Here is a 72,089-nt window from a genome sequence, read left to right on the forward strand (position 1 = left end):
TGACAGCCTAAGCTTCGTACATTCGAGGTCGCCATTAATTATAGCACACGATTAGTGTCGGCAAGTTGAGAATCCTTCCATAGCCTCGAACCGCACACGGGTCCTCAACCTGTGCCTTAACCTACAGTACTTACAATAATATCGGGAAGCTGAGAATCCTTGTGCAAACTCGGGTCTTCCATAGCCTCAAGTCGCCTCTGCGGAGTTCTCTCTTGAACTTCCCCCTTAACCTACAGTACTTATATTAGTATCGGGGAGCTGAGAATCCTTGTGCAAACTTGGATCTTGCATAGCCTCAAGCCGCTTCTGCAGAATTCTCACTTCCCCCTTAACTTACAGTACTTATATTAGTATCGGAGAGCTGAGAATCCTTGTGCAAACTCGGGTCTTCCATAGCCTCAAGTCGCCTCTGTGGAATTCTCACTTCCCCCTTAACCTACAGTACTTATATTAGTATCGGGGAGCTGAAAATCCTTGTGCAAACTTGGGTCTTTCATAGCCTCAAGCCGCCTCTGCGGAGTTCTCTCTCGAACTTCCCCCTTAACCTACAGTACTTATATTAGTATCGGGGAGCTGAGAATCCTTGTGCAAACTTGGGTCTTCCATAGCCTCAAGTCGCCTCTGCGGAATTCTCACTTCCTCCTTAACCTACGGTACATAATTTGTATGTACAGGCCCTGGACATAATGTGTCCTGTGGGGCCAATGGGCGAGACGTCAGGTCTTCACCCACTTCACCACTACCCTGTCTCTCAACTGCCTCAGAGATTACGGGTGTGGTTACAAATGGCACAGGAAGGGCATGTCCCTGATTAGTGGTGATAATTTGGCACACACTGCAGCAACGGACAAAACTATCTATGTCTCGTCCCATCCCTGGCCAGAAAAAGTCAGCTCGGATACGGCCCTGGGTCTTCCTTTTGCCCATGTGACCTCCTGAGGCTGAACAATGACCCCATTGTAACACTGCTAGGCGGTACTTGGCGGGAACGACAAACTGCAGTCGAATCTCGCCCTCGGGTGTTCGTGACTCACAGTAGAGCCGTCCTTGTTTGCGAAGGAACTTGGCTCGACCTCCCTGTGAATACTTTATCACTCGACCCTTTTGTTTGTTCCACACGGCAGCAAGTGTCGGGTCAGAATGTTGTTCTTGTATAACAAGTTGACTACACATCAGATCTTGCGGCGATTCAATGATCACTGGGGTGACACAGTCTGGAGCCTCAGCCATGGCTCGTGTTACCGCAGCAGCCGAAGTCTGAGTAGCATCATCAGAGCAACTATCCTTGACTCCATTAATATTTCCAATGATGAGGTCAAATAAAGGTTCTGGCATGACAACTGCAAGTGTCGTACCAGTATAAAATGGAGATGCCACCTGGATACATGCCTCAGGGAACAATCTCACTGATCCATCAATAAGGTTTGCATGGATCTGTCGACCTGTATACTGCTCAGGCCGAACTAAACTCTGCTTAACAGAGCAACCTGAGGAACCATTATCTCTCAGGACCTTCACAGGAATGCCTCCCACAAACCCTGGCTGAACAAGGAAGGTACTGTCACCTGTGGGAGGGCCTGTGGAGGAAGCAGCTAGCCACTCATGAGGCTGCTGAATTGATGCGGCAAACATTGTGCCTTGAGGATTATATTGGGAAGATGGAACATTGGCCATCTGTGGAGGAGGGTTCACTGTCACTGTGGGACTAGTGAACTGTGGGGAAGTACCCACACTGGTAGGGACGTGACCACCAGGCTGCTGCTGAGGAATGAAGGCTGCATTCGCTTCCTGCCTCTTTTGAGCTGGTAGTGAAAAAGTTTGTCCCGACGGTCGGTTGCGTGGCTGATACTGCTGCTGGTTAGGGTACTTGTTGTACCTCTTCCACTCAAGTTTCTGAGTGTTTTGCCCCTGGTCCTTCCACTGCGGTTTTGGACCTTGGCCATTATTCTGAGAATGGCCTTGTTGCTGGGGTTCAATCTGAGACGGCTTCCCAGACTTGGCAGTATCTTTTTTGCTCCAGGTGTTTTGCTTACGAGCTTGATACCTGTATGCAGTAAAGAATGCATCAGCCTTTTCTGCCATTTGGCTGGCATCTTTCACCTGGCAGATCTTAAGCTGTGCTATGAGCTCAGCAGGCCATGACCTCTCTAGCTGTGTACGCAGCATAAGGTCAATTATCCCCTCACGCGTGGAAGGAGTTTCATCTTTCTCCATCCACTCATTTAAGTAAGCTGTGATACGTTCAAGGAACTGAACAGCTGTCTCCTTGTCCTGGAGACGAGCTCGTATGAACTGAACTTTGGCCTCGTCTACTGTGAGACCATACGCCTTAATGAGTGCAGCTCCACGAATTCTGTGGAGAATATCGAGGGCAGGGCCCTCAAATAGGCTAAGAAACTGAATTCGCTTAGCTGCCTCATCCAGTTGATACATGTCTGCCATGTCCTCAAAACGAGCTATGTACGGCTCGATTCGCTCGCTTTCCTTGTATGAAGGAAGCTTGATGCATGGGGTCGCCAGGACATGTGCAGGGAGAACGCTCGTGGAGCTTGGACCAACTGCACCAGACGTGTCTGAAGCCAAGGAATCTCGCTTGAGCTTCATCATTTCAAGTTCATGTTGTTCGCGTGCTTCTCACTCGGCACGTTCGTGTTCTCGTTCTCTCTCTCGTTGTTCACGCTCGTATTCGCGCTGTTCTCGTTCGTGTTCGCGCTGTTGTCGCTCTTTTTCTAACTCGAGCTCGCGTTGTTTCTGCTCGTATTCGCGCTGTTCTCGCTCGTACTCTCGCTCCTTTTCGCGTTCCTCACGCTGTTCTCGCTCGTATTCGCGCTGAATCTTACGCTCTTCACGGGCATCATTCTCGTGCTGCTGCTCCTGATTATGCCGTGAGAGTATATACTCTTTAATTTCGGTTGGGTCTGTAAGACCCATATCTTTGGCTTCCTGTAAAAATACAGTGGTAGCCATGGCGCTAATTTACTAAGCAAACCGAAACTGAGTACTGACTGCTTCGCAAACGAATGCTAATGACACAAGTAAAGAGTACAGACACAAGTTAGTGGTGACCAGTCTTATCTACTTAACTGGCAAAGATTAAAGCAAAAATGCAAATAAATGAGAACTCAATAATTAACACAATGGGTACAGCGACTACCCAGGAGCGAATAAAATCGTCTGGCGTTACCAAAAATAAAGTACTAAATAGAGTTAAGTACTCTACGAATTAATAAAGCAAAAATTCACTTGCTAAATTAACGATAAACACCAGTAAACTTGCGCCTATAAACTTTAATTATAAATACTTAACTATGAATGAGTGAGCACTATCTCGTGAATAGCTTTAGAGCTAGGAGTTAATATCCTGGAATGAGGTCGCCAATTGTCACGGGGTTTTTATAATATCCGGGTAATTTTCAAATAAATGCTTAAATATTATTTGATTGATAATAATATTCAATAATATTGAAGAGCAAGGACAATGATTGTCTTGCTACATCAAGCAACGATTACTTTACGCTGACTTGCTACGATTCTCTAAGAACGAGAATTTATAAACTTTCTCAACAGTACACAGCAGATACGAATTACTCACAATTGCTGAATTACTGTACTGTTAGCCTCTGGAGAAAGTTACTTCACCCCTGACAATAAATAATTAATACTAATAATAATAATCTGGTCCTTGCTGATGCTTAACTCCTATGGCACAACGGATTTTAAGTTAATACAACATGACTGGTCTAAGTACCAGTTATGAATAGTAAAACGTCTATGCAAGCTAGGAGCTATGTGGAAAATAAGCTTAATTTGGAGAAATGAAACAAGATTTTACTTTACATTAAGCTCAAGAAAAAGAACTGTTAAATTTATTGAATACAAGAATAAATTTAACGTTACATTTCAAATCAAATCAATGAGACGCACTCACTCACTCACACCAAAGCTAAATACTTACGCCTAGAAAAAAACACCTTAACTAAACTCTTAAGACTACAAAATACAAGAGGGAAATACTATAGTCAATGAATGCTTTGTATCACCGAGGTGGGAGTTTGAAGAAACCGTACTCTGTGGAGCTTGGATGCTAGCTGACTTCTCACACTTCTGGAGCACAGGACCTCTCTCCGTCAAGGCAAACACTAGACTGACTTCAAAATACATTGTATGGGCAAGACGCACAAGCCACCGGAAGAAGGCGTGGCTAACGGTTGAGGCGCAGGGGCGAACAATAAACAAACAATAGTATCGCTCAGTAGCGCACTTAGTGACGTGCATTAAATCGGTCACTTTTGAAAACAGTGACGAATGTTTTGGAAAGTATACCCCGAAATGGAGGGAGAAACGGTTAGCTGAGCGATACACAGTGAGTTTTCCACTAATAGTTCGTGGCTTCTCACAAAAGGGAAATGTCGCGAATTGGTTCGTGACATTACGCCCCTACAAAATTAAATTTTTTCCTTATGGGAAAAAATTTGTGGATATATATATATATATATATATATATATATAGGTACACATCCTAAGTCATTCACATAAGATTCACACTGTGGTGTGTGTGCTATCCTGCTACAGGAGAAAGTCACAGTCGCCAGTGAGCGAAAAAAACCTCGTATTTATGTTAATAGAAGCAAGCTTGAGGGAAAAACTCCGTGTCGACGGTGAAAATCCTGTACTCAGGTCAAACTGAGCGAAAAGTCGCTACATTTACACTGACAACTAATTGTTGTGTAGCGTGGTGTATGTAATACACGGTGTAGGTGTGACAGTTGTAGTGTAACTGTACCTACGTGTAAAATGACATAGTAAATAATAATATGGTGACGACGAAGGCAGAGGAGAAGAGGCGGCAGCATGCGGCAGACGATCAGCTGGCCCGCACAGCAAAACTGCTACACCCATTGCTGAACCTGCAAAACCAATTAAGGTGGAGCATCAAAGGTGTCAATGAGACAAAATTCTTATTAAGTTACAATTACTCTCTCTGCCTAGCAATCAGTACATGCTACGAAAAATACGCTCTGGCCGAAAAAATACAAGTGACAGCCTAAGCTTCGTACATTCGAGGACGCCATTACTTATAGCACACGATTAGTGTCGGCAAGTTGAGAATCCTTCCATAGCCTCGAACCGCACACGGGTCCTCAACCTGTGCCTTAACCTACAGTACTTACATTAATATCGGGAAGCTGAGAATCCTTGTGCAAACTCGGGTCTTCCATAGCCTCAAGTCGCCTCTGCGGAGTTCTCTCTCGAACTTCCCCCTTAACCTACAGTACTTATATTAGTATCAGGGAGCTGAGAATCCTTGTGCAAACTTGGGTCTTGCATAGCCTCAAGTCGCTTCTGCGGAATTCTCGCTTCCCCCTTAACTTACAGTACTTATATGGATTTTATGTTAAGCTGTAACACTTTTTCTGCCACTGTGGGATGAAATAAAGTGATAAAAAGGATGAAAATGTAGGCAAAATCAAGGTGACAACTAGAGTGTATATATTTGTATAATTTAAACCAATTATCATTCAAGTATCGGAGAGCTGAGAATCCTTGTGCAAACTCGGGTCTTCCATAGCCTCAAGTCGCCTCTGCGGAATTCTCACTTCCCCCTTAACCTACAGTACTTATATTAGTATCGGGGAGCTGAAAATCCTTGTGCAAACTTGGGTCTTCCATAGCCTCAAGTCGCCTCTGCGGAGTTCTCTCTCGAACTTCCCCCTTAACCTACAGTACTTGTATTAGTATCGGGGAGCTGAGAATCCTTGTGCAAACTTGGGTCTTCCATAGCCTCAAGTCGCCTCTGCGGAATTCTCACTTCCCCCTTAACCTACGGTACATAATTTGTATGTACAGGCCCTGGACATAATGTGTCCTGTGGGGCCAATGGGCGAGATGTCAGGTCTGCACCCACTTCACCACTACCCTGTCTCTCAACTGCCTCAGAGATTACGGGTGTGGTTACAAATGGCACAGGAAGGGCATGTCCCTGATTAGTGGTGATACTTTGGCACACACTGCAGGAACGGACAAAACTATCTATGTCTCGTCCCATCCCTGGCCAGAAAAAGTCAGCTCGAATATGGTCCTGGGTCTTCCTTTTGCCCATGTGACCTCCTGAGGCTGAACAATGACCCCATTGTAACACTGCTAGGCGGTACTTGGCGGGAACGACAAACTGCAGTCGAATCTCGCCCTCGGGTGTTCGTGACTCACGGTAGAGCCGTCCTTGTTTGCGAAGGAACTTGGCTCGACCTCCCCGTGAATACTTTATCACTCGACCCTTTTGTTTGTTCCACATGGCAGCAAGTGTCGGGTCAGAATGTTGTTCTTGTACAACAAGTTGACTACACATCAGATCTTGCGTCGATTCAATGATCACTGGGGTGACACAGTCTGGAGCCTCAGCCATGGCTCGTGTTACCGCAGCAGCCGAAGTCTGAGTAGCATCATCGGAGCAACTATCCTTGACTCCATTAATATTTCCAATGATGAGGTCAAATAAAGGTTCTGGCATAACAACTGCAAGTGTCGTACCAGTATAAAATGGAGATGCCACCTGGATACATGCCTCAGGGAACAATCTCACTGATCCATCAATAAGGTTTGCATGGATCTGTCGACCTGTATACTGCTCAGGCCGAACAAACTCTGCTTAACAGAGCAACCTGAGGAACCATTATCTCTCAGGACCTTCACAGGAATGCCTCCCACAAACCCTGGCTGAACAAGGAAGGTACTGTCACCTGTGGGAGGGCCTGTGGAGGAAGCAGCTAGCCACTCATGAGGCTGCTGAATTGATGCGGCAAACATTGTGCCTTGAGGATTATATTGGGAAGATGGAACATTGGCCATCTGTGGAGGAGGGTTCACTGTCACTGGGACTAGTGAACTGTGGGGAAGTACCCACACTGGTAGGGACGTGACCACCAGGCTGCTGCTGAGGAATGAAGGCTGCATTCTCTTCCTGCCTCTTTTGAGCTGGTAGTGAAAAAGTTTGTCCCGACGGTCGGTTGCGTGGCTGATACTGCTGCTGGTTAGGGTACTTGTTGTACCTCTTCCACTCAAGTTTCTGAGTGTTTTGCCTCTGGTCCTTCCACTGCGGTTTTGGACCTTGGCCATTATCCTGAGAATGGCCTTGTTGCTGGGGTTCAATCTGAGACGGCTTACCAGACTTGGCAGTATCTTTTTTGCTCCAGGTGTTTTGCTTACGAGCTTGATACCCGTATGCAGTAAAGAATGCATCAGCCTTTTCTGCCATTTGGCTGGCATCTTTCACCTGGCAGATCTTAAGCTGTGCTATGAGCTCAGCAGGCCACGACCTCTCTAGCTGTGTATGCAGCATAAGGTCAATTATCCCCTCACGCGTGGAAGGAGTTTCATCTTTCTCCATCCACTCATTTAAGTAAGCTGTGAGACGATCAAGGAACTGAACAGCTGTCTCCCTGTCCTGGAGACGAGCTTGTATGAACTGAACTTTGGCGTCGTCTACTGTGAGACCATACGCCTTAATGAGTGCAGCTCCACAAATTCTGTGGAGAATATCGAGGGCAGGGCCCTCAAATAGGCTAAGAAACTGAATTCGCTTAGCTGCCTCATCCAGTTGATACATGTCTGCCATGTCCTCAAAACGAGCTATGTACGGCTCGATTCGCTCGCTTTCCTTGTATGAAGGAAGCTTGATGCATGGGGTCGCCAGGACATGTGCAGGGAGAACGCTCGTGGAGCTTGGACCAACTGCACCAGACGTGTCTGAAGCCAAGGAATCTCGCTTGAGCTTCATCATTTCAAGTTCATGTTGTTCGCGTGCTTCTCACTCGGCACGTTCGTGTTCTCGTTCTCTCTCTCGTTGTTCACGCTCGTATTCGCGCTGTTCTCGTTCGTGTTCGCGCTGTTGTCGCTCTTTTTCTAACTCGAGCTCGCGTTGTTTCTGCTCGTATTCGCGCTGTTCTCGCTCGTACTCTCGCTCCTTTTCGCGTTCCTCACGCTGTTCTCGCTCGTATTCGCGCTGAATCTTACGCTCTTCACGGGCATCATTCTCGTGCTGCTGCTCCTGATTATGCCGTGAGAGTATATACTCTTTAATTTCGGTTGGGTCTGTAAGACCCATATCTTTGGCTTCCTGTAAAAATACAGTGGTAGCCATGGCGCTAATTTACTAAGCAAACCGAAACTGAGTACTGACTGCTTCGCAAACGAATGCTAATGACACAAGTAAAGAGTACAGACACAAGTTAGTGGTGACCAGTCTTATCTACTTAACTGGCAAAGATTAAAGCAAAAATGCAAATAAATGAGAACTCAATAATTAACACAATGGGTACAGCGACTACCCAGGAGCGAATAAAATCGTCTGGCTTTACCAAAAATAAAGTACTAAATAGACTTAAGTACTCTACGGATTAATAAAGCAAAAATTCACTTGCTAAATTAACGATAAACACCAGTAAACTTGCGCCTATAAACTTTAATTATAAATACCTAACTATAAATGAGTGAGCACTATCTCGTGAATAGCTTTAGAGCTAGGAGTTAATATCCTGGAATGAGGTCGCCAATTGTCACGGGGTTTTTATAATATCAGGGTAATTTTGAAATAAATGCTTAAATATTATTTGATTGATAATAATATTCAATAATATTGAAGAGCAAGGACAATGATTGTCTTGCTACATCAAGCAACGATTACTTTACGCTGACTTGCTACGATTCTCTAAGAACGAGAATTTATAAACTTTCTCAACAGTACACAGCAGAGACTAATTACTCACAATTACTGAATTACTGTACTGTTAGCCTCTGGAGAAAGTTACTTCACCCCTGACAATAAATAACTAATACTAATAATAATAATCAGGTCCTTGCTGATGCTTAACTCCTATGGCACAACGGATTTTAAGTTAATACAACACGACTGGTCTAAGTACCAGTTATGAATAGTAAAACGTCTATGCAAGCTAGGAGCTATGTGGAAAATAAGCTTAATTTGGAGAAATGAAACAAGATTTTACTTTACATTAAGCTCAAGAAAAAGAACTGTTAAATTTATTGAATAGAAGAATAAATTTAACGTTACATTTCAAATCAAATCAATGAGACGCACTCACTCACTCACACAAAAGCTAAATACTTACGCCTAGAAAAAAACACCTTAACTAAACTCTTAAGACTACAAAATACAAAAGGGAAATACTATAGTCGATGAATGCTTTGTATCACCGAGGTGGGAGTTTGAAGAAACCGTACTCTGTGGAGCTTGGATGCTAGCTGACTTCTCAAACTTCAGGAGCACAGGACCTCTCTCCATCAAGGCAAACACTAGACTGACTTCAAAATACATTGTATGGGCAAGACGCACAAGCCACCGGAAGAAGGCGTCGCTAACGGTTGAGGCGCAGGGGCGAACAATAAACAAACAATAGTATCGCTCAGTAGCGCACTTAGTGACGTGCATTAAATCGGTCACTTTTGAAAACAGTGACGAATGTTTTGGAAAGTATATCCCGAAATGGAGGGAGAAACGGTTAGCTGAGCGATACACAGTGAGTTTTCCACTAATAGTTCGTGGCTTCTCACAAAAGGGAAATGTCGCGAATTGATTGGTGACATTACGCCCCTACAAAATTAAATTTTTTCCTTATGGGAAAATATTTGTGGATATATATATATATTTATATATATATATATATATATATATATATATATATATATAGGTACACATCCTAAGTCATTCACACAAGATTCACACTGTGGTGTGTGTGCTATCCTGCTACAGGAGAAAGTCACAGTCGCCAGTGAGCGAAAAAACCTCGTATTTATGTTAATAGAAGCAAGCTTGAGGGAAAAACTCCGTGACGACGGTGAAAATCCTGTACTCAGGTCAAACTGAGCGAAAAGTTGCTACATTTACACTGACAACTAATTGTTGTGTAGCATGGTGTATGTAATACACGGTGTAGGTGTGACAGTTGTAGTGTAACTGTACCTACGTGTAAAATGACATAGTAAATAATAATATGGCGACGACGAAGGCAGAGGAGAAGAGGCGGCAGCATGCGGCAGACGATCAGCTGGCCCGCACAGCAAAACTGCTACACCCATTGCTGAACCTGCAAAACCAATTAAGGTGGAGCATCAAAGGTGTCAATGAGACAAAATTCTTATTAAGTTACAATTACTCTCTCTGCCTAGCAATCAGTACATGCTACGAAAAATACGCTCTGGCCGAAAAAATACAAGTGACAGCCTAAGCTTCGTACATTCGAGGTCGCCATTAATTATAGCACACGATTAGTGTCGGCAAGTTGAGAATCCTTTCATAGCCTCGAACCGCACACGGGTCCTCAACCTGTGCCTTAACCTACAGTACTTATATTAATATCGGGAAACTGAGAATCCTTGTGCAAACTCGGGTCTTCCATAGCCTCAAGTCGCGTCTGCGGAGTTCTCTCTCGAACTTCCCCCTTAACCTACAGTACTTATATTAGTATCGGGGAGCTGAGAATCCTTGTGCAAACTTGGGTCTTGCATAGCCTCAAGTCGCTTCTGCGAAATTCTCACTTCCCCCTTAACCTACAGTACTTATATTAGTATCGGGGAGCTGAAAATCCTTGTGCAAACTTGGGTCTTCCATAGCCTCAAGTCGCCTCTGCGGAATTCTCTCTCGAACTTCCCCCTTAACCTACAGTACTTATATTAGTATCGGGGAGCTGAGAATCCTCGTGCAAACTTGGGTCTTCCATAGCCTCAAGTCGCCTCTGCGGAATTCTCACTTCCCCCTTAACCTACGGTACATAATTTGTATGTACAGGCCCTGGACATAATGTGTCCTGTGGGGCCAATGGGCGAGACGTCAGGTCTGCACCCACTTCACCACTACCCTGTCTCTCAACTGCCTCAGAGATTACGGGTGTGGTTACAAATGGCACAGGAGGGGCATGTCCCTGATTAGTGGTGATACTTTGGCACACACTGCAGGAACGGACAAAACTATCTATGTCTCGTCCCATCCCTGGCCAGAAAAAGTCAGCTCGGACACGGCCCTGGGTCTTCCTTTTGCCCATGTGACCTCCTGAGGCTGAACAATGACCCCATTGTAACACTGCTAGGCAGTACTTGGCGGGAATGACAAACTGCAGTCGAATCTCGCCCTCGGGTGTTCGTGACTCACGGTAGAGCCGTCCTTGTTTGCGAAAGAACTTGGCTCGACCTCCCCGTGAATACTTTATCACTCGACCCTTTTGTTTGTTCCACACGGCAGCAAGTGTCGGGTGAAAATGTTGTTCTTGTACAACAAGTTGACTACACATCAGATCTTGCGGCGATTCAATGATCACTGGGGTGACACAGTCTGGAGCCTCAGCCATGGCTCATGTTACCGCAGCAGCCGAAGTCTGAGTAGCATCATCGGAGCAACTATCCTTGACTCCATTAATATTTCCAATGATGAGGTCAAATAAAGGTTCTGGCATGACAACTGCAAGTGTCGTACCAGTATAAAATGGAGATGCCACCTGGATACATGCCTCAGGGAACAATCTCACTGATCCATCAATTAGGTTTGCATGGATCTGTCGACCTGTATACTGCTCAGGCCGAACTAAACTCTGCTTAACAGAGCAACCTGAGGAACCATTATCTCTCAGGACCTTCGCAGGAATGCCTCCCACAAACCCTGGCTGAACAAGGAAGGTACTGTCACCTGTGGGAGGGCCTGTGGAGGAAGCAGCTAGCCACTCATGAGGCTGCTGAATTGATGCGGCAAACATTGTGCCTTGAGGATTATATTGGGAAGATGGAACATTGGCCATCTGTGGAGGAGGGTTCACTGTCACTGTGGGACTAGTGAACTGTGGGGAAGTACCCACACTGGTAGGGACGTGACCACCAGGCTGCTGCTGAGGAATGAAGGCTGCATTCGCTTCCTGCCTCTTTTGAGCTGGTAGTGAAAAAGTTTGTCCTGACGGTCGGTTGCGTGGCTGATACTGCTGCTGGTTAGGGTACTTGTTGTACCTCTTCCACTCAAGTTTCTGAGTGTTTTGCCTCTGGTCCTTCCACTGCGGTTTTGGACCTTGGCCATTATCCTGAGAATGGCCTTGTTGCTGGGGTTCAATCTGAGACGGCTTACCAGACTTGGCAGTATCTTTTTTGCTCCAGGTGTTTTGCTTACGAGCTTGATACCCGTATGCAGTAAAGAATGCATCAGCCTTTTCTGCCATTTGGCTGGCATCTTTCACCTGGCAGATCTTAAGCTGTGCTATGAGCTCAGCAGGCCACGACCTCTCTAGCTGTGTACGCAGCATAAGGTCAATTATCCCCTCACGCGTGGATGGAGTTTCATCTTTCTCCATCCACTCATTTAAGTAAGCTGTGAGACGATCAAGGAACTGAACAGCTGTCTCCCTGTCCTGGAGACGAGCTCGTATGAACTGAACTTTGGCGTCGTCTACTGTGAGACCATACGCCTTAATGAGTGCAGCTCCACGAATTCTGTGGAGAATATCGAGGGCAGGGCCCTCAAATAGGCTAAGAAACTGAATTCGCTTAGCTGCCTCATCCAGTTGATACATGTCTGCCATGTCCTCAAAACGAGCTATGTACGGCTCGATTCGCTCGCTTTCCTTGTATGAAGGAAGCTTGATGCATGGGGTCGCCAGGACATGTGCAGGGAGAACGCTCGTGGAGCTTGGACCAACTGCACCAGACGTGTCTGAAGCCAAGGAATCTCGCTTGAGCTTCATCATTTCAAGTTCATGTTGTTCGCGTGCTTCTCACTCGGCACGTTCGTGTTCTCGTTCTCTCTCTCGTTGTTCACGCTCGTATTCGCGCTGTTCTCGTTCGTGTTCGCGCTGTTGTCGCTCTTTTTCTAACTCGAGCTCGCGTTGTTTCTGCTCGTATTCGCGCTGTTCTCGCTCGTACTCGCTCTCCTTTTCGCGTTCCTCACGCTGTTCTCGCTCGTATTCGCGCTGAATCTTACGCTCTTCACGGGCATCATTCTCGTGCTGCTGCTCCTGATTATGCCGTGAGAGTATATACTCTTTAATTTCGGTTGGGTCTGTAAGACCCATATCTTTGGCTTCCTGTAAAAATACAGTGGTAGCCATGGCGCTAATTTACTAAGCAAACCGAAGCTGAGTACTGACTGCTTCGCAAACGAATGCTAATGACACAAGTAAAGAGTATACACACAAGTTAGTGGTGACCAGTCTTATCTACTTAACTGGCAAAGATTAAAGCAAAAATGCAAATAAATGAGAACTCAATAATTAACACAATGGGTACAGCGACTACTCAGGAGCGAATAAAATCGTCTGGCGTTACCAAAAATAAAGTACTAAATAGAGATAAGTCCTCTACGGATTAATAAAGGAAAAATTAACTTTTTTACTTTACATTAAGCTCAAGAAAAAGAACTGTTAAATTTATTGAATACAAGAATAAATTTAACGTTACATTTCAAATCAAATCAATGAGATGCACTCACTCACTCACACAAAAGCTAAATACTTACGCCTAGAAAAAAACATCTTAAATAAACTCTTAAGACTACAAAATACAAAAAGGTAATACTATAGTCGATGAATGCTTTGTATCACCGAGGTGGGAGTTTGAAGAAACCGTACTCTGTGGAGCTTGGATGCTACCTGACTTCTCACACTTCTGGAGCACAGGACCTCTCTCCGTCAAGGCAAACACTAGACTGACTTCAAAATACATTGTATGGGCAGGACGCACAAGCCACCGGAAGAAGGCGTGGCTAACGGTTGAGGCGCAGGGGCGAACAATAAAAAAACAATAGTATCGCTCAGTAGCGCACTTAGTGACGTGTATTAAATTGGTCACTTTTGAAAACAGTGACGAATGTTTTGGAAAGTATACCCCGAAATGGAGGGAGAAACGGTTAGCTGAGCGATACACAGTGAGTTTTCCACTAATAGTTCGTGGCTTCTCACAAAAGGGAAATGTCGCGAATTGATTCGTGACATGGGGATTCCTTCAAGACTCTGTGATATGCTGTGTTGTATGCCCATGTGGCAAAGCACAACATTGAATCCCATATTTGTGGATTATCCTCTACTAAACTCCTTAGTTATTTCATTACTGTGGCATTGGCTCTTTCAATCACCCCATTGGCAGACGGGTGATACGCTGTTGTTGTTGTCTTTTTCGTCTTTAGCAACTCAGCTATCCCTTCAAGAGTGGCATTGACGAACTCTGTTCCTTGGTCTGTGACCATCCAGCGTGGTGCTTCATGAACACACACTACATTTTTAACAAACGCTCTGGCAACCTCATCAGCAGTTTTCGTGCGAAGCGGGACGGCTATCAAATATTGTGTCATCACATCTATCACTGTCATAATATATTTATATCCCTCTTCACTTGGATTTATGGGGCCGATCAAATCCATATGAATTCTCTCAAAGGGTACTCCTACCCTAGGGTATCGCTGTAACGGCGCCGGGGCGTCCCCCGACGGCTTGAAGCGGTTGCAAGTAAGGCACGCCTTGCAATAACTCTCAACATCTCTACTCATCCGTGGCCACCAACTAAATCGTTTTAGTCTTTCTAAAGTTACTTTGATTCCTCCATGACCTACAGTAGGTAATTTATGAGCTATCTCTAGAGCACTCTGTTTGCATTCATTAGGAGTTACAACTTGTTTTAGACTCTCATCATACTCATTGGTATCATAATGATAGAGTAATCCATCTTCAACTATGAACTAATTAGTACTAACTCCTAGTGTTCTGTGTGCATCTTTAATTTCTTCTCTAGTCACTTCTACTTCTCCATCTCGTATACACTGGAGATATTGTTCCTTCATTCTTTTATACAATGGATGCCCATCCTGTCTGGGTCTCACTACCAACTCTCTCCATCTTATTATGTCTCTTTCTCTATCTTCATCAATTCTGGATATTTGATAATCTTCTTTTTCGCACTCGCTATCATCATCATCATCTTTGGTTCTTTCTCTTACCTTTGGTTTTGTACCCGTAACTGCGAGAACTCTGTCCTCTGATAACACTTGGCCTCGAAGTCTAGATAAGGCATCTGCTACAACATTATCTTTGCCTGGTATATAGGTTACCTTAATGTTATACTCGGCAACCAAAAGTTGCCACCTAGCAATCCGTCCACTAGGGCTAGTTGTGTTCAGCAGCCAGACCAGAGGTCTATGATCCACACGAAGCTCTACCTCGTAACCCAATATTAAGCTCCTATTTACCTGGAGACCATATACTATAGCCAAAGCTTCTCTCTCTATAGTGCTATACTTCACCTCAGCAGAGTTTAACCGTCGGCTAAAATAAGTGATAGGCCGTAAATGACCTGTTTCGTCTTCCTGCTGTAATACTCCTCCTATAGCAGAGGAAGAAGCGTCTGTAGTCAGCACAAATTTCTTTGTGAAGTCTGGAAACTGCAAAGTCACTCCTTCAAGCAACTCGTGTTTCAGTGTTTGGAACGCAGTCTCTGCTTCAACACTCCATTGTATCGGGGTGTTATCTCTCTTTTTATTCTTTCTACCACCTGTCAATTTAATGAGTGGTCCAGCCTTCTCAGCGTAACCCTGAATATACCGTCGGTAGTAATTAGTCATTCCGAGGAAGGACTGCAATTCAGACAGTTTTGGGAGTGGCTATATCACGAATAGCATTCACCTTTTGGGGTTGTGGTTTTATGCCTGTGGCACTAACAACATGTCCCAAATAGTCCACTTCTGATTTTAAAAAATGACACTTGGACAATCTTAGAGAAAGATTTACATCACTCAATCTTCCCAGCACTATATCTAAATTTTTTAAATGTTCCTCCCAAGTCTCGCCCTGAATTATTGTCATCCAGGTACACATGTGTGATGGAGCCCGTAAGCCCAATTAACACATGGTTAATCACTCTCTGAAACGCAGCTGGCGCTTCCTTAAGTCCAAAGGGAAGCACATTGTACTCCCAGTGACCTTCAGGAGAGGAAAAGGCTGTCTTTTCCTTACAATCCTCTGTTAATGGTATCTGATGGTACCCCTGACGGAGGTCCAAACAGCTGAAGTAACGACTCTTTCCCAGCTGTGCTAAGATGTTCTGAATGTTAGGTAGAGGGAATCGATCCTCTCTGATATTAGCATTCAGCTTCCTAAAATCCAAACATAATCTCAATCCGCCCTCTTTCTTAGCTATAGGCACCAGGGGTGCGTTGTAAGGACTTCGGGAGGGTCGTATAACTCCTTGCTCCAACATAGTTTTCAAGCTTTCCTTGACCTCTTCATGATACTTTACCGGTATAGGATAAGGTTTTCTATAAGTTACTTCCGGGGTCACAGTTATTATTTCATGATAGTAGTAAGGGGTTACATTCAAGGGTTCATCCTCCAATGCGAACACTGTCGGATACTTCATTATCAGTGCTCTCAGAGCTTCATTCTCCTTACTCATCAAATGTGGGGAAAACATACTATCAACTAAGGCAAACAGTTTCTTCGTTCGTGCTCTCTCGGTCATTCTAGTCTCTTTCATCATGACTCCTGATACAATTTCTCCTAGGCCTTTCTGTTTATTCTCATTTATATCCCACAATACTCTACTACACGGCCTTATATGACCCAGACATGTACCTCCCTTGAGTTCGATCCTGTCCGGACTAGGATTGACGAACCTCACCTTAAAATGAAATCGCGATTTCTCTCGTGCCTTCTCTACTTCCTCTAACTCTTCTCATTCTGGGATCCCAGCTTTCTCCTGTAATAACACTAATCCTGGACACAATGTAGATGCCAACATGTTTCCTTCCTGAGGTTCAAAGATAGCCGCTTCGCTTGACCGCATTCTTACCTCTAAAATGACAGTATCGCAAGTCCAAGGACCTAGCTCCGTACTCGTCGGTATCACAGCTTTTGCTACCTCTACATCTGCTTCTGACTCACTGTTCACTGGTGCCGCTCCTTTATACTCTAGAGGGACTATAGTCACAGATTCGCCCTCTATATACAAGGTTAGAGGATTCGTTAGTAACTCCATCCTAGTGCTGAGCATAAAATCCATCCCAAGCAACATGGGTGCTGGTAAGCCTAAGCTTCCTACTATAATAAAAGTATGAGCATACCACTTATTTCCAATCTGAAGTTCAACTTTTATAGCTCCATCAGTCAATATCTCATCTCCACTTACGTTAAATAATTTAACCGTTTCCTCTGATTCCCAGTCATCTTGCTCAACTTTCCTTTTTAACTGTTGATATACTTCTCTCGTAATCAACGACCTAGCAGCTCCTGTGTCAATCAAGGCTAAGACACTTTCATCTAGGCCTTTCACATTCACCATCATTGCGACTAGTTTCTCGTAGCCCACGAGTGAGGCGATCGGAATTGGGTCGACGTTTTTTTTTTTATGAGTCCAAGGTACTGCACCTGACTGTCTTTCACCTGACGCCTGTCCCCATGGATCACTTCTCCCCCTTCCTCTATTATCTTCTCTCTCCCACTCTTGCGCTCTCCTTCTGCCTGCCCAACACTGCCGTGCCTGGTGACCAGGTTTATTGCAGCGATAACATCTTCCTGGCTGATTACTAGTAGCGCCTGTCTGACTAGAAGTAGGGCCAAACCTCCAGTTGCATTCTCGAGCAATATGGCCTTTACCATGGCAGTAATAGCACTCAGCCATGGGGCAATTCTTAGCAATGTGTCCTGTCTTTTTGCATGAATAGCAAGTAATAGGTGGAGGCCCACCCCCTCTTACTCCTTGAGCTCCACCACTTTTGAGGCCAGTGCGAGGTTTCGGCTTTTCTGTCGTCACTACATTTATATTTGGTTTGTTTCTCTCTGTCCTCTCTAACAACTTTAACTTGGGGTGTGTTTCTGCATATCTTAGCATGGCTGCCAAGATCCTATAAGGGTCGTCACGCTCCTCTTCGCTCAACATGTCTTGCACCTCCGGCGGTACACTCTTAAGTAATGCACCTGCAGCTACCTTATCAACAACATCATCATGACCTGGCTCTACCTCGTTCGCTTGAGTACTCAAAGTCTCAAGACGCACAAAGAATTGGTGAAACGTCACCCCCGGAGAGCGAACAGCAGATCCCAGTTCACTTAAAAGTGTACTGGCTCGTGCATCAGCAGGATAAATTCTTAAAAATTCAGCTTTCACAGCTGTCCAATCCGCACCGACTTTCTTAATCATATTGAGAAGATGTGAATAGGCAGCGTCTATGCTATGCGTTTTAGCTAGCTCTAATCGACCTTCATCAGTCCAAAGTGGTCCCACTGTCATATCATCTATAGTTTGTAACCAACGCCTCGCGCTTGTGATGCATCTATACTGAGGGAAATCCGGCGATATCACCTCTCCACCACAAAAATTAGGAAGACCCGTTATCTTAGCATAATTATTTACAGCATTGCCAGTTAAAGTCTGACTCAATTTATCAGCAAGATTCTGCAAAGGGTCCATAGCAGGAGCAGGGGCAGCAGCGGCCGCATCTCCTAATGGAGAGTGTGGTGTGCTCATGTTAACTTCTCTAACTCCCCCAAAATAATCTATTAAATGGTCAGAAAACGCGGAGTCACACCGGGGTGGGGCTTGAATACGAAGATTCGGAAGATACTGATGTAACGCTTCCTCTGATGCGCACCACGAGACACTGGGGATGGAGAACGTGGAGGGCTTAGGCGACCAATATTCATAACAAATCTGAATAACAAGTTTTTTCACCTTAGAATCCCACCACAGCTGCCACCAGTATGTCGTGCCCCACTTGCTTGCTTTACTCTTTATCTATTCTTCTCTTATGGAAGACTAAGTTCAGTTACGTTAAGTCCAATTAGGTTAGTCAGATTTAATTAAGTTTCATTAGGTAGCGCTGGATAGGTACAAGTGGGGAACCCGACATAACAACACATCAAGTAAACACAAGTCCATTTAAGGCCGGCGCTACGTGGGAGCGTCTCGTTCCTTATTAAGAGGAAGGGATTCTATGGTTACTCAAACTAATTTTCTCTTTTTTATTTATCTACAATTTATGTACAATTTATACACTAAGTCAAAGCAATCAACTGATTTGGTCCACTCTATGAACTCCAAGTTATGCAACTACTTTATGGTCTTACTCTACAATAAAACTATTAAATCATGCCACCTTACAATGGCAATCAACAATACAACTAAGTTCCAATAAACAAGTAACAGTTCACGAATATTATTACTCGTCACTGAAGATAATACTCTCTCTTACTAAAATAAAACCAAGATTATTATGGTTAAATACAAGGTAATACTAAAGGTAATATTCTCTTACACATAGGGTAATACTAAGAACAATACTCTAGCACACCATCATCTCCTCTTTGCATTATTATTACTAGAACATTAATCTCTGTAACATTTTATTCTCGTATCACTTCACCTCAAGTTATTTCAATATATTTCTGTAAAATTAATATCACTCTTTAACACAGTCATGTACCCTAACTCAATACTTCTCCATAAAGACACTTAACTTTTATATAATCTTCGTTCCTTTCACGATTGAGCAAATAAGTTAATTTAACAATCATACAAACTATCTGGCCCATCCTGTTATACCCTACCACGAATCTACGGTATACTCTCAATATTTTTCACAGTGTATTTCACTTTCTTCTCCTTTCTCTCTTTCCTTCTCTCAGTTCCACTTTCCTCTACGTTCTCTAACAAGAATATCTACTCACTGATACCGTAGAGTACAAAGACATCACCAGTCTCATCGTCGTGGTAGGGTGCTCAGGCGGCCTTCTCGCTAAGATCTTCCCCCAGGTTCTTCTCGACTCTTTGCCCTCTCTGCTTCTACTGACTTCCAGTCTTCTGCTTCTCCCTCAGGAAAAGTACAGGGGCCAGAAGTAGGCGTGTACTCTACATATCCTTCGTTCACTTCTCTCAGTGTTCTTAGTCGGGTCTGGTCCGCAACATTTTGAAATAATGTCCATTGTATAACATTAATTCACACTAGACATTGCTACCCTTTAGTTTTGAATCACTCTTCTCTTATCTATGTACCTAGGATACTACTCCATTAGGCCGTATCTAGCTCTCCTTTCGGAGCACATAAATTCAATTAAGTGTAGACAGTACAGGGCTGTGAGAGTAACTGTGTGCCTCGGCACTCCCTCTTATTACTACTCACTGTTCATTCACTTTTCATTTTTCATTCTTCACCATTCACTGATCTGCGGCTTCTTCCATCTTTTCAAGGTGCCGCAGGTAACGATATTTGTCACGTAACGTTTTTCGATAACCTTTATCCCTTACTGATTGTTGTGAATGACGTGGTTGTGGTATGGGTGGTTGTGGTCAGATGCTGGGTGGTCCGATGGTGGGTGAGTCAGCCGCAGCCGCGTGTGTTGCGTTCTCATCGAATGCCTGGTGTAAGTCGTCATCACGATCATCAGCGTCGTCAGTATCGTCGTTGTCTTCCGTATTGCTGTTGTTGTTGCCGCAGCTTGCCGTGTGGCGACATCCCACAAGTATGCCGACACCCCCCACTCGGACCCCACGGGGTAGCCGCCACCAGCCACCACCACTCCGGGCAACAACGACGCATATCAGCCCGGGCCGTGTGCCCCTGTGACATACAGCCACCACGCCGCCGCCACCGTAGGCAAAAGACACTACCTTCGCGTGGCGGAATCACTGAGTTAGCTAGGGTTGGAGTCAGAAACAGTACTCCAGACAGCGCCCCTCTGGTATAGACGATCTATGGTCGCTCCCACAGTGTTCCGGTCGAGACGATTAATGGTCGCTCCCACAGTGTCCAGGTAGAGACGATCAATGGTCGCTTCCTTCGTGTTCCGGTTGAGACGATCAATGGTCGCTCCCACAGTGTCCAGGTAGAGACGATCAATGATCGCTCCCTTAGTGTTCCGGTCGAGACGATCAATGGTCGCTCCCACAGTGTCCAGGTAGAGACAATCAATGGTCGCTCCCTTAGTGTTCCGGTCGAGACGATCAATCGTTGCTCCCACAGTGTCCAGGTAGAGACGATCAATGGTCGCTCCCTTAGTGCTCCGGTCGAGACGATCAATGGTCGCTCCCACAGTGTCCAGGTAGAGATGATCAATGGTCGCTCCCTTAGTGCTCCGGTCGAGACGATCAATGGTCGCTCCCACAGTGTCCAGGTAGAGATGATCAATGGTTGCTCCCTTAGTGCTCCGGTCGAGACGAACAATGGTCGCTCCCACAGTGTCCAGATAGAGACGATCAATGGTTGCTCCCTTAGTGTTCCGGTCGAGATGATCAATGGTCGCTCCCACAGTGTTTGGGTAGAGAAGATCAATGGTCGCTCCCCCAGTGTCCAGGTAGAGACGATCTATGGTCGCTCCCAGGGCGTAGCTAGGAGAGGGACGTCTCCACAACCGGACATTGAACTCCAGGTGTTCTGTCCCAGAACATCCCGGACAGACCTCCCTGCCTCCCCCGGTCTCTGTTCTTTACGCCTGGCCCTAGAGCAGACACACCTGTCGGGCCCCAGTGACAGTCGCTGCCGCAGTCCTCCCCTGACGGCGCCTCTGGATGTGGGAGACCGCAGCCCGTCGCCTCTCTCGGCCCTCCCTAGGACACCCGGGCGAGACCTCGCCACGCCCCCACGACGCCAGGACCTGACCCAGAGGTTCCAGGACCTATTTGGCCCCAGTCTCAAGGGCCTTAAGCCGGAGCCCAGTCCGGAAACCACCGGGAGTCCCGGACACGAGAGGACGCCCTTGTGAGCCGCCCCGTGCCCTCTCAGTTCTCCCTGTCTTGACGGCGCCCCTAACTCAGCCGGATCACCAATGTCGTGCCCCCGTCTCCTTTCTTAAGAGAATACGGGTGATAATGTAATAATAATTGTATAGGTTAAGTGTGACTCTCTCTCTCTCCTAGAACTAGTATTGTGCAGTGAATCTATGTGATGTATATCGGCGTAAAACAGATCACAATGAGAAGTTAGAGGTCGAGAATGTGGACTAAGATCTGAGTGAATATATGTGCGAGTGGCACCCCGGATATCTATAAAGACATATCCCCATTGCTGAAAGAAAGACTGTGAGGAAGAAATGTCATCTAGCCGCGAAGTAAAATTGTGAAAGTAGTATTAAGAGTATTCCGCCCTTGTTCCGCTTTGTGAAGCGAGATTCTATGGACCATACCTGGAAGACCTCTCTGACAGATGTGTAATTAATAAGCCTGTGCCTAAAGAGACATGTTCCCACTCTAACGAGGAAATATCAAGAAAGGAAGTATTAATAATATTCCCTCTGCACGCTACCCCTAAAAACCCCTCTCTATTACTCGCTCACGCTCTTAAAGGCAAATCAAGAATCAGAGTTATATGCCAAAGTACCTTCACTAACAGAAACCATACAAACTCCCCTGCTAATGTCGGGCATCTTCCAATATTATCATAACTTTCTCCTCGCCGTTTTAAGTCACTCTCTGTGCCTCCCCTATCTCCTCCTAGTGAATCACAACCCCCCCCCCCCTCCGCGCTCTGGTGCACCCGTATTTACTGCACTCCTAATGCACTAGGATTGTTGTGTTGTCATTAGTATCTAGAAAGCCAGTATCCTGCGAGATACACATATCTTAGATAAGGTTTTGTATTGCTCTATATTGTGTTGTAATATCTGCTGAAATGTCCTGTGTCTGACTGTGGTAATATATGTGTATGGTGTTGCCGAAGGTTTTTATGTCCTGCCTCTCTTTATTGCACTAGCTCCGGTCTCGAAAGAGGACCCCTCTCCACGTTGGGTGAAATAGGTACGAGAAGTCGAGCCTAATTCAACCCAGCATTACACTGGTGGCTACCGGTGGTTCTAGATCCGAGCGTAGAAGAGAGGTAAGCAGGAAATATTTGGAAAAATGGCAACTAAACCGCACGTTCAGTTACCCAAGTTTGACCCTGACCAGTATGACATACACACATATCTTGCAATAATTAAACCCTTATTAGATATTGGCTTTGAAAATGACCAATAAAAAATTGCAGTCACACTACCACTACTGGGTAAAGCCGCAGCAAACATTGCGCCGAAAATCATCTCAGAACTCACCTGGCAGAACATTACCAAGTTCGCTGTCCAAGCCATCACCCCATCATTAGGGAAAGTGGTGGCTCTATCCAAACGGGATAGTTTTGCATATGATGGGGATATAGATAATACCCTGTTACAGGCAAGACGCCTGGTTACTGCTGCCTACCCGGAGGCAGATGAGGAAACCCAGGATCAACATACATTTAATACTCTGCTCCGAGTACTCCTAAGTGTTGTAAGACAACACTTCACTATCCATGATCCAACAGGAGACATGGATGGAGATATCAATTTAATGAGGCGCCTTTTAGCTGTCCATGCCACCCCTCAACGCATCGGCGAAATAAATCAATTCCCCGTTGACCTCATCACCATCAACCCGTGGGAATTTTCTCCGTGCTACCACGGATGTCCGATCCACGACATCCGTGAGCAGCTAGAAGCTGCCCAGTGCAGCCAAATGACACAAGGGCGCTTACAAACCCCCCCACCATACGCAAATTCCCCTAAGCCCCAGGGGAAGAAAAAACAAAAAGGGAAAAACAAAAAGCGCCCCCCGACTGCCCCCGCATCCCACCGTAATGGCGGGGGCCACCTCACCTCTCCCCCAGTCTACGACAGGGGAGAACGTTATCTTTCCTTTTCCTCCTCTCCCACTATCTCTTCTGTTCTACCTTCCCCTATTCCTGCCCCTAGTTCTAACCTTCCCACCCCACACACCACTGTACCCCCTCAACACAAAACTGGCCTCCCTCTTCACAGGCCTCCTAGGACCCTCTCCACATCTTTCCCTAACCTACTTCCTAAAACCACCTCCCCCTGTCTACTGCCTTCCACCTACCACCCCCCGCCACCCACCGCCATCACATCACCACCGTTCGCCTTCCCCGCCCACACAGTTAACTCATTCACCTTCCCTATCACACCCTCCTCCTCACCCCCGAGCATTCAAACAGCTCAGAGAGGCCGCATCTCCCCACCACCACCGTCTCTCTCTTCCCCTACACTTCACCCCACCTTTCCTCTGCTCCGACGGCACACACCACCTGCCACATCCCACTCCACAGCCCCTGCCAGGCCACCACGGTTTCAGCACCGCACACCGTCTGCCATCGCCCCCACACCCGCACCATCCCCTAGCTTCGTACCCACCGCCCACCCCACACCACTAGCACAGAGCCCTGCTACCGCCCAGACCACTCCACCACCAAACACTGGGATGGCACCACAAGATCGCACTCCCTTCTCGCCACCTACCCTCCAAGCCAACTCTCCTGCCACCTCAGCCTCCACCGCCTCCACCACCCCCTGCACCTCACCTGACATCTCACCCGCCACGCCTTGCTCACCCTCACCCCTTCCCTCTGCCGCCTCACCCTTTCCACCCAAGCCCATGTGCCCCGCCAACCCCGCCACCCCCGCAGGACAACCCACTACCACCGCGTTCTCCCCTCCACACCTACGCACGCCCACTCCAACGTTCTCACCTTCTCCCACGCCCCCAACGGGCGCGACGGCCCGTGCAAACCGACCCCGCCCACCCCGCATGCCTACTTCCCCATCCACACCCACCCTCAGAACCACCACCACCACCCCCTCCCGCCGACTTTCATGCCCACCCACCCGACTTCACACCATCAAGCTACATCAGGCCCAAATCCCCTCTATCTGTACTCCCCAGAGACTCAACGCCGCATTACCACGACACAAAACCCGGCCTTCACCCACACTGTCCAGCATTCAGCCTCCAACCACACTGACAGCCATACCAAGCAACATGAGGATCAAGCGAGCCGTATGGGCCCCTACCCTAAACAGGAACCACCGACTCCGAGGGCCACACCACCTGTTAAACATCCTCCAGTCGACCACCGCCCCCTCCGCACTTTTCCTCACCTACGACCCAGCACAAGAGGAAAATTCCTACACTATCGCCTGGCAGAACACACTGCGACACCTCCAGCCCGTCTACACCACTCCCAACACACTGGCGTTCCACCTCCAGCGACGGAGACGTGACTTTTTACAAGAACAGGGTGGTGAAATGCGTGGCTTTGACAGTACTCCCGAGGAAACTCCCGGAGAATACCATAGTATCCCCGACGATAGGGCGAACCAGGAACAACAGAGTTCGCCCACAAGTATGCCGACAGCCCCACTTGGACCCCACGGGGTAGCCGCCACCAGCAACCACCACTCCGGGCAACAACGACGCATATCAGCCCGGGCCGTGCGCCCCTGTGACATACGGCCACCACACCGCCGCCACCATAGGTGAAAGACACTGCCTTCGCGTGGCGGAATCACTGAGTTAGCTAGGGGTGGAGTCAGAAACAGTACTCCAGACAGCGCCCCTCTGGTAGAGACGATCTATGGTCACTCCCACAGTGTTTCGGTAGAGACGATCAATGGTCGCTCCCGTAGTGTTCAGGTTGAGACGATCAATGGTCGCTCCCTTAGTGTTCCGGTCGAGACGATCAATGGTCGCTCCCACAGTGTCCAGGTAGAGATGATCAATGGTCGCTCCCTTAGTGTTCCGGTTGAGACGATCAATGGTCGCTCCCACAGTGTCCAGGTAGAGACGATCAATGGTCGCTCCCTTAGTGCTCCGGTCGAGACGATCAATGGTCGCTCCCACAGTGTCCAGGTAGAGACGATCAATGGTTGCTCCCTTAGTGTTCCGGTCGAGACGATCAATGGTCGCTCCCACAGAGTTCGGGTAGAGACGATCAATGGTCGCTCCCCCAGTGTCCAGGTAGAGACGATCTATGCTTGCTCCCAGTGCGTAGCTAGGAGAGGGACGTCTCCACAACCGGAGATTGAACTCCAGGTGTCCTGTCCCAGAACATCCCGGACAGACCTCCCTGCCTCCCCCGGTCTCTGTTCTTTACGCCTGGCCCTAGAGCAGATACACCTGTCGGGCCCCAGTGACAGTCGCTGCCGCAGTCCTCCCCTGACGGCGCCTCTGGATGTGGGAGACCGCAGCCCGTCGCCTCTCTCGGCCCTCCCTAGGACACCCGGGGGAGACCTCGCCACGCCCCCACGACGCCGGGACCTGACCCTGAGGTTCCGGGACCTATTTGGCCCCAGTCCCAAGGGCCTTACGCCGGAGCCCAGTCCGGAAGTCACCGGGAGTCCCGGACACGAGAGGACGCCCTTGCGAGCCGCCCCGTGCCCTCTCAGTTCGCCCTGTCTTGACGGCGCCCCTAACTCAGCCGGATCACCAATGTCGTGCCCCCGTCTCCTTTCTTAAGAGAATACGGGTGATAATGTAATAATAGTGGTATAGATTAAGTGTGACTCTCTCTCTCCTAGAACCAGTATTGTGCAGTGAATCTATGTGATGTATATCGGGGTAAAACAGATCACAATGAGAAGTTAGAGGTCGAGAATGTGGACTACGATCTGAGTGAATATATGTGCGAGTGGCACCCCGGATATCTATAAAGACATATCCCCATTGCTGAAAGAAAGACTGTGAGGAAGAAATGTCATCTAGCCGCGAAGTAATATTGTGAAAGTAGTATTAAGAGTATTCCGCCCTTGTTCCGCTTTGTGAAGCGAGATTCTATGGACCATACCTGGAAGACCTCTCTGACAGATGTGTAATTAATAAGCCTGTGCCTAAAGAGACATGTTCCCACTCTAACGAGGAAATATCAAGAAAGGAAGTATTAATAATATTCCCTCTGCACGCTACCCCTAAAAACCCCTCTTTATTACTCGCTCATGCTCTTAAAGGCAAATCAAGAATCAGAGTTATTTGCCAAAGTACCTTCACTAACAGAAACCATATAAACTCCCCTGCTAATGTCGGGCATCTTCCAATATTATCATAACTTTCTCCTCGCCGTTTTAAGTCACTCTCTGTGCCTCCCCTATCTCCTCCTAGTGAATCACAACCCCCCCCCTCCGCGCTCTGGCGCACCCGTATTTACTGCACTCCTAATGCACTAGGATTGTTGTGTTGTCATTAGTATCTAGAAAGCCAGTATCCTGCGAGATACACATATCTTAGATAAGGTTTTGTATTGCTCTATATTGTGTTGTAATATCTGCTGAAATGTCCTGTTTCTGACTGTGGTAATATATGTGTATGATGTTGCCGAAGTTTTTTATGTCCTGCCTCTCTTTATTGCACTAGCTCCGGTCTCGAAAGAGGACCCCGCTCCACGTTGGGTGAAATAGGTACGAGAAGTCGACCCTAATTCAACCCAGCATTACACTGGTGGCTAGCGGTGGTTCTAGATCCGAGCGTAGAAGAGAGGTAAGCAGGAAATATTTGGAAAAATGGCAACTAAACTGCACGTTCAGTTACCCAAGTTTGACCCTGACCAGTATGACATACACACATATCTTGCAATAATTAAACCCTTATTAGATATTGGCTTTGAAAATGACCAATAAAAAATTGCAGTCACACTACCACTACTGGGTAAAGCCGCAGCAAACATTGCGCCGAAAATCATCTCAGAACTCACCTGGCAGAACTTTACCAAGTTCACTGTCCAAGCCATCACCCCATCATTAGGGAAAGTGGTGGCTCTATCCAAACTGGATAGTTTTGCATATGATGGGGATTTAGATAATACCCTGTTACAGGCAAGACGCCTGGTTACTGCTGCTTACCCGGAGGCAGATGAAGAAACCCGGGATCAACATACATTTAATACTCTCCTCAGAGTACTCCCAAGTGTTGTAAGACAACACTTCACTATCCATGATCCAACAGGAAACATGGATAGAGATATCAATTTAATGAGGCGCCTTTTAGCTGTCCATGCCACCCCTCAACGCGTCGGCGAAATAAATCAACTCCCCGTTGACCTCATCACCATCAACCCGTGGGAATTTTCTCCGTGCTACCACGGATGTCCGATCCACGACATCCGTGAGCAGCTAGAAGCTGCCCAGTGCAGCCAAATGACACGAGGGCGCTTACAAACCTCCCCACCATACGCAAATTCCCCTAAGCCCCAGGGGAAGAAAAAACAAAAAGGGAAAAACAAAAAGCGCCCCCTGACTGCCCCCGCATCCCACCGTAATGGCAGGGGCCACCTCACCTCTCCCCCAGTCTACGACAGGGGAGAACGTTATCTTTCCTTTTCCTCCTCTCCCACTATCTCTTCTGTTCTACCTTCCCCTATTCCTGCCCCTAGTTCTAACCTTCCCACCCCACACACCACTATACTCCCGCAACACAAAACCGGCCTCCCTCTTCACAGGCCTCCTAGGACCTTCTCCACATCTTCCCCTAACCTACTTCCTAAAACCACCTCCCCCCGTCTACTGCCTTCCACCTCCCACCCCGCGCCACCCACCGCCATCACATCACCACCGTTCGCCTTCCCCGCCCACACAGTTAACTCATTCACCTTCCCTATCACACCCTCCTCCTCACCCCCGAGCATTCAAACAACTCAGAGAGGCCGCATCTCCCCACCACCACCGTCTCTCTCTTCCCCTACACTTCACCCCACCTTTCCTCTGCTCTGACGGCACACACCACCTGCCACATCCCACTCCACAGCCCCTGCCAGGCCACCACGGTTTCAGCACCGCACACCGTCTGCCATCGCCCCCACACCCGCACCATCCCCTAGCTTCGTACCCACCGCCCACCCCACACCACTAGCACAGAGCCCTGCTACCGCCCAGACCACTCCACCACCAAACACCGGGATGGCACCACAAGATCGCACTCCCTTCTCGCCACCTACCCTCCAAGCCAACTCTCCTGCCACCTCAGCCTCCACCGCCTCCACCACCCACTGCACCTCACCTGACATCTCACCCGCCACGCCTTGCTCACCCTCACCCCTTCCCTCTGCCGCCTCACCCTTTCCACCCAAGCCCATGTGCCCCGCCCACCCCGCCACCCCCGCAGGACAACCCACTACCACCGCCCTCTCCCCTCCACACCTACGCACGCCCACTCCAACGTTCTCACCTTCTCCCACGCCCCCAACGGGCGCGACGGCCCGTGCAAACAGACCCCGCCCACCCCGCATGCCTACTTCCCCATCCACACCCACCCTCAGAACCACCACCACCACCCCTTCCCGCCGACTTTCATGCCCACCCACCCGACTTCACACCATCAAGCTACATCAGGCCCAAATCCCCTCTATCTGTACTCCCCAGAGACTCAACGCCGCATTACCACGACACAAAACCCGGCCTTCACCCACACTGTCCAGCATTCAGCCTCCAACCACACTGACAGCCATACCAAGCAACATGAGGATCAAGCGAGCCGTATGGACCCCTACCCTAAACAGGAACCACCGACTCCGAGGGCCACACCACCTGTTAAACATCCTCCAGTCGACCACCGCCCCCTCCGCACTTTTCCTCACCTACGACCCAGCAAAAGAGGAAAATTCCTACACTATCGCCTGGCAGAACACACTGCGACACCTCCAGCCCATCTACACCACTCCCAACACAATGGCGTTCCACCTCCAGCCACGGGGACGTGACTTTTTACAAGAACAGGGTGGTGAAATGCGTGGCTTTGACAGTACTCCCGAGGAAACTCCCGGAGAATACCATAGTATCCCTGACGATAGGGCGAACCAGGAACAACAGAGTTCACCCACAAGTATGCCGACAGCCCCACTTGGACCCCACGGGGTAGCCGCCACCAGCCACCACCACTCCGGGCAACAACGACGCATATCAGCCCGGGCCGTGCGCCCCTGTGACATACAGCCACCACACCGCCGCCACCGTAGGTGAAAGACACTGCCTTCCCGTGGCGGAATCACTGAGTTAGCTAGGGGTGGAGTCAGAAACAGTACTCCAGACAGCGCCCCTCTGGTAGAGACGATCTATGGTCACTCCCACAGTGTTTCGGTAGAGACGATCAATGGTCGCTCCCGTAGTGTTCAGGTTGAGACGATCAATGGTCACTCCCTGAGTGTTCCGGTCGAGACGATCAATGGTCGCTCCCACAGTGTCCAGGTAGAGATGATCAATGGTCGCTCCCTTAGTGTTCCGGTTGAGACGATCAATGGTCGCTCCCACACTGTCCAGGTAGAGACGATCAATGGTCGCTCCCTTAGTGTTCCGGTCGAGAAACATCAGTGGTCGCTCCCACAGTGTCCAGGTAGAGACGATCAATGGTCGCTCCATTAGTGTTCTAGTTGAGATGATCAATGGTCGCTCCCAGTGTTCAGGTTGAGACGATCAATGGTCACTCCCTTAGTGTTCCGGTTGAGACGATCAATGGTCGCTCCCACAGTGTCCAGGTAGAGACGATCAATGGTCGCTCCCTTAGTGCTCCGGTCGAGACGATCAATGGTCGCTCCCACAGTGTCCAGGTAGAGACGATCAATGGTTGCTCCCTTAGTGTTCCGGTCGAGACGATCAATGGTCGCTCCCACAGTGTCCAGGTAGAGACGATCAATGGTCGCTCCCTTAGTGTTCCGGTCGAGACGATCAATGGTCGCTCCCACAGTGTTCGGGTAGAGACGATCAATGGTCGCTCCCCCAGTGTCCAGGTAGAGACGATCTATGGTTGCTCCCAGGGCGTAGCTAGGAGAGGGACGTCTCCACAACCGGAGATTGAACTCCAGGTGTCCTGTCCCAGAACATCCCGGACAGACCTCCCTGCCTCCCCCGGTCTCTGTTCTTTACGCCTGGCCCTAGAGCAGATACACCTGTCGGGCCCCAGTGACAGTCGCTGCCGCAGTCCTCCTCTGACGGCGCCTCTGGATGTGGGAGACCGCAGCCCGTCGCCTCTCTCGGCCCTCCCTAGGACACCCGGGCGAGACCTCGCTACGCCCCCACGACGCCGGGACCTGAACCAGAGGTTCCGGGACCTATTTGGCCCCAGTCCCAAGGGCCTTACGCCGGAGCCCAGTCCGGAAGCCACCGGGAGTCCCGGACACGAGAGGACGCCCTTGCGAGCCGCCCCGTGCCCTCTCAGTTCGCCCTGTCTTGACGGCGCCCCTAACTCAGCCGGATCCCCAATGTCGTGCCCCCGTCTCCTTTCTTAAGAGAATACGGGTGATAATGTAATAATAGTGGTGTAGATTAAGTGTGACTCTCTCTCTCTCCTAGAACCAGTATTGTGCAGTGAATCTATGTGATGTATATCGGGGTAAAACAGATCACAATGAGAAGTTAGAGGTCGAGAATGTGGACTGCGATCTGAGTGAATATATGTGCGAGTGGCACCCCGGATATCTATAAAGACATATCCCCATTGCTGAAAGAAAGACTGTGAGGAAGAAATGTCATCTAGCCGCGAAGTAATATTGTGACAGTAGTATTAAGAGTATTCCGCCCTTGTTCCGCGTTGTGAAGCGAGATTCTATGGATCATACCTGGAAGACCTTTCTGACAGATGTGTAATTAATAAGCCTGTGCCTAAAGAGATATGTTCCCACTCTAACGAGGAAATATCAAGAAGGGAAGTATTAATAATATTCCCTCTGCACGCTACCCCTAAAAACCCCTCTCTATTACTCGCTCACGCTCTTAAAGGCAAATCAAGAATCAGAGTTATTTGCCAAAGTACCTTCACTAACAGAAACCATATAAACTCCCCTGCTAATGTCGGGCATCTTCCAATATTATCATAACTTTCTCCTCGCCGTTTTAAGTCACTCTCTGTGCCTCCCCTATTTCCTCCTAGTGAATCACATCCCCCCCCTCCGCGCTCTGGCGCACCCGTATTTACTGCACTCCTAATGCACTAGGATTGTTGTGTTGTCATTAGTATCTAGAAAGCCAGTATTCTGCGAGATACACATATCTTAGATAAGGTTTTGTATTGCTCTATATTGTGTTGTAATATCTGCTGAAATGTCCTGTGTCTGACTGTGGTAATATATGTGTATGGTGTTGCCGAAGGTTTTTATGTCCTGCCTCTCTTTATTGCACTAGCTCTGGTCTCGAAAGAGGACCCCGCTCCACGTTGGGTGAAATAGGTACGAGAAGTCGAGCCTAATTCAACCCAGCATTACACTGGTGGCTAGCGGTGGTTCTAGATCCGAGCGTAGAAGAGAGGTAAGCAGGAAATATTTGGAAAAATGGCAACTAAACCGCACGTTCAGTTACCCAAGTTTGACCCTGACCAGTATGACATACACACATATCTTGCAATAATTAAACCCTTATTAGATATTGGTTTTGAAAATGACCAATAAAAAATTGCAGTCACACTACCACTACTGGGTAAAGCCGCAGCAAACATTGCGCCGAAAATCATCTCAAAACTCACCTGGCAGAACTTTACCAAGTTCGCTGTCCAAGCCATCACCCCATCATTAGGGAAAGTGGTGGCTCTATCCAAACGGGATAGTTTTGCATATGATGGGGATTTAGATAATACCCTGTTACAGGCAAGACGCCTGGTTACTGCTGCCTACCCAGAGGCAGATGAAGAAACCCGGGATCAACATACATTTAATACTCTCCTCAGAGTACTCCCAAGTGTTGTAAGACAACACTTCACTATCCATGATCCAAAAGGAGACATGGATAGAGATATCAATTTAATGAGGCGCCTTTTAGCTGTCCATGCCACCCCTCAACGCGTCGGCGAAATAAATCAATTCCCGTTGACCTCATCACCATCAACCCGTGGGAATTTTCTCCGTGCTACCACGGATGTCCGATCCACGACATCCGTGAGCAGCTAGAAGCTGCCCAGTGCAGCCAAATGACACGAGGGCGCTTACAAACCTCCCCACCATACGCAAATTTCCCTAAGCCCCAGGGGAAGAAAAAACAAAAAGGGAAAAACAAAAAGCGCCCCCCGACTGCCCCCGCATCCCACCGTAATGGCGGGGGCCACCTCACCTCTCCCCCAGTCTACGACAGGGGAGAACGTTATCTTTCCTTTTCCTCCTCTCCCACTATCTCTTCTGTTCTACCTTCCCCTATTCCTGCCCCTAGTTCTAACCTTCCCACCCCACACACCACTATACTCCCGCAACACAAAACCGGCCTCCCTCTTCACAGGCCTCCTAGGACCCTCTCCACATCTTCCCCTAACCTACTTCCTAAAACCACCTCCCCCCGTCTACTGCCTTCCATCTCCCACCCCGCGCCACCCACCGCCATCACATCACCACCGCTCGCCTTCCCCGCCCACACAGTTAACTCATTCACCTTCCCTATCACACCCTCCTCCTCACCCCCGAGCATTCAAACAACTCAGAGAGGCCGCATCTCCCCACCACCACCGTCTCTCTCTTCCCCTACACTTCACCCCACCTTTCCTCTGCTCCGACGGCACACACCACCTGCCACATCCCACTCCACAGCCCCTGCCAGGCCACCACGGTTTCAGCACCACACACCGTCTGCCATCGCCCCCACACCCGCACCATCCCCTAGCTTCGTACCCACTGCCCACCCCACACCACTAGCACAGAGCCCTGCTACCGCCCAGACCACTCCACCACCAAACACCGGGATGGCACCACAAGATCGCACTCCCTTCTCGCCACCTACCCTCCAAGCCAACTCTCCTGCCACCTCAGCCTCCACCGCCTCCACCACCCCCTGCACCTCACCTGACATCTCACCCGCCACGCCTTGCTCACCCTCACCCCTTCCCTCTGCCACCTCACCCTTTCCACCCAAGCCCATGTGCCCCGCCCACCCCGCCACCCCCGCAGGACAACCCACTACCACCGCGCTCTCCCCTCCACACCTACGCACGCCCACTCCAACGTTCTCACCTTCTCCCACGCCCCCAACGGGCGCGACGGCCCGTGCAAACCGACCCCGCCCACCCCGCATGCCTACTTCCCCATCCACACCCACCCTCAGAACCACCACCACCACCCCCTCCCGCCGACTTTCATGCCCACCCACCCGACTTCACACCATCAAGCTACATCAGGCCCAAATCCCCTCTATCTGTACTCCCCAGAGACTCAACGCCGCATTACCACGACACAAAACCCGGCCTTCACCCACACTGTCCAGCATTCAGCCTCCAACCACACTGACAGCCATACCAAGCAACATGAGGATCAAGCGAGCCGTATGGACCCCTACCCTAAACAGGAACCACCGACTCCGAGGGCCACACCACCTGTTAAACATCCTCCAGTCGACCACCGCCCCCTCCGCACTTTTCCTCACCTACGACCCAGCAAAAGAGGAAAATTCCTACACTATCGCCTGGCAGAACACACTGCGACACCTCCAGCCCATCTACACCACTCCCAACACAATGGCGTTCCACCTCCAGCCACGGGGACGTGACTTTTTACAAGAACAGGGTGGTGAAATGCGTGGCTTTGACAGTACTCCCGAGGAAACTCCCGGAGAATACCATAGTATCCCTGACGATAGGGCGAACCAGGAACAACAGAGTTCACCCACAAGTATGCCGACAGCCCCACTTGGACCCCACGGGGTAGCCGCCACCAGCCACCACCACTCCGGGCAACAACGACGCATATCAGCCCGGGCCGTGCGCCCCCTGTGACATACAGCCACCACACCGCCGCCACCGTAGGTGAAAGACACTGCCTTCCCGTGGCGGAATCACTGAGTTAGCTAGGGGTGGAGTCAGAAACAGTACTCCAGACAGCGCCCCTCTGGTAGAGACGATCTATGGTCACTCCCACAGTGTTTCGGTAGAGACGATCAATGGTCGCTCCCGTAGTGTTCAGGTTGAGACGATCAATGGTCACTCCCTGAGTGTTCCGGTCGAGACGATCAATGGTCGCTCCCACAGTGTCCAGGTAGAGATGATCAATGGTCGCTCCCTTAGTGTTCCGGTTGAGACGATCAATGGTCGCTCCCACACTGTCCAGGTAGAGACGATCAATGGTCGCTCCCTTAGTGTTCCGGTCGAGACGATCAGTGGTCGCTCCCACAGTGTCCAGGTAGAGACGATCAATGGTCGCTCCATTAGTGTTCTAGTTGAGATGATCAATGGTCGCTCCCAGTGTTCAGGTTGAGACGATCAATGGTCACTCCCTTAGTGTTCCGGTTGAGACGATCAATGGTCGCTCCCACAGTGTCCAGGTAGAGACGATCAATGGTCGCTCCCTTAGTGCTCCGGTCGAGACGATCAATGGTCGCTCCCACAGTGTCCAGGTAGAGACGATCAATGGTTGCTCCCTTAGTGTTCCGGTCGAGACGATCAATGGTCGCTCCCACAGTGTCCAGGTAGAGACGATCAATGGTCGCTCCCTTAGTGTTCCGGTCGAGACGATCAATGGTCGCTCCCACAGTGTTCGGGTAGAGACGATCAATGGTCGCTCCCCCAGTGTCCAGGTAGAGACGATCTATGGTTGCTCCCAGGGCGTAGCTAGGAGAGGGACGTCTCCACAACCGGAGATTGAACTCCAGGTGTCCTGTCCCAGAACATCCCGGACAGACCTCCCTGCCTCCCCCGGTCTCTGTTCTTTACGCCTGGCCCTAGAGCAGATACACCTGTCGGGCCCCAGTGACAGTCGCTGCCGCAGTCCTCCTCTGACGGCGCCTCTGGATGTGGGAGACCGCAGCCTGTCGCCTCTCTCGGCCCTCCCTAGGACACCCGGGCGAGACCTCGCTACGCCCCCACGACGCCGGGACCTGAACCAGAGGTTCCGGGACCTATTTGGCCCCAGTCCCAAGGGCCTTACGCCGGAGCCCAGTCCGGAAGCCACCGGGAGTCCCGGACACGAGAGGACGCCCTTGCGAGCCGCCCCGTGCCCTCTCAGTTCGCCCTGTCTTGACGGCGCCCCTAACTCAGCCGGATCCCCAATGTCGTGCCCCCGTCTCCTTTCTTAAGAGAATACGGGTGATAATGTAATAATAGTGGTGTAGATTAAGTGTGACTCTCTCTCTCTCCTAGAACCAGTATTGTGCAGTGAATCTATGTGATGTATATCGGGGTAAAACAGATCACAATGAGAAGTTAGAGGTCGAGAATGTGGACTGCGATCTGAGTGAATATATGTGCGAGTGGCACCCCGGATATCTATAAAGACATATCCCCATTGCTGAAAGAAAGACTGTGAGGAAGAAATGTCATCTAGCCGCGAAGTAATATTGTGACAGTAGTATTAAGAGTATTCCGCCCTTGTTCCGCGTTGTGAAGCGAGATTCTATGGATCATACCTGGAAGACCTTTCTGACAGATGTGTAATTAATAAGCCTGTGCCTAAAGAGATATGTTCCCACTCTAACGAGGAAATATCAAGAAGGGAAGTATTAATAATATTCCCTCTGCACGCTACCCCTAAAAACCCCTCTCTATTACTCGCTCACGCTCTTAAAGGCAAATCAAGAATCAGAGTTATTTGCCAAAGTACCTTCACTAACAGAAACCATATAAACTCCCCTGCTAATGTCGGGCATCTTCCAATATTATCATAACTTTCTCCTCGCCGTTTTAAGTCACTCTCTGTGCCTCCCTATTTCCTCCTAGTGAATCACATCCCCCCCCTCCGCGCTCTGGCGCACCCGTATTTACTGCACTCCTAATGCACTAGGATTGTTGTGTTGTCATTAGTATCTAGAAAGCCAGTATTCTGCGAGATACACATATCTTAGATAAGGTTTTGTATTGCTCTATATTGTGTTGTAATATCTGCTGAAATGTCCTGTGTCTGACTGTGGTAATATATGTGTATGGTGTTGCCGAAGGTTTTTATGTCCTGCCTCTCTTTATTGCACTAGCTCTGGTCTCGAAAGAGGACCCCGCTCCACGTTGGGTGAAATAGGTACGAGAAGTCGAGCCTAATTCAACCCAGCATTACACTGGTGGCTAGCGGTGGTTCTAGATCCGAGCGTAGAAGAGAGGTAAGCAGGAAATATTTGGAAAAATGGCAACTAAACCGCACGTTCAGTTACCCAAGTTTGACCCTGACCAGTATGACATACACACATATCTTGCAATAATTAAACCCTTATTAGATATTGGTTTTGAAAATGACCAATAAAAAATTGCAGTCACACTACCACTACTGGGTAAAGCCGCAGCAAACATTGCGCCGAAAATCATCTCAAAACTCACCTGGCAGAACTTTACCAAGTTCGCTGTCCAAGCCATCACCCCATCATTAGGGAAAGTGGTGGCTCTATCCAAACGGGATAGTTTTGCATATGATGGGGATTTAGATAATACCCTGTTACAGGCAAGACGCCTGGTTACTGCTGCCTACCCAGAGGCAGATGAAGAAACCCGGGATCAACATACATTTAATACTCTCCTCAGAGTACTCCCAAGTGTTGTAAGACAACACTTCACTATCCATGATCCAAAAGGAGACATGGATAGAGATATCAATTTAATGAGGCGCCTTTTAGCTGTCCATGCCACCCCTCAACGCGTCGGCGAAATAAATCAATTCCCCGTTGACCTCATCACCATCAACCCGTGGGAATTTTCTCCGTGCTACCACGGATGTCCGATCCACGACATCCGTGAGCAGCTAGAAGCTGCCCAGTGCAGCCAAATGACACGAGGGCGCTTACAAACCTCCCCACCATACGCAAATTTCCCTAAGCCCCAGGGGAAGAAAAAACAAAAAGGGAAAAACAAAAAGCGCCCCCCGACTGCCCCTGCATCCCACCGTAATGGCGGGGGCCACCTCACCTCTCCCCCAGTCTACGACAGGGGAGAACGTTATCTTTCCTTTTCCTCCTCTCCCACTATCTCTTCTGTTCTACCTTCCCCTATTCCTGCCCCTAGTTCTAACCTTCCCACCCCACACACCACTATACTCCCGCAACACAAAACCGGCCTCCCTCTTCACAGGCCTCCTAGGACCCTCTCCACATCTTCCCTAACCTACTTCCCTAAAACCACCTCCCCCGTCTACTGCCTTCCATCTCCCACCCCGCGCCACCCACCGCCATCACATCACCACCGCTCGCCTTCCCCGCCCACACAGTTAACTCATTCACCTTCCCTATCACACCCTCCTCCTCACCCCCGAGCATTCAAACAACTCAGAGAGGCCGCATCTCCCCACCACCACCGTCTCTCTCTTCCCCTACACTTCACCCCACCTTTCCTCTGCTCCGACGGCACACACCACCTGCCACATCCCACTCCACAGCCCCTGCCAGGCCACCACGGTTTCCAGCACCACACACCGTCTGCCATCGCCCCCACACCCGCACCATCCCCTAGCTTCGTACCCACTGCCCACCCCACACCACTAGCACAGAGCCCTGCTACCGCCCAGACCACTCCACCACCAAACACCGGGATGGCACCACAAGATCGCACTCCTTCTCGCCACCTACCCTCCAAGCCAACTCTCCTGCCACCTCAGCCTCCACCGCCTCCACCACCCCCTGCACCTCACCTGACATCTCACCCGCCACGCCTTGCTCACCCTCACCCCTTCCCTCTGCCACCTCACCCTTTCCACCCAAGCCCATGTGCCCCCCCCACCCCCCCACCCCCGCACGACAACCCCCAACCACCCCGTTCACCCCGCCCCACCAACGCACGCCCACTCCAACGTTCTCACCTTCTCCCACGCCCCCAACGGGCGCGACGGCCCGAGCAAACAGACCCCGCCCACCCCGCATGCCTACTTCCCCATCCACACCCACCCTCAGAACCACCACCACCACCCCCTCCCGCCGACTTTCATGCCCACCCACCCGACTTCACACCATCAAGCTACATCAGGCCCAAATCCCCTCTATCTGTACTCCCCAGAGACTCAACGCCGCATTACCACGACACAAAACCCGGCCTTCACCCACACTGTCCAGCATTCAGCCTCCAACCACACTGACAGCCATACCAAGCAACATGAGGATCAAGCGAGCCGTATGGGCCCCTACCCTAAACAGGAACCACCGACTCCGAGGGCCACACCACCTGTTAAACATCCTCCAGTCGACCACCGCCCCCTCCGCACTTTTCCTCACCTACGACCCAGCACAAGAGGAAAATTCCTACACTATCACCTGGCAGAACACACTGCGACACCTCCAGCCCGTCTACACCACTCCCAACACACTGGCGTTCCACCTCCAGCCACGGGGACGTGACTTTTTACAAGAACAGGGTGGTGAAATGCGTGGCTTTGACAGTACTCCCGAGGAAACTCCCGGAGAATACCATAGTATCCCCGACGATAGGGCGAACCAGGAACAACAGAGTTCGCCCACAAGTATGCCGACAGCCCCACTTGGACCCCACGGGGTAGCCGCCACCAGCCACCACCACTCCGGGCAACAACGACGCATATCAGCCCGGGCCGTGCGCCCCTGTGACATACAGCCACCACACCGCCGCCACCGTAGGTGAAAGACACTGCCTTCGCGTGGCGGAATCACTGAGTTAGCTAGGGGTGGAGTCAGAAACAGTACTCCAGACAGGGCCCCTCTGGTAGAGACGATCTATGGTCACTCCCACAGTGTTTCGGTAGAGACGATCAATGGTCGCTCCCACAGTGTTCAGGCTGAGACGATCAATGGTCGCTCCCTTAGTGTTCCGGTCGAGACGATCAATGGTCGCTCCCACAGTGTCCAGGTAGAGATGATCAATGGTCGCTCCCTTAGTGTTCCGGTTGAGACGATCAATGGTCGCTCCCACAGTGTCCAGGTAGAGACGATCAATGGTCGCTCTCTTAGTGTTCCGGTCGAGACGATCAATGGTCGCTCCCACAGTGTCCAGGTAGAGACGATCAATGGTCGCTCCCTTAGTGTTCTGGTTGAGATGATCAATGGTCGCTCCCACAGTGTCCAGGTAGAGACGATCAATGGTCGCTCCCTTAGTGTTCCGGTTGAGATGATCAATGGTCGCTCCCACAGTGTCCAGGTAGAGACGATCAATGGTCGCTCCCTTAGTGTTCCGGTCGAGACGATCAATGGTCGCTCCCACAGTGTTCGGGTAGAGACGATCAATGGTCGCTCCCCCAGTGTCCAGGTAGAGACGATCTATGGTTGCTCCCAGGGCGTAGCTAGGAGAGGGACGTCTCCACAACCGGAGATTGAACTCCAGGTGTCCTGTCCCAGAACATCCCGGACAGACCTCCCTGCCTCCCCCGGTCTCTGTTCTTTACGCCTGGCCCTAGAGCAGATACACCTGTCGGGCCCCAGTGACAGTCGCTGCCGCAGTCCTCCCCTGACGGCGCCTCTGGATGTGGGAGACCGCAGCCCGTCGCCTCTCTCGGCCCTCCCTAGGACACCCGGGCGAGACCTCGCCACGCCCCCACGACGCCGGGACCTAAACCAGAGGTTCCGGGACCTATTTGGCCCCAGTCCCAAGGGCCTTACGCCGGAGCCCAGTCCGGAAGCCACCGGGAGTCCCGGACACGAGAGGACGCCCTTGCGAGCCGCCCCGTGCCCTCTCAGTTCGCCCTGTCTTGACGGCGCCCCTAACTCAGCCGGATCACCAATGTCGTGCCCCCGTCTCCTTTCTTAAGAGAATACGGGTGATAATGTAATAATAGTGGTATAGATTAAGTGTGACTCTCTCTCTCTCCTAGAACCAGTATTGTGCAGTGAATCTATGTGATGTATATCGGGGTAAAACAGATCACAATGAGAAGTTAGAGGTCGAGAATGTGGACTGCGATCTGAGTGAATATATGTGCGAGTGGCACCCCGGATATCTATAAAGACATATCCCCATTGCTGAAAGAAAGACTGTGAGGAAGAAATGTCATCTAGCCGCGAAGTAATATTGTGACAGTAGTATTAAGAGTATTCCGCCCTTGTTCCGCGTTGTGAAGCGAGATTCTATGGACCATACCTGGAAGACCTCTCTGACAGATGTGTAATTAATAAGCCTGTGCCTAAAGAGACATGTTCCCACTCTAACGAGGAAATATCAAGAAAGGAAGTATTAATAATATTCCCTCTGCACGCTACCCCTAAAAACCCCTCTCTATTACTCGCTCACGCTCTTAAAGGCAAATCAAGAATCAGAGTTATTTGCCAAAGTACCTTCACTAACAGAAACCATATAAACTCCCCTGCTAATGTCGGGCATCTTCCAATATTATCATAACTTTCTCCTCGCCGTTTTAAGTCACTCTCTGTGCCTCCCCTATCTCCTCCTAGTGAATCACAACCCCCCCCCTCCGCGCTCTGGCGCACCCGTATTTACTGCACTCCTAATGCACTAGGATTGTTGTGTTGTCATTAGTATCTAGAAAGCCAGTATCCTGCGAGATACACATATCTTAGATAAGGTTTTGTATTGCTCTATATTGTGTTGTAATATCTGCTGAAATGTCCTGTGTCTGACTGTGGTAATATATGTGTATGGTGTTGCCGAAGGTTTTTATGTCCTGCCTCTCTTTATGGCACTAGCTCCGGTCTCGAAAGAGGACCCCGCTCCACGTTGGGTGAAATAGGTACGAGAAGTCGAGCCTAATTCAACCCAGCATTACAGTATCACTTTGTAGGAGGGTTCATATTATGCCCTGTCAAGAAAATCCATTGGGTCATTTTATTGTCACTGTCTGGTTTCAACGTTACTGACCTCGTGGTACGGCATCTACTTTGTGGGTCTTTATTATTATTATTATTATTATTATTATCATGCTACTCTTTATCCGTCTTCTTTGCCTGTAAATTACTTCTGTGCAGACAAGAAAATCATCATATGCATTAAAAAAAGTAATACAGAAATTGCTTCCAATTTATATTCATTTCCATGTATGTAAGATCTAAAAAATATATGTCACCAATGAGCAAAATAGCCAAACTTTAGCATTATTAAATCACAGCAACGAAAGGAAAAGGAAATATAATTAGGAAATGGGAACTGCACTCTTTCTGCTTCTAATAAGCATTACAATATACTCGTAATCTTGCACTAATTTCATTTCAGGAAAAGAAGCTTTGAGTAGGACCCAGAATGAACCACTGGGAGCGAAGCAGATATCCGAAATCAAGTCCATTTTAGTCCAGGAGATGACAATAGGAGATCATAGGTACAGGTTATCTGGAGAGAGAGAGAGAGAGAGAGAGAGAGAGAGAGGTTAGAAAGATGCTTGGTGCCAGGGGAGATATGGGAAGGTGGAGAGGGGATGCATTATATAATTAATAAGAACGATGTCCTGTGTAGTTGCAGGAGCAAAGAGAGTGCTGAAACGTTTGTTGACTTTGCGAGTCAGAAGAAAGTAAAAGGAGCGATGGTGGTGACGATAAAAATCTCTTAATCCACCCTTTTTCCACGAGCTGTATGAAATGTCCTTCTTGAAGCAAACACACACACACACACACACACACACAGGAAAGCTGTTCACCAAACAGGGGACGCTGAGTGGAATTTAAGCCTTGAGTAGGTTCATCATGTTTGATATCTTAGATGTTGATTATGCAGGAAATTTAATGTGATCTTTCCAAATCAGATCAAGAGAAAAAGTAAGCACATAGGATGTGAAGATGAGATGAAGAACTGAGGCGTGTACTTTTCCCATTGCACAGTGTGGGTAGGCACTGCACTGAACTTCTGCAAGATGTATAGAAGAAAGAGGAGGAGAAAGTGCTTCTCGCAGAAAGTGTTTTGTAGTCCCCAGGAATGTTTGGAAATGACTAGAAAAATTTGCGTAGTGGTAAACCTCCACAAGGAGTTTTTAGGATGGGTGGGACATCCAAAAGCTGCGTCCAACGGGATGGCAGCCTCCGTTAGGGTGGGGGATGGGGAGGGCCTGATCAACACTACCATGGACACCCTTTTCCTTTTTTTTCTTTTTCTTGGGAAAACATAATTATGCAAACTAGTAGACCTCCACCCAGGTAAGGTTTTTAAGCAGGGTGGCTCCCTTGAGAGCCCCCCTCCCACGGGGCGTAGTTTTGTGAGGAATGCTCTGTGAAAAGAGTTTCATCTAATTCCTCATTTTTCCGTCCTTCGAAATTCTAGGCATCACTGATAAATTTTGATAAAAAATTGGCAAGACAGCTGTGGTCCAAATATAGAGAATTCAAAAGATGCAAATTCCAAAACACAGGGATGGGGCAGGCTAGGCTGTTACACAAATACATGCAGCAGTCACAACTGATCATCAGTGATTTCAGACAGAAATATTCCGATGAGGAAAGTGTGAGGCTCCACAGGGACAAAGGTGGAGCCAATTCCATAAATATTACAGCAGGCATGGGAAGACAGAACACCTAAAACAGATAATAATCCCTATCCTGGAAAAGATAAGTCATAATTTGATAATTCTCTTCTTCTCAGAACAGTATGTTTGAATTTCACTGAATTAGAAATATTAAGGGATCATGAAAAATTATACAATAGTAAGGAAAATTCCAAGTAAATTTCAATGCTTCAAATTGTGTTTATATATGGACAGGTCAGTGTATTTTTTCCTCAAACAATTGACAAGAAGTTTTTCAGGGTCAACGAGAATTTTTAACGCCGGAGTCTGTCTTCAAGTGGTTTTATCAGTCTCTCTGTAAGTTTCAAGTTTGCAGCGTGATGAACTCCCACTGACTTAAGCGACGCCCCTAATGGTCCTGCATCTATGTAGTCCATTTGTTTTGTTCTGCTAAGTATACTGTAATTAATGCAAAAACCTAACTTGCTCCTCTCGCGGCATGGTGAATAATATATTTGCTGCAGCATGCACGCTGACGGAAGTTCTAGTTCTTCTTATTAAACACTGATTGTATCCAGTACAACATCCGTATAACTGTTGTTGTGGAGTTACGTTGCTCTGTTTAGCCGAGCAGACTCACCAACCGCAAGCAAGCAACCTACCACGCAGGGCCATCCCAGGCTGTGAACTAATGTTCCCTTGTGGCAGACAGAGCTTCACCAGAGCAAGGCGTAAGGAAAAGTGAGCAGGTTTTATTCCCGGATGGACTCCCCATTCACCTCTCTCCACTCAGTTATCATGAGTACCACTGTAAGTGCTATATCACTCCATGATTTGCTTATACGATTACCATCCAGCGTTATAGTTGATTTCCTGGGTACTGAATGCTTGTAACTCAGCGTAGGGCTACCTGAAGCAAAAAGAAAAGTAAGAAAAAGTGAAAGAAAGATGGTAGAAATATAAAATGAAAAAAGGAGGGCAGACACAGTACGAGAGAAGTAAAGTTGGCACCACTACATCAAGTGAGAGGATGACGGTCGCCACCACCTACTAGCTGTTGGTACAGCAATTATCTATATCTATCAATCTATCCATCCATCTATCATTCTATATCTATCTATCTATCTATATAATGTTGGAGAAACATTATATGCGTGTGTACAAATGTACTTGTACACTCCTGACTGGGAATCGAACCCTGGACCTCTTAGAATACAGGCACTGATACCACTCGACCTGGTGTGATAAAAGCTGTGACCACTTGATTTCTTTCACGAACCAGGTAAATCCATTATGGAAGGATATATTTCAGTCACAACACATTAAGATTATAGCACAGCCTCATGCAACTCGGCAAGAGACAGAGCATCTATAATTTATCCCAGACACAACATGAGAGTCTTCAGTTGTTGGAGAAACACATTACACGTGTATGTACAAATATACTTGTGTATATATATATATATATATATATACTTGTGTGTATATATATATATATATATATATATATATATATATATATATATATACTTGTGTGTATATATATATATATATATATATATATATATATATATATATATATAAATATATATATATATATATATATATATATATATCAAAATATATATATATATATATATATATATATATATATATATATATATATGTCACGAATTTGCACAATCTTATATCTAAACAAACTCTTGACATTGAACTTTGGTGGGAAACCGCGAATTCTAGTGGAATCCCAATAAGTATCACTCAGTTCAACCGCCCACACATTTACTCGATTAGGATGGTTTTCAGAACATTTTTCACAGTTTCATGAGTGATCGTCCTTGCACGCGACATTGGCGCTTTTGCTGAGTGATTTGTTGTGGGCAAGTATTGCTCACAATTTTTCCGTTGGCAGTTACTGGACGCGCCGGCCCCAGCCCTTGCCTTGCTTGTTTGAATTCAGTCAGACTTTGAGCGCTGTGAGAGCAGGTCGTTGTTCAGCGAGTTCCTGAAATCTCCACTCAGTGTGAATCAGCGAGAGGTTTAGCATGTTCAGCGTCCGTACTACGCATTGACGCCCAGTTTCCACTTAGCCAACTTTACTGATCAGTATTTCCTTTCGTTTTTCCTAGGCTTAAGAGTTTAGCTTTAGAGTGAGCGAGTGAGTGTATTCTCTTTGTTATTTTGAATTCATTTGAAACTCATGTAATGTAAATTTATTTCATTGTATTTAAATTTATAGTTCTTTTTCTTGAGCTTAATGTAATGTAAACTCGTGTTTTATTTCTCCACATTAAGCTTATTCTAGCTGCAGCTCCTAGTTTGCATAAACGCTTTGCATTATTCATAACTGGTACTTAGGCCAGTCCTTTTGTATTAAGCTTAAAATCCGTTGTGCAACCAGGAGTTAATGCATCAGCAAGAATCTGTTTATCATTCATAGCATTAGTTATTGATTGTCAGGGGTGGAGTCACTTTCTCGTGAGGCTAGCAGTACTAACAAACATCATTTGTGAGTAATTAGTCTCTGCTGTGTACTGCTGAGAAAGTAAATAAATTCTCGTCCTTAAAGAATAGGCGAAGTAAACCGGCATAAATAATCATTGCTTGATATTCGCATGTCAATTCTTTTTTCATATTGACAAGTTAACATTTAAAGTATTCCTTAATATTGAAAAGTCTCAGAAACCCCGTGACATCTGGCGACCTCGCCAGGATATTAACTCCTAGCTCTAAAGTTATTCACAAGATAATACTCACTCACTCATTCTTAGGTATTTATCATTAAAGTCTATAGGCACTATCTTACAGGTGATTATTAATTAATTTTTATTAATTTATGTAATAGTTTTCACAGTCAGTTGTTTGTTTAATTTTCTTTCCTTACCAGTTTAACTACATAAAACTGGTCACTACTAACCTGTGTCTATATTCTTTATTCTTGATTATTGGCATCTTTCTCTGCAAAACAGCAGTCACTACTTAGTCTCTAGTTCACTTAGATTGAGCTACCATCATGACTACTAATGTCTATGTACAGGAAGCTAAAGATATGGGCTTACCGACCCCGAAAAAATTAAGGATTACGTCCTCTCTCGGTTTAGTTACGAGCAGCAACGTGAGAATGATGCTCGTGAAGAGCATAGAATCCAACACGAACACAAGTGAGAACAACATGAACACCACCAAAAACAACACAAACTCAAGTTAGAACAACGAGAGAGAGAACGCGAACACGAGCGAGAACAGCGCGAGGAACGCGAGAGAGAACGTCAACATGAGTTAGAACAATGTGAGAGAGAACATGAATACGAGCGTGAACAATGAGACAGAGAACGAGAACATGAACGTGCCGAGCGAGAAGCACGCAAAAAACATGAACTTGAAATGTTGAAGCTCAAGCAAGATTCCTTGGCTTCTGACACATCTGGTGCACCTGGCCCAAGCTTCACGAGCGCTCTCCCTGCACATGTTCTGGCGACCTCACACATCAAGCTTCCCCCATACAAGGAAGGTGAGTGAATCGAGCCATACATAGCTCGTTTTGAAGACATGGCTCAGCTTTACCAGCTGGATGAGGCAGCTAAGTGGCTTCAGTTTCTTAGCCTGTTTGAGGGCCCTGCCCTCAATATTCTCCACAGAATTTGTGGAGACAATCTCACGTATGAGATGATGAAGGCCGCACTCATCAAAGCGTATGGTCTCACAGTTGACGACGCCAAGAGTCAGTTCATGAGGGCGCATTTACAGGAAAAAGAGACTGACGTTCAGTTTCTTGACCGGCTTACTGCTTACTTAGATGAGTGGATGGAGAAAGATGAAACTCCTTCCACGCGTGAGGGGATAACTGACCTTATGCTGTGCACGCAGCTAGAAAAGTCGTGGCCTGCTGAACTTATGGCTTAGCTTAAGATCTGCCAGGTAAGGGATGCCAGCCAAATGGTGAAGAAGGCTGATGCATTCTTCACTGCATACGGGTATCAAACTCGCAAGCAGCATACCTGGAACAGGAAAGCTGATAAATCTGGGAAACCGTCTCAGACTGAACCCCAGCAACAAGGTCGTTCTCAGAATAATGGCCAAGGTCCAAAACCGCAGAAGAAGGACCAGGGGCAAAACACTCAGAAACCTGAGTGGAAGCAGTATGACAAGCCGAACCCTAACCAGCAGCAGTACCGGTATTTCAAGCAGCAGCAGGGCAAGGACAAACCACATAACCCTCAGTCAGGACAATCGACTTTAGTGTATCGGAGGTGGGATGCAAATGCAGCCTTCATTCCCCAACAAGCGCACAGTGGTGCCAACCCCACCAGTATAGGTACTTTCCCGCAGTTCACTAGCTCCCCAGCAACAGTGAACCCTCCATCTCAGGTGGTCAATGCTCCAGCTCCTCAGATGGTGAGCATGACCCCTTAGGCATCAAGTTCTCAGGGTGCCACATTTACTGCATCGTTTGTTCTGCAGTTTCACCAATGGCTGGCTGCTACCTCCTCAGACCCTTCCACCAGTAACACTGCCTTTCTTGTTCAGCTAGGGTTTGTGGGAGGTGTTTCTGTAAATGTCCTGAGAGATAACGGTTCCTCAGGTTGCTCTGTCAAGCAAAGTTTAGTTCGTCCTGACGAGTACACGGGTAAGCAGATCCAAGTTAGACTTATTGATGGATCAGTGAAATTGTTCCCTGAGGCACGTATCCAGGTGGCATCTCCTTTCTACATTGGCTTGACAGCTACTGTTGTCATGCCAGAGCGATTGCTTGACCTCATTATTGGCAACATATCCGGGGTCAAAAACAGTTGCGCCATAGATGTTGCTACTCAGACTTCGGCTGTTACAGTAACACGAGCCATGGCCAAGGCTCCGAATCATGTCACCCCATTGACCGTCGCAACGCTGCAAGATTTGATTCGTATTCAAGATGTTGTCCAAGAACAACAGTCTGACCCGACACTTGCCTCAGTGCGTAAGAAGCTGGAGGGTAAAGTGATTAAGTATTCACGGGGAGGTCAAGCCAGGTTCCTTCGCAAGCGAGGACAGGTATACCGTGAGTCATAAACACTCCAGGGCGAGGTTCGACTGCAGTTCGTCGTTCCCACGAAGTATCGCCGGGCAGTGTTCGAATTAGGTCATTGTTCAGTCATGAGAGGTCACATGGGCCAAAAGAAAACCTCTGACCGCATCCATGCTGACTTTTTCTGGCCAGGAATGGGACAGGAAATAAAAAGGCTTGTACTGTCCTGTGATGTGTGTCAGTGTACCACTGACTGGGGACATGTCCATCCTGTGCCATTGAAACCAACGCCTGTAATCTCTGAACTGTTCGAGAGAGTAGCAGTTGACATTGTTGGGCCAATCTCTCCTAGGGCAAGTGATGGATCAAGGTATATCCTCACCATTGTTTTCAGCACATGGTGGCCTGAAGTCGTGTCACTGTTGCTGAGGCATTGATTGAAGTGTTCTGTCACATAGGTATCCCCAAAGAGGTCTTAAGCGACCAGGGTTCGCAGTTCACCTCTGCAATGATGAACGAAGCATTCAGGTTGTTGTCCATCCGAGGCCTGCGAACTACGCCTTATCATCCCATGTGTAATGGGTTGTGTGAGAGGTTCAATGGGACTCTCAAGTAGATGTTAAAGCGCGTGGCCACCGAACAGCCAAAGGAATGGCCACGGTTCATGGCTCCTCTTCTGTTTGCTTATCGAGAAGCCCTACAGCATTCCTTGAAGTTCTCATCCTTTGAACTGGTGTATGGAAGGTCAGTCCATGGACCACTTCAAGTCCTTCACGAGTTATGGGACGATGAAGAACCTGACCCTGAAGTCAAGACCACCTACACCTACGTCCTTGATCTAGCTGACTGCCTCCAGTCGACGTGCAAGTTAGCTAAGGAAGATTTGATCAAGGCGCGTGAAGTTCAGAAAGCCTATTATGATAAGGCAAAACTTCGGAACTTTAGTCCAGGAGATAAGTGCTTGGTGCTACTCCCCACTGCCCAGAACAAGTTGCTGGCACAGTGGAAGGGTCCATTTGATGCAGTAGAGTGCATTTCAGACCTCAACTACATAATTCAGATGGGGAATCTTCGCAAAAGATTCCACATTAACATGTTGAAGGCATATCATGAGTCAAACCCTGAGAAGACTGGCCTACGAGTAGCTGATGATAGAGACCAGCCACTGGAAGAAACTGGGGCAGACGCGGTGATCCCAGCTGATGACCATGATGACGAGCCCTTAACCGCTCAGTCCCGTCAGGAGGAGACTGTCGGAGATGTTTTACTTAACACTGACTTAGCATTAGGTGACCAGAATGCCATAAGAACACTGCTCCGTCAGTATGCTGATGTCTTCTCTGACCAACCTAGACTTGCAAAGGTTGATTGTCACACAACTGAGTTGACCAGCAATACTGCCGTAAAGGTTAAGCCATATCCGATTCCCATGCGACTACTGGATGCAGTAGACAACGAAATTGCTGACATGGAGACTGCAGGTATTATTGAAAAGTCCTCATCTCCTTACTGTAGTCCAATGGTAGTAGTCTGCAAGAAGGATGGTGGAGTCAGGATCTGTGGCGACTATAGGAGGCTAAATGCAAACACCAAAGTGGATGCTGAGCCGATGGGTGACCACATTGCCATCTTCTCCAAGCTGGGAGGGTCACAATATTTCACAAAGCTCGATTTGGCAAAGGGATTCTTTCAGATTCCCCTTCACCCCGAGAGCCGTCAGTTCACTGCCTTTGCTACTCCTAGGGGGTTGTATCAGTATAAAGTCCTCCCATTTGGACTTACCAATTCCCCAGCAGTATTCAATCGTGCCATGAGACAAGTGCTCCATGTATTGTAGGAGTAGAGATGTTCGTTGATCATGTCCTCGTTCATTCTGCCACGTTGGAGGAGCACCTCAGACTCTTGGAAATTGTCTTCAGTATACTCCAGAGTTTCAACATGACTGTGAAGCCTAGCAAGTGTAAAATTGCTCACAGTGAGGTGGAGTTCCTCGGACATATTGTTTGCAACAATCGCTGCAGGTGTCAGGGTGACAAGATTAGGAAAGTTAGAGAAGCCCCGAGACCCATGACCAAGAAACAGGTTAGGGCATTCCTTGGCCTAGTGGGGTATTATAGGAGTTTTATCCCTAACTTTGCTCTTATTGCCCAACCGTTGTACGAGGTGCTTCGAAAACATGCTCCAAACACCATTGAATGAGGAAAAGTGCAAGAGAGATCTTTTGCCGCCCTTAAGAATATGCTGTGCAAGGAGCCTATCTTGCAGTTGCCTGATTCCAACAAACCTTTCATACTGCGCATTGATGCTTCACAAGATGGAGTAAGTGCCGTATTAATGCAGGAATCAGAAGGTGGAATTTTCCCAATGGCATACCACAGCCGTAAGCTAAAAACCTGCTGAGAGGAATTACAGTTCTGTTGAGAAGGAACTCTTGGCCGTGGTTGATGGTGTTAAGAAATATTACTATTATTTATATGTGGCACCATTCACTCTGGAAACTGATCATATGCCACTCACTAGTCTCAGCAAGACCAAGACAGCTAATGCAAGATTGACACGCTGGACACTGTATTTGCAGCAGTTTAACCTTGTTGTGAGATATATCAAGGGAAGTAACAATGTAGGCGCAGACCTGATGTCTCGCCTGCTAGCTGATAACTAACAAGGGTTCCATTAGCGAATCGCAGCATTTGATGTCCTGCACAGACACCCAGTCTTTTCGCTCATGACCACATTCCCTGGTTCTATCTATCTATTGCCAGATGCCTCAATCCCGTTTGGGGTGACCACAAACAAATCGCCTCCAAGTCGCCCTGTTCCCCGCCATTTCACTGCCCTGCTCCCAACTCACCCCCCCCCCTCTCTCATATACCTCTACACCCCATCCCTCCATCTCATCCTCGGCCTCCCCCTCCCTCTTCCCCCCTCCACCTCACTCACATACACTCTCTTCGTCAGTCTTTCACCCTCCATCCTCTCCACATGGCCAAACCACCTCAGTGTGTTCCTCATAACGCTTCCTATCACATCCACATCCACACCACAATGCTCCTTTATATCCTCATTCGTCAGCCTCTCTCTCCATGTGACTCCACAGGCTCCTCTTAAATAACTCATTTCCACTGCTCTCACTCTTGACTTGTGTCCTTCCAACAACATCCAAGCTTCACTTCCATACGTTAGAGTTGGTATCACAATACTGTCATGTAGTAACTTTTTCACTTCCATGCTCACTTCCCTGTTTCTTATCACTGCTTTAAAAAAACCAGCAACCTTTCTTCCCTGCTGTACACTTTCAAGCACTTCACCCTCCAAACCTCCATCCTTACTCATCACACTACCCAAGTACTTAAACGTACTCACATTTTCCAATTCCTCACCATCCAACCTCGCTGTACATTCACTGACTTCACCTCTCTCAAAGACCTTCACTTTACTCTTCCCTATATTCACCTTTAGAATCCGTTTCTTACACACTCTCCCAAACTCATCCACCAAGCCTTGCAGCTCCCCTTCGTCATCACTCAACAACACAGTATCATCTGCAAACAACAGTACAGGGAGTTTTCAAACACTGTCGTCTCTCACCAGGGCCACTCCAACATCCACTACCCTACCTTGTACCTCTTTTATTACCCCATCCATGTACAGATTGAACAACCATGGAGATATGACACATCCCTGTTTCAACCCAACCTCCAAAGAGAAAAATTCACTTAGTTCACCATCCACATGCACTGCAGCCTTCGCACCATTGTACATACTCTTCACAGCATTCAGGAACTTCTCCTCTACTCCATATATTCTTAACACTTTCCACAATCCTTGTCTATCCACCTGTCATATGCTTTCTCCAAATCCATGAAAGCCGCATACAACTTCTTTCCCTTCTCTAGAAACTTTTCCACTAAAGATCTAAGAATGAATATCTGATCTACACAACCTCTTCCCTTCCTAAAGCCTCCCTGTTCTTCTCCAACTACTTTCTCTGTTCTTTCTCTAACTCTGTCAATAAGTATCCTACCATACACTTTTCCTATTATACTAAGAAGACAAATGCCCCTATGATTACCACACACTTCTTTTTCCCGTTTTCCTTTGTACAAGGGAATAATTATACCTGACTTCGAATCCTCCGGGACTCTACTTTCCTCCCAGGTCAATCTGCACATCTTCCACATCCATTCTACTACTATCTCTTCCCCATGCTTCAGCATTTCACCACACACTCCATCAATTCCTGGGGCTTTCCCCAATTTAACTTTATTCATTGCTTCCACAACTTCTATCCTACTGATTTTTTCCTGTCTTCTCACCCCCCTCCTTCCCTGGTTAATTTAGCAAATTGCAGGGTTTGATGTCCTGCACAAACGCCCAGTCTTTTCGCTAATTAGGTATAGGGTTTAACCTGCCCCATCCCGGAGACGTGAATTCACGTCCTCACATGATGTGCACTCATATCCTGGAGACATAAATTAATGCGGCAACATTGCAAGGTCCCTAGTTTGCACAATTTTCAATTTTCGCGAGTGATTTTTGGCACGTATACACAGGACACCTTCCTCTACAAGATGCCAGGCAGGGACAATGCCTTACCCAGCACGACCTCCTCCCCCCCCTGCATGCCCTTTTCTCAGCAATTCATCTGTTATCAGTGACCTGGCCAGTAAAGCCATGTCATGTCACGGTCAAAATTCAGGGCCGGAGTGATTCCCCAATCGATGACAATGTGGAGGACAAACATTAGAGGAAGAAACAGTCAGAAATGATGATCAGGTAATGTGGCAAAAAAAGGTCAGGAATGGTCATGAGTTAGTGAGTGAAACAATGCTTATAATGCCTATATTACCGTTTGAAAACCAATATACTCTCGTACTACATATAAATTCGTACCAAATAAATAAATAAATACCGTTTATGAGTGGTGTGGAATAGTTATCCTTCCATAGAATTCGTTTTCTTTGCAGCCAGCCTGATAGAAAAACCTGTAAGGTAAGAAGGTACTCCTACCTGGATCGAGTATTTTAAACCTCAGGTGAGCGATTTCTCTATGAATTTTCGATGTTTCTCACCAAAAGCGGATGTTTAAGCCCCCCCCCCAAAAAAAAAGGTCCAAAAAAGTCGGGACTGGGCCGTACCACTGCCCAGAAAACGTCGGGATGGGGGGGGGGTTAACCAGTAAACTGGGTTCCATTAGCAAATCGCAGTATTTGATGTCCTGCACAGATGCCCAGTCTTTTCGCTCATGACCACGTTCCCTGGTTAATTTAGCAAATTGCAGCATTTGATGTCCTGCACAAACGCCCAGTCTTTTCGCTAATTAGGTATAGGATTTAACCAGTAAACTGGGTTCCATTAGCGAATCGCAACATTTGATGTCCTGCACAGACACCCAGTCTTTTCACTCATGACCACGTTCCCTGGGTAATTTAGAGAATTGCAGTGTTTGATGTCCTGCACGAACGTCCAGTCTTTTTGCTAATTAGGTAGAAGGTTTAACCAGTAAACCAGGTCCTTGGCTTAGCAAATTGCAGTGTTTGATGTCCTGCACAGACGCCCAGTCTTTTCGCTCAGTTGACTACGTTTCCTGGTTAATAATGTAAATGGTGTACTTTTTGTAACATAAGTACTAATTGCTAGGCAGAGACAGAGAAATGACACTTTTGATGCTCCACCTTGATTGCTTTTGCAGGTGCAGCTGGCGGGTGCAGCATTGTCGTGCAGTTCAGCTGATCGTCCCTGACGCATGCTGCCGCCTCTTCTCTTCTGCCTCGTCATCATTATTTACTATAAATTTGTATCACATGATTTTATACGTAGGCACAGTTACACCACAACTGTCACACCTACACCGTGTATTACATACATCACACTACATAACAATTATTTGTTAATGTAAATGTAGCGAACTTTTCGCTCATTTTGACCTGAGTACAAGATTTTTCACCATCGTCACAGAGTTCTTTCCCCAAGCTTGCTTCTATTAATGTAAATACGAGGTTTTTACGCTCATGAGCGACTGTGATTTTCTCATGTAGCAGAGTAGTACACACACTACAGTGTGATTCTTGTGTGGCTGAGTTAGGATTTATATGTATGTATATATCATAAAATTTTTTGTAAGAAAAAATTTGATTTTGATGGGGCGTACTGTCATGAATTCGCGTGATCCTATATCTAAACAAACTCGTGACATTGAACTTTGGTGGGAAACCGCGAATTCTAGTGGAATCCCAATAAGTATCACTCAGTTCAACCGCCCACACATTTACTCGATTGGGATGGTTTTCAGAACATTTTTCACTGTTTCATGAGTGATCGTCCTTGCACGCGACATTGGCACTTTCACTGAGTGATTTGTTGTGGGCATGTATCGCTCACACTTTTTCCGTTGGCAGTTACCGGGCTCGCCGGCCCCAGCCCTTGCCTTGCTTGTTTGAATTCAGTCAGACTTTGTGTGCTGTGAGAGCAGGTCGTTGTTCAGCGAGTTCTTGAAATCTCCACTCAGTGTGAATCGGTGAGTGGTTTAGTGTGTGCAGCGTCCGTCCTACGCACCGACGCCCAGTTTCCGCTTAGCCAATTTTACTAACCAGTATTTCCTTTTGTTTTTCCTAGGCTTAAGAGTTTAGCTTTAGAGTGAGCGAGTGAGTGTATTCTCTTTGTTATTTTGAATTCATTTGAGACTCGTGTAACGTAAATTTATTTCATTGTAATTAATAAATTTACAGTTCTTTTTCTTGAGCTTAATGTAATGTAAACTCGTGTTTTATTTCTCCACATTAAGCTTATTCTAGTTGCAGCTCCTAGTTTGCATAAACGCTTTGCATTATTCATAACTGGTACTTAGGCCAGTCCTTTTGTATTAAGCTTAAAATCCGTTGTGCAACCAGGAGTTAATGCATCAGCAAGAACCTGTTTATCATTCATAGCATTAGTTATTGATTATCGGGGGTGGAGTCACTTTCTCATGAGGCTAGCAGTACTAACAAACATCATTTGTGAGTAATTAGTCTCTGCTGTGTACTGCTGAGAAAGTAAATAAATTCCCGCCCTTAAAGAATAGGCGAAGTAAACCGGCATAAAGTAATCATTGCTTGATATTCACAAGTCAGTTCTTTGTTAATATTGACAAGTTAACATTTAAAGTATTCCTAAATTTTGAAGTCTCAAAATCCCCGTGACAATATATATATATATATATATATATATATATATATATATATATATATATATATACCTGTATATATATATTTATATATATATATATATATATATATATATATATACATATATATATTTATATATATATATATATATATATATATATATATATATATATTCCCTCAGTACGCCGGCGTCAAATGACGTTTAGCCGATGAGTGGCCACCGGCTTCGTTTGAGCACTGCCTGTAAAAAAATGCAAAAATTTTTGAGAAGTGAATGAACGTTCTGAACGTCTTCACACTGACCTACACTATGTAGTGCCACAAATTTAGTATTCATGTATGTGTTTAGAAGTACTGTAATTTCTAAGTTGGATAGGGTGTAATCTGAATACTAGTCCATAAATTCCTGTCCTAAGTAGTAATTCATATGTTAATGATTGATGTAGGGTTAACTTTATTTCTATATGTATACATCTCTGTATCTATGCATTGGGTGATGTAATTGTGAGTGTTGAGCTATGGGAATTCCTCCGTCTGGTCGAGTGATGAATAACAGATGCGAGCAGCCTTTCTCCTTGTTTATGCGTCATTGTTGGGCGCCAAGTTTAAACCTTAAACAGAGTAATGATGGGTATACAATTCTTTCCGTATCCTAGTTGTGAAATGCATACTAATGAAGCTGCTAGAACCCAAATATGTAAGATTAATAGTCAAAAAGGCCAAAATAATGTCATTTGTGAGGGGTTTAATAGTTCCGCTTGCCTTTGCCGTCACTAGATGGCATAAGCTGCCCCAAACTCAAGGTCGGATAGTGGTAAATTCAGTATTTAAATTAAGTAAGGATTGAATCCCTAATTTTCCCCAATTCAATCAAAAGTCCTAACGTCATGTGTACACTACTATATAAATAGTGAAGAGAATTAAAACCCACCATATTGCAAAAACACAATCTCATCTGATCTAGCAGTGGCGTCTACTGCGTGACCGAGAGGCCGCACTTGCTGCTCAGACATCGTGTATAATGGACGTTGGTTCAGGTGAGCTGCCCACATTCCTCCTTTTTTTCCCCCTCTTTTCTTGTTTAATCCTTACTTGGCGTGAACCATATGAAGTAATGTTGTTAAAAGCTTAACGTAGACTTGCTGCTCAGACATCGTGTATAATGGATGTTGGTTCAGTCCCCAGACACCGGAGACGTCGGAGTGTGCACGAGGCCATCTCGTGGTATTGCCCATAGACTCGTCTTGCATACACACTTACACTACCCATGAATTATTTTATAAACCGAATGTAGTTGAAATGGTATTATTGATCTATCAGGTGAACTTCTTTTTTTTGTAGATAAGGAATAGAAATTTGATTAGTGATGTGATCATGTAACGGAAAGGCGAAATTCAAACTCATTAATCGTTTTCTTTCTCTTATATTAATATGTTAGAAAATTAGGTGCGTGGAAGGGAACTTAGTGGTTGTGAGTAAAAAATGTGATTTTTGAGTTGTTCCTCGAGGCTATACAAGCCAAAGTGATTATGTATTCTTGGTGATTATGCGATTTTGAGTTGTTTCTTGAGGCTACACAAGCCCGAGTGATTATGTATTCTTGGTGATGATATGATTTTGAGTTGTTCCTCGAGGCTACGCAAGCCCGAGAGATTATGTATTTTTGGTGATTATGCATTAATGATGATTATGAATTGATAATACTTATGAATTGATAGTGATTGTGAGTTATAGTGAATTGCATGATGAAATTATACTACACGGACGAAATAGAACACGAGTGATATATTGTTTTTTGGTTCGAGGCTATGCCAGCCCGAAAAGACAACCTAAGCTCATAATTGTCCCAGTCTTGAGGCTATTGTCGAGCCCAAGAATAACTGACAATAAAGAGTGAGGTACGATGACCTCAGAAATCGCTTGAATGTTCCAAATTGTTTCGCCTGGTGACAGTGTTGTATGAATGATCGCCCAAACCATGGTTTTAATGTACAATCCTTTTTCATATGACTAAAGGTCATGTTATTAAAAATGTTTGTTGAAACCCAGTATAGAATTATTAAAGTAAAGTATATGTCATTTTATACCCAATCAAGGGAATTATGTCCTCTCATGCCTGACTCACTCCCCTTCCAATTCAAGATTCCTTCGCTTTGGGAACAACAACCACACATGGTACTGACTTAATCTCGACTCGGCCAAAAACTACAAACGCTACCAAAACTATCTTAAACAATTATCCTTTACCATACCACGTCAAAACACCACCCCCTCCCCCTTTTGTTTTACTGAAGTGAATTTTCTATCAACCAAGGAGGGGAGACAAAGTCGAGTACCATCTAGATTATCAAAGGGTAAGTTGACCAGAACCAACAACCAGTGGGAGATTAAATAACGGTCGTTACATTGGGGGTACAATAACGGTGGGGTTGAATAATCCAGTCATTACAGTGGTGGCAGCGGTGGGATATTCATCGTTCCCCAATTAGTGGCGTTGATGAGAAAGTGAAGTGAATAGCCAAGAGAGTGAGAATGTCAAAGGTAAAGAGAAACAACATTTCAAAATTTAATTTTCTTTTTTGAGTAAGAATAGAAAATTAGTGTCACCATGTCTCTGTATGAACAGTTGTTTGCTCAATCACAACCGGAAGTTGATCGTCCATCACAAGCGGGGAGAGATCATGTAACCATTCAATTGGATGAGGCGGAGGGACAATTTGGTACTACAAATAGAACGTTGCCTTCACACTCAACCCCTTGTTCACACATTATGAATTCACATCTCTCTCTCACAAAACTGCGCGATATCCCAATTTTGGAATTAAATCAGCTTCAAGGGATAGAAGCTACATCTCGCCTCGAAATGTTTTGTGAGGCGGTTGAACAAACTCATACCAGTAACGCAATCAGAATTCAGGTTGCCAAAAGTCGAATGGGTTCCGAATTGGTCACTCTCATTCATAATTACCAAAAGAAGCATTTCGCACTGTCATGGCCAGAGCTAAAAAAATTCTTGAGCGCGGAGTTTACCAACGAGTTGAGTGTAGATCGAGCTTGGCAAGAGCATGACCTATGACTGCGAAGAATCACCCCAGGCATTTGTACATAGGTTCATGTGTAAGCATGCGGCTCTCGAAACAAAGTTTCCAAAAGAAAAGTTTCCCTCACGAGATAAACGAATTAAGAAGAAACTGTGGTATGGTCTTCCACTCAAGTCTAGGGAAAAATTGGAAGGTTACCTTGATGACGGATATCCACTCCGTAAATTCATTGACAGGATCGAAAATGAAAGGCAGCTTCTCGAAGAGAGGTACACCACTCCAGTTAATGCAGTGCCGGATAGGGACAATAAAAGTGAAGATACCTCAAATACAAATGTAGTCGATACTCCACCAAGACCATCCCATGATAACCGTCAACCCGAGTCAGACAAGGAAGTGACTGAATTAAGAGCTCATTTAAGGGATTTGAAAACAAATCTAGAACAACTCAACCACAAACAATCTACTCCTCCTGTAACACCGAGGCGAAAATACTGTAGTCATTGTCTGAAGAGTTCACACACGTTGCAAGAATGTTGGGACAAACCACCACCAGGCCACTGTTTTGATTGCCGTAGGCTGGGATGTCGTAGAGGCAGTAATGATTGCCCAGGCTGCATAAACCACAGTGCAGCGACGCGGAGCAATCACAGATTTCACCCACCCAGTCCAAATGCGAGGCAGACTGCCAACCAAACAAAGTTCCCCTATCAGTCTGTTTGACTAACCGCAGGTATAACATCGCCCACAATAAGCGTCAGCATGAATAACAAGATAGTGGAAGCTGTAGTTGATACAGGGAGTGGATATACCTTACTTAAAGAGGCCACCATGAAACGGTTAGGAACAGAAATAAACACGAGGAGAAATCCACCAAGATTACAGGGAGTCACAGGAGTGCCACTCCGTATCCTGCGTATGGTCAAAGTAGATATCAGAGTGGGAGATGAGAAAGTTCATCAACAGTGGTGTCCAGTCGTCCCGAACGCCTATTTGACTACTGAAATGTTGTTGGGATGTGATGTCCTCGGACAATCTCCGTTGATCTGGAATGGTGCGCAACGAGCGCTGATGTGGGGAGGAGCCCCGTATGTCGTAAACTATGTTCCGCAGGGAAAAGGAAAAGTTGAGCGAGTCCAGGCCACATCTATCAGAGCCGTCAGGAACCCTCAACAATTGAAACAGATTAATCTCGTAACAGTAGAGAGACTAACCCTATATCAAACCAAATTCATAGCCGTGCCAGTGAGTGAGGAGCCTAAAACCACTTTACTGTTCTACCCACAAGTGCGTTTCAGTCATAATAGTCACTCTTACTTATTGCAAGTGAATTCAGAGGGCTTAATCTATTTACCCCTCAATAATAGAGCCAAACAAGATAAACTGTTTCGGATAGGTACCATTCTAGGCTCATATGAAATTATTGACGACCTTCCTGTAAGTACAGTCAGCTCAGTTACCAAAATTCATAATGACCTGATCCCTACCAGTGATCGAACTGATGAAAGCGGAACTCGTGTTCAACGACTCCGAAAACTAATTGACGAACAGACATGGCCTCACTTAACTTCAGCTCAACAAGACGAATTAGCTAACGTAATTCCGCAACACAATCCCCTCTTCATTTTGGAAAAAGGAGAACTAGGAACCATCAGCGGTCCCCCCGTTCACATTAAAGTAGCAGATCCACAGTCCAGCCGTGGACCGATCTATCGATATCCTGAACAAGCTAAACAGGTGATCGCTGAAATGTTGCAAGACATGGAAGAGAGAGAAATTATTGAAAGATCAACAGCTGCCTGGTTATCTCCTATTGTATTAGTTAACAAGCCGGACGGCAGCAAGCGCATGTGTTTAGATTATCGCCACGTGAATCAACATCTAGCCACGGATATCTATCCACTGCCCAGACTGGAAGAATTAGTCGAGCAGGCCACAGGTCATAATTACTATGTGACTCTTGATATACGTGAGGCATATTTTCAAATCATGCTGGACGAGGAAAGTCGTGATTTAACCACATTCAGTGATGGAGTCACACTTTACAGATTTAGGCGCTTACCATTCGGACTAAAATGTTCGCCAGCCATATTTTCCCGACGAATGCAAGACATTCTTATTCCGTTGTTGAAGCAAGGCTGGGTAAAGAATTATTTGGACGATTTGATAATTTGGGCTGATGACTTCCCCATGTTGTTGAGTCGCTTACAGCAACTATTCACTTTACTCACACAGAATGGGGCCAAGCTAAATTTAAGCAAATGTACCTTTGGGTTAAAAGAAGTAACCTTTCTTGGCCATAAAATCTCAGCGGCCGGGAGTACACCGGACCCAAAAAACATAGAGGCTATCAACAAAATGAAAAGACCCACAAAAATAAAAGAAGTCCGGAGATTCCTTGGGATGTGCGGGTTCTACCGAAAACACGTACCTTCGTTTGCAAAAATAGCAGCTCCCCTGGCTAACTTAACAAGATCCGGAGTAGCGTTCGAGTGGTCAGATGAGTGCCAATCCGTGTTTGATCAATTGAAGTCGAGTTTAGTGAATGCGCCAGTATTGGTAAGAGCCAACGTGACTCGACCATTCATTGTAACCACCGACGCGAGCAACACCCATATTGGTGGCGTATTGAGCCAGTTACAACCAGACAACTCCAACTTGCCTATTGGTTACTTTTCCAAAAAGCTCAATCCTTGCAAAAGAAAATATTCCGCAACTGACAAAGAAGCATTGGCAGTCGTTCTCACATGCCGCAACTTCCACCATTACTTGTGGGGTTCCCACTTTTCTATCTTGACAGACCATCAACTGCTTACCAGCATTTTTAAGCAAAAAACCAAATCCCCGCGTATGAGCCGATGGATTCTCGAGATGCGTGAGTATGACTACAACGTGCAATATGTCAAGGGTAAATATAATGTAGTCACTGATCAGCTTTCTAGACCTGTCAGAGTGATATTCCACCAGTCAGAAACTAACTGGCTTGGATTTAGCCGAGACGAAATGAGATAAGCAGCGAGAAGAACCCATGTGGGATGAGTTAGCTAAGTACTTGCGTAGTGAGAAGCTCCCTGCTAAAAGACTACCGAAAGCTATATTGAGCCAGTTTGCATTGATTGACGAGCTATTATATTTTGCTCGTGAAACAAATGATGGTAGCATCCAATATTGTTTGGTGATTCCTAAGTCGTTAACAAAAGAAGCTATAAAACAAGCTCATGAAATCTCAGGGCATCTAGGTCAGAAAAAATCCATTAAAAAAGCCGAGGAACTATTCTATTGGCCAAATCTAAAAGTAGATGTATGCGAGTATGTGAAACAGTGTCCCACTTGACAAAGATTCAAAGGTGAAACTGGGCTCCAGCAACCTTGGAAAGGTTTCCCGCCCGTAAGTAAATCATTGGAACGTATCGGGATCGACTTGACCGACATGGTTGCTGGAGCTCAGGGCTACCGATATGTCCTTACTGTGATAGATCACTACAGTAGGTTTGTAAAATATTATCCATTCAGAGACAAACATACACAACACATCATACACTGCCTTGGGCAATACTTCACCGACTTTGGGATGCCACGAGGAATCGTACTGGACAACGGCGGAGAGTTCATGAGTGGAGAGTTCAAGAAATTCTGCCGGAGGAACCAGGTGGACTTGTTCTACGTCACCCCTTATCATCCCCAGGGAAATTCCACTAATGAAAGGATGCATAGGACTATGAAAAGTATCTTAGCATTCCTCTGCAACGGACACCCCTTGCGTTGGCCTCAGCTGCTCCAGTCGTGCCAAACTGTCATAAATCAAGCAGTGCACTCAAGCACGGGACAACAGTCCTATTATGCCTTCTTCTCACGCCATCCCCCTCGCCTCATTGGTACCTTATTGCCTTCCGTGGACGCAGAGGAGGACGATCTAGCGATAGCACACACGCTCATCAAAAGTACCCACCAGAAAATGACCAGGCGATACCAGGAGGTGGCCAACAGGCGGAGGAGAGTGCAGAAGGTTGGAGTCAATAGCTTGGTGTGGGCGAAAAAAGAGACCATACAGCCGGGTACCTGTAGGAAACTGAATGCCAAATGGGATGGCCCGTATAAAGTGATCGAAGTGCTGCTAGATGGAAGTGTTTATATCATTGAAAATGTATTTAGTGGCAAAAGAATACAAAGGGCTGCTGAAAAGGTAAAACCATATTACGGTACCGAGAATGGCTCTTAGAACTGTTGCAACAGGAGCTCGCCCAAGAGCCCGAAGATGGGCGATTACCACTGCGAGTGAGGAATGCCCTCCGGAGGCTCATAGAGGAGTGTTAGCTAGAAAAGTAGAGATAAGTGCATGAGACGAATGTTGTGAAACATAACTGCTTAAAGTTGTGTTCCTGGTGGACTCATCCCCGAGGAGAGGGTGTAAAAAGAAAAAGAGAGAAGAGTTTCTGTTGGAACCGGGAAGTGCCTTACTTCGAGGGGGGTAATGAATCCCCTCACCTTACAGTTAACACGGTTTGTGAGGTAGTGGAGTCTTCAGGACAGAATGAGCGCTCACCTTTGCGGGCGGAAAGCTGGAAACAAAAGAACAGAGTGAATGCGAATGCGAATGGAAGAGTGGAAGGAAGCGCCTCCCGTGGTGATCTCACTCTCGAGAGACCCTGTCAAGCTCAGGTGAGCGACAAGCTATCCTCCAAAACCTGAGGCTGACTGGGGCATAAATTCCCTCATAACATCACGTGTAAGGAGTGATCATACCTCCTAATGAAGTGAGTAAGCGACCTTCCGAGGTACGCGTCAGGTGTTTAATGTGGACCGACAGGTGCCACCGATTGTGGGGAAAAGTGTTCCAATTCAAAGTGTTCATAGCAGTTATAAGAGTAACAACATTCCATCCATGCACATGGCATAAATGATTGACTTGGGTAAAATTTGTCTTCCGAACGTGGGAGCCATGTAGTGCCACAAATTTAGTATTCATGTATGTGTTTAGAGGTACTGTAATTTCTAAGTTAGATAGGGTGTAATCTGAATACTAGTCTATAAATTCCTGTCCTAAGTAGTAATTCATATGTTAATGATTGATGTAGGGTTAATTTTATTTTTATATGTATACATCTCTGTATCTATGCATTGGGTGATGTAATTGTGAGTGTTGAGCTATGGGAATTCCTCCATCTGGTCGAGTAATGAATAACAGATGCGAGCAGCCTTTCTCCTTGTTTATGTGTCGTTGTTGGGCGCCAAGTTTAAACCTTAAACAGAGTAATGATGGGTATACAATTCTTTCCGTATCCTAGTTGTGAAATGCTTACTAATGAAGCTGCTAGAACCCAAATATGTAAGATTAATAGTCAAAAAGGCCAAAATAATGTCATTTGTGAGGGGTTTAATAGTTCCGCTTGCTTTAGCTGTCACTAGATGGCATAAGCTGCCCCAAACTCAAGGCAGGATAGTGGTAAATTCAGTATTTAAATTAAGTGAGGATTGAATCCCTAATTTTCCCCAATTCAATCAAAAGTCCTAACGTCATGTGTACATTACTTTTTAAATAGTGAAGAGAATTGAAACCCACCATATTGCAAAAACACAATCTCATTTGATCTAGCAGTGGCGTCTCTTGCGTGACCGAGAGGCCGCACTTGCTGCTCAGACATCGTGTATAATGGACGTTGGTTCAGGTGAGCTGTCCACATTCCTCCTTTTTTTCCCCCCCTTTTCTTGTTTAATCCTTACTTGGCGTGAACCATCTGAAGTAATGTTGTTAAAAGCTTAACGTAGACTTGCTGCTCAGACATCGTGTATAATGGATGTTGGTTCAGTCCCCAGACACCGGAGACGTCGGAGTGTGCACGAGGCCATCTCGTGGTATTGCCCATAGACTCGTCTTGCTTACACACTTACACTACCCATGAATTATTTTATAAACCGAATGTAGTTGAAATGGTATTATTGATCTATCAGGTGAACTTCTTTTTTTTGTAGATAAGGAATAGAAATTTGAATAGTGATGTGATCATGTAACGGAAATGCGAAATTCAAACTCATTAACCGTTTTCTTTCTCTTATATTAATATGTTAGAAAATTAGGTGCGTGGAAGGTAACTTAGTGGTTATGAGTAAAAAATGTGATTTTTGAGTTGTTCCTCGAGGCTAAACAAACCCGAGTGATTATGTATTCTTGGTGATTATGCGATTTTGAGTTGTTTCTCGAGGCTACACAAGCCCGAGTGATTATGTATTCTTGGTGATTATACGATTTGGGTTGTTCCTCGAGGCTACACAAGCCCGAGAGATTATGTATTTTTGGTGATTATGCATTAATGATGATTATGAATTGATAATATTTATGAATTGATAGTGATTGTGAGTTATAGTGAATTGCATGATGAAATTATACTACACGGACGAAATAGAACACGAGTGATATATTGTTTTTTGGTTCGAGGCTATGCCAGCCCGAAAAGACAACCTAAGCTCATAAATGTCCCAGTCTTGAGGCTATTGTCGAGCCCAAGAATAACTGACAATAAAGAGTGAGGTACGATGACCTCAGAAATCGCTTGAATGTTCGAAATTGTTTCGCCTGGTGACAATGTTGTATGAAAGATCGCCCAAACCATGGTTTTAATGCACAACCCTTTTTCATATGACTAAAGGTCATGTTATTAAAAATGTTTGTTGAAACCCAGTATGGAATTATTAAAGTAGAGTAAAATATATGTCATTTTATACCCAATCAAGGGAATTATGTCCTCTCATGCCCTACTCACTCCCCTTCCAATTCAAGATTCCTTCGCTTTGGGAACAACAACCACACATGGTACTGACTTAATTTCGACTCGGCCAAAAACTACAAACGCTACCAAAACTATCTTAAACAATTATCCTTTACCATACCACGTCAAAACACCACCCCTTCCCCCTTTTGTTTTACTGGAGTGAATTTTCTATCAACCAAGGAGGGGAGACTAAGTCGAGTACCATCTGGATTATCAAAGGGTAAGTTGACCAGAACCAACAACCGGTGGGAGATTAAATAACCGTCGTTACACTGGGGGAACAATAACGGTGGGGTTGAATAATCCAGTCGTTACAACTACACTTCCATACACCCCATCAAGCAGTTCAGAGTCTACTGCTGTGATGAGTGAATTTATGATTATTTCACTCTTGGCCATGCCTAAACAAGCACAACTACACCCATTATCTTGACCCAGGCAGAACATATCTTTGTCTTCTCTTGCAAAACACACACAACCACCTGTTTACGATTATGAAGTAATACAGGCACATATAAAAAAGGCATGATAATAAGAGAAAAATACATTTTTGTCTTGGTATCTCTACCTATTTGCTCAGGTTTCCTGTAATGGTTTGGATCATTTGATGCAGTGCAACTTGTTGAAAACTGTGAAAACTTTCGGAAAGTGAACGAAAATCTGGGACATGAGACTGACCGTGACTTCACCCTTTCACGTATCATCTGTCAGGTCACCATCTGCTGTCGTGACGAGTGGATGTACGATTTTTTCCCTCGTGGCCATGCCTAAACACACATAATTACACCCATTATCTCGACCCAGACAGAAAGTACAATCTTTTTCCTCCCTTGCAAGACACACACAACCGCCCTGTTTACGAGACAGCAATTGAAAATAACAAGGTAAAATGATAAAGATGAACGTAATTAAAGTGATAGCGAAAGATGAACATGTTATGACGGAAAAAATACGTTTCCCCCCTTCTGTAAACGTATTTATTTCAGCTTTGTATCTGTATTCGTAATAATTAGACTTATTCTTAGTTCTGAGACTGCATTACGATTCTATTTCTAGCCATGCTCGTGGTGTGGGAGCTCGAAGTTGCGACTCAACTTTCGTATTGCTAATCGGATCTGACTCTCCACTTTATTCTCCTGTGGCAGAGTCTAGCCTTGGAGGACGTGTAGATTTCTCATTTAGGACTGAAAATTCAACTCTTTCGCTCCCTTTTCCAAGCATGGGCACAACGATAACGTAAAAAATAACTCGAAACTACCATAAACATATATCAAAAAGGTGAAAATGTATTCATAACTTTTTTTTTTTCCAGTCATTCCTAACATTATGTACTGAAATCATTCGATATCATATCTCATATATGCATAACATTTCAGCACTACTTGCATTGTTTTGGGAAGTAAAAAAAAAATAACACCTGCCCAATTGCGTTGCGGCACTTCCCTGGGCGGCATATCAGTTGCCGATATTTCTGCAACTTCCGCGCTTCATTGCAAGCCACAAAATGCGTCTAGGAAGCTGGGATTTGCACTGTTAGGTGGTTCTGAACTTTCTCTTCAATATGGCAAGAAAAAAAAAATCAATTTTTGAAACTTCAAAAAATGGCCCCGGCGTTTGCCTGGGGTGCACGGAAATTTCCGGGCCTTCGGCCACGGAGGGGATATATATATATATATATATATATATATATATATATATATATATATTGCCAGACGCCTCAATCCCGTTTGGAGTGGCCACAAACAAATCGCCTCCACGTCGCCCTGTCCCCCGCCATTTCACTGCCCTGCTCCCAACTCACACCCCCCTCTCTCATATACCTCTCCACCCCATCCCTCCATCTCATCCTCGGCCTCCCCCTCCCTCTTCCCCCCTCCATCTCACTCACATACACTCTCTTCGTCAGTCTTTCACCCTCCATCCTCTCCACATGGCCAAACCACCTCAGTGTGTTCCTCGTAACTTATCACATCCACATCCACACCACAACGCTCCTTTATATCCTCATTCATCAGCCTGTCTCTCCATGTGACTCCACAGGCTCCTCTTAACCCGCGGCGTCCCGGGGACGTACTTCCACGTCCTCACGTTTTGTCACAGCTAATCCCGGGGACATACTTCAACGTCCTGCAATTACAAGGTTCATAATTTCCACAATTTTCAAAATTCACGGGAGATTTTCGTTTCGCCCGGGTACCCAAGCCTCCCCTACCTGCCGCCAGGCAGGCAGCATCCTAGACCCTGCGTGACCCGCGCTCGCCCTTGTCTCGGTCACTCACCTGCTAGCAGTGACCCAGGTCAGACATGGCGCGGAAAGGTCTCTCAGACTAGGAAATCGCATCCGTCCTGGAAGCCTTCACTGGAGACAGTGATTCTCCACTCGATGATGATGTGGTGGATCGCGATTACGTCCAGCCAGAGGAAGAAATAAGTAGCAGTGATGAGGAGGTCCCTTCGCCCCGAAAAACGTGGTATGTGACATATCGTAAGGCAAGGGAAGGCCAGCCTGCTCCCCAACCACATGCACAGCTATCTCTCCATCACGAATCTGATCAGGACGAGGATGAGGACGATGAGGATGACGGAGGCCTCGGACGTGATATTGCCGCGTGGTTGGGAAAGGAGAAAATATCACCACGAGGATCAGAAGGTGGGGCGAGACGACACATAAGGTATGGTCAAAGAACTTTGTCTGGGGAAGTGGCAAGTGGTGTGGTGGGATTGCTGGGAGAAAGGGAAAGTGTTGTGGTGGCAGCGCGGGGTGAAAGTGAGAGTGGTGTGGGGGTAGTGCAGGGTGAAGGGGCCAGTGGTGTGAGGGAGGCAGCACGAGCACGTGGTGCTCGTAGGCCTAGGGGAGAGGAGATTGAGTCACTCCCCAGCACTTCTTTCGCCCCTGAATATTCCCAAACTTCCTCCCCACAGCCCCAGGATGTGGGGAAAGGAAAGAAAGGGAAGGGAAAAGGTAAAGGAAAAGGGAGAGGGAAGAGAAGTGCAAGTGATGAGAGGCGCCGCTCTCCACCTCCCCAACCTCCCCCACCACCCTCACCTCCCCACCCTGACGAAGGGGACAATGGTGACGTGGCTGGAGACGGTGGTGTCACGTGGAACTGGGAGGATAGGAGTAATTTTACTCCCATCATTCACCCTTTCACTGAGGAGTGGCGGTCAGGTTGCAAGGCTCCAGGTGTAAATGCTGGTTCATCACGGTTAGATTTTTTCAACTTGTTCTTTGGTGAGGCGTTTGTTGGGCGCATAGTAGAACAAACAAATATTTTTTCACAATCCCAGCGCCGTGAAAGTGAACGTTTAGGAACCACGAGCAGGCATGCAGAACAGTATGACTATCCCGTGACTCTTTCAGAGATGTTCCTATTTTTGGCCCTGGTTATCTTGATGGGTGTGGTGAGGAAAAACCAAATTCCTGCCTACTGGACAACTGACCCAATCATCCTCACACCTTTCTTTGGAAAGGTGATGGGTCGTAACAGATTTCAGTATATTCTCGGCCGCCTTCACTTTTTTGATGCAGATGATCCAGCCAATGCAAATAACACTGATAAAATGAGGAGAATTAGGCTGGTATTTGATCATTTATGGGAAATGTTCCGCTCCTCATTTTATCCCTACAGAGACCTCGTCATAGACGAGAGTCTTGTGTTGTGGAGAGGCAATATTTCCTTTAGGCAGTACATACCCAGCAAGAGACACCGTTTCGGGTTCAAGATCTTTGTTATGTGTGACTGTAAGACTGGTTATGTGCAAGACATAGTCTTGTACACGGGCGCACAGACAGATATAATAGAAGATCGGAGTATAGGACTCTCTGGGGCCGTGGTGAAGACAATGATAGAAGAGTACCTTCATCGTGGTCATGTGTTGTACCTGGACAACTGGTACACTAGCCCTCTTCTCGCTAGGTTCCTCCACCAACACGACACCGGAGTCTGTGGTACAGTCAAGAGAAACCGTCGCCATATGGTCAAGATAGGGAGGAAACTTGACAAGAACGAGGTGGTTTTCTTCCAGGCCAATAACATCCTTGCAACCCTGTGGAACCACAACAGGGAAGTTTGCCTCCTATCAACTGTTCACAGCCCCCTGATGCACCGCACAGACTCCGTGGATCACCGTAGCGAGAGGAGGCACAACGTATGGAAACCAGAGTCTGTACTTGCCTATAATCTGAACATGAGGCAAGTTGATCAGTCAGACTCGATGATTTCAAGTGTTGACTGTGCCAGGACCACGATGAAGTGGTACAAAAAACTCTTTTTCCACTTGCTCGACATCACGGTCCTGAACGCCCACTACCTGCACGCAATGACCACCGGAGTATCCGAGACCTTTGAGGGGTTTGTGAGGGAGCTGGCACGTGAAATAATCGCCAAGCATGCCCAGGACAGACCCACACACCGCACCCACGCCCCCCGGGCTGCTCAGACTCCCCTACGTCTTGCAGGACGCCACTACCCCAGCGCAATCCCTTCTGAACCAAACTGTCGTAAACCCCAGCGTCGCTGCCATGTATATAGGCACTCGACAGTCAGACCATCCACGCAGAGAAAAGACACAAGATACGAGTGTGTCGAGTGCAATGTTGCGTTGTGCCTTCAGCCTTGTTTCAAGGAATATCATAACTTCCTACACTACTGAAACTGTGTGGGAAGGCGAAATGACGCTCATGATAATGGTAAGGCCAGTCAGTAGGTGCTAAGTCAAATATAAAGTTGAAACGGGTGTTATTTTTTCAGAAAAGTAATGTATAAGATGAGAATTAGTGTAAGTGGAAAGAATTGTTATCAAAACTATACCCACTGTGTAAATCTGGTCAGTAAATATGTGATAGCAAGGAAATAAAGTGGAAACGGGTGTAATGTTAGCATGAATAAAACGTATAAGTTGAACATTACTGTAAGTTGTCATAATTGATGTCACGAGTACACCCACATTTTGGTCAGTAAGTATGTGATAGGAATTATATACAGTGGAAGATGTTGTAATGTTAGTAGTAAGGTATTTTATAAGTTGATTACTAGTGTAAGATGAAACAAATGATATCGCGATAACACTCCCTGTGTAAGTACGCGCAAATATGACGCTAAGTTCCATCGTAAGTTCAGAAATGATGTGATATCAATTATAACAAGTGTTTACATGTGCAATGTTAGTGGAGAATTATTATATAAGTACAAAAATAGGTTGTAAGTTGAAATAGTTGTCATAGCGACTTCACCGTGTGTGTTATTATGCGCTATTATTACGCTATATATTTACGTAAGGCCTGAAATAATCTCAAAACAGTTCTATAAAGTTGAAAAGTGTATAATAATATTAGAAAAGAATTATGTAAGTAGAAAAAGCACAATACGAGTTGAAACAACAGTCACAGCGAGTTCACTCGCTACGTAAATAAGCGCTAACATTACCCTAAATGTTATCAAAAGGCCTGTGAATACGTAAAAACAGTTCAATAAAATGTAAAATGGTATAATGTTATTGTAGAAGTATAATGTAAGTAAAAAAAATTATATGTATCATGATTTTAGAATGTTAGCGATTCATCGTGATCAAGTTGGCCGATTTTACTCGTTTCGCACGATGGTACAATGCTTATTTCTGCTCTATTTTTGTATAAAATCCAATATACTCTTTTATCACATGTTTTTATGTTTGTAATAAATTCATTTCTACTTACTTTCATTGGTTTCCCAAACTTATAATACCATAGAAAACGTTTGAGGCTCATACCGCCTAGGGAGAACACGGGGCCAGGTGGGACCAAGGTATACCTGGTTAAGCTAATTAGGGACCCCGGGGACCACTTTCTTTGCCACAGACCATTGTTTCTGACCAAAAGCGAAAGTTTAAGCAAAAAAAAAAAGGGTCGAAAAATGGTCGGGATTGGGGGGTACCAGTGGTCGAAAAGTGGTCGGGACAGGGCGGGTTAAATAACTCATTTCCATTGCTCTCACTCTTGACTTGTGTCCTTCCAACAACGTCCAAGCTTCACTTCCATACGTTAAAGTTGGTATCACAATACTGTCATGTAGTAACTTTTTCACTTCCATGCTCACTTCCTTGTTTCTTATCACTGCTTTCAAAGAACCAGCAACCTTTGTTCCCTGCTGTACCCTTTCAGGCACTTCACCCTCCAAACCTCCATCCTTACTCATCACACTACCCAAGTACTTTAAAGTATTCACATTTTCCAATTCCTCACCATCCAACCTCGCTGCACATTCACTGACTTCACCTCTCTCAAAGACCTTCACTTTACTCTTCCCTACATTCACCTTTAGATTCTGTTTCTTACACACTCTCCCAAACTCATCCACCAAGCCTTGCAGCTCCCCTTCGTCTTCACTCAACAACACAGTATCATCTGCAAACAACAGTACAGGGAGTTTCCAAACACTATCCTCTCTCACAAGGGCCATTCCAACATCCATTACCCTACCTTGTACCTCTTTTATTACCCCATCCATGTACATATTGAACAACCATGGCGACATGACAGATCCCTGTTTCAACCCAACTTTCAAAGAGAAAAATTCACTTAGTTCACCATCCACACGCACTGCAGCCTTAGCACCATCATACATACTCATCACAGCATTCAACAACTTCCCATCTACTCCATATATTCTCAACACTTTCCACAATCCTTGTCTATCCACCCTGTCATATGCTTTCTCCAAATCCATGAAAGCCGCATACAACTTCTTTCCCTTCTCTAGAAACTTTTCCACTAAAGATCTAAGAATGAATATCTGATCTACACAACCTCTTCCCTTCCTAAAGCCTCCCTCTTCTTCTCCAACTAATTTCTCTGTTCTTTCTCTAACTCTGTCAATAAGTATCCTACCATACACTTTTCCTATTATACTAAGAAGACAAATGCCCCTATGATTACCACACACTTCTTTTTCCCGTTTTCCTTTGTACAAGGGAATAATTATACCTGATTTCGAATCCTCCGGGACTCTACCTTCCTCCCAGGCCAATCTGCACATCTTCCACATCCATTCTACTACTATCTCTCCCTCATGCTTCAGCATTTCACCACACACTCCATCAATTCCTGGGGCT

This window comes from Coenobita brevimanus, chromosome 21 (assembly GCF_032717465.1).
Source record: "Coenobita brevimanus isolate Jiangsu-jjx chromosome 21, ASM3271746v2, whole genome shotgun sequence".
Classification (NCBI taxonomy): Eukaryota; Metazoa; Arthropoda; class Malacostraca; order Decapoda; family Coenobitidae; genus Coenobita; species Coenobita brevimanus.